The sequence below is a fragment of the Nelumbo lutea genome, chromosome 6 (genome assembly GCF_056320005.1).
Source record: "Nelumbo lutea isolate HS-2025 chromosome 6, American lotus-T2T, whole genome shotgun sequence".
Lineage (NCBI taxonomy): Eukaryota > Viridiplantae > Streptophyta > Magnoliopsida > Proteales > Nelumbonaceae > Nelumbo > Nelumbo lutea.
The window spans coordinates 39845161-39906342 of NC_142689.1; the positions used below are offsets into that span (position 1 = coordinate 39845161).

The following is a 61182-nucleotide window of genomic DNA, read 5'->3' on the forward strand; positions in this document are numbered from 1 at the left end:
GTTAAGCACCCCACACGCACCCAGTTAAACTGGCCTTTACTTTACCAAAATTCCAAAGAAGATTTTTCAATTTTTGGGCTTGAAATAAAAGGATTACCACACACTAATTTCCACAAAAAAAACTATCAATTAACGACTAGGCAAAGCAAATAATTGAAGACGAAAATAAGAAAATCAAGGGTTAACTATAGAAAATCAGCGATTAACAAAGGACATGAGGCAATCATCAATGTAACTAAAACCTAAAACAATAAATGAATTAAATTGCCAACTATCCAATAGTACTTATGATGATCAGTGCACTTAACGAAATGGGAATGCACATAAGAGAGAAAAAAGAGAGCCGAACTAACTTGATGCCAATTAAAAAAAAAAGACTAGTGCCTAGGTGAGTTGGGTTAAGGTGGAATTCCAAGCGGTCTATTGGACATCACTAATGTCAAGCAAAGTTAACTGGTAATGATCTTTCTTTAAAAAAACGCTGAAGTGATTGAGATGCTGAGAAAAGAAAACAGAAAAAATAAACTTGACATATTGAAATGATGTCATAAAGGAAACATTAAGACAAAGTATTTAAAGAAATTGATGGGAATGATGGGACCGTGCAATATAAAAAAACAAAATAAATTAATCACTAATATGATGTGATGAGAAAATCCTATATTGCTTTTAACCTATTGGAGAAAACTAAGAGAGATATCAGTACCTAAGAAAGTTTAAACTAAAAAAAAAAACTTGAGTATGGACTACCTATAATAAATTAATTATGAAAAATACCAAATTAAGATGAAGCACCTAAAGGAAGTTCTAAAGTAGACAATGTTGGATTTTAATCTCATAAGAAATTAACTCCAATGGGTTTGATTGGTCAATTACATGAGAAATTGCACCTGCATACTTGGTTGAAAAATCAGTTTTTCTCTTACAAAATCCCAGTTTTGAACTTGTCCCACATTGGAAAATTATAAGTTTTGTTTTCAGTTTTTCAATAGAAGCTGATTTACACTCCTTAGAATTAGTAGAGAAGAGTATGGGTATTTGATACCACACAATGTGTGTGCGCATGTGTGTGGCACAATGAGGCGCTTTAGAGGCGCACTTTGCTCGCACTTTGTGCGCACCCGCATGGCTCGCGATGGACGGCTCTGGTTTTGGTGTATTGATGACTGTTGATCACCATTCATCAACGGTCACAATTCGATCGGGTGTGATCAAGAGGCACAATTCAAAGTTAACAGTCACCAACCATTAACTACTTTTTAAACAGTCACAATGTTTGAAATTGTGACTATTCAAGGTGCCTTCTCTAAACTAGCACCTACCTTTTCTTCATACCTCTTCACAAATTATTTAAGGAGCATTAATCAGACTCCAAATCACACAATTTCGAAATTCACTCTCTCTCTCTCTCTCAGTCCGGTCTGCTACATGCTCACATAAGGTTTCTTTGGAGACTCTTCAACTTTGCCGGGTGCAGATTCTCACCCAAGGCTCTGTTGTATCCTGGGAACGAATATGCCTATAACCCAACAACATACTCAGTAAAACTGAGTGGGGGCAAATAACGTTCTAAAGGCAGTGTCTTTAGACGCGCCTCAGAGCTTCTCCTCCAAAGTTACAGTGACCCCATTCTTCCCTAACAATTTTAGAACGTTATTTTGCAAAGGAGGCGGAAGCAAGTATGAATTCGACCAAGATGATGAACCAAGATCTTGTTCGACTAGACCAGTTTGATGGAGCAAATTTCAACCGATGGCAAGACAATATGATCTTCTTTCTAACCACACTGAAGCTATACTATCTATTGGACCCGAATCTGCAACTAGTTCCTGAACCCACTGACAAAGACTCAGAGAATCTAAAGAAGGAAAGAGCAAAATGAAAAGAGCACTCACTTCTATGCCGAGGACACATATTGAATGCTTTATTAGACCGGCTCTACAACTTCTACAAGGAACTTATATCTCCAAAAGAAATATGAAAGGCCTTGTAATTCAAATACAAGGTGCAAGAAGCAGGTACGAATAAGTATTTTATTGCAGAATACTTTGACTTCACCATGAACGATCATAAACCCATACTAGAGCAAGTTCATGAACTACAAGTGATAGTCAAAAAAATTTGATCCCTTAATGCCATCCTTCCTGAATCTTTCCAAGTGGGAGCAATCATTGCCAAACTTCCACCCTCTCGGAAGGATTACAGGAAGAAACTTCTACACAAGGTTGAAGAACTTACCTTGGAGCAAATTCAGCAAGACCTTCGTATTGAAAAAGAGTCTCGGTTTAGAGACAGTAGGGATAAGTCCCTGATCGGTATGCTGAACTCTAAGGTCACTTTTGTGGAAAATGGATCGAAGAAAACTAACCATGCATTACAAGTAAAGGAGAAGGATGGGAACTTCAAGCAAAGCAACAATAAGAAATGATCCTGCTATGTTTGTGGAAAGAAGGGGCACTATGCCTGAATCTACCAACATCGGAAGAAACTTCTACACAAGGTTGAAGAACTTACCTTGGAGCAAATTCAGCAAGACCTTCGTATTGAAAAAGAGTCTCGGTTTAGAGACAGTAGGGATAAGTCCCTGATCGGTATGCTGAACTCTAAGGTCACTTTTGTGGAAAATGGATCGAAGAAAACTAACCATGCATTACAAGTAAAGGAGAAGGATGGGAACTTCAAGCAAAGCAACAATAAGAAATGATCCTGCTATGTTTGTGGAAAGAAGGGGCACTATGCCTGAATCTACCAACATCGGAAAGGCGGAACCAAGTCTGCAAACATGGTAGAAGACAATCTCGTGGCCATGATTATTGAAGTCAACATGGCAGAATCATCTTCTGGATGGTGGTTTGATTCAGGCACCACAATCCATTTTTACAAGGACAAGTCCTTGTTCAAGACATATGAAGAAGTGACTGATGGCCAGGAGGTACAGATGGGAAACCAAACATGTGCCAAAGTTGCTAGAAGAGGTAGTGTAGAGTTGAACTTCACCTCCGGAAAGACAATGACTCTCCTGAATGTTCTCCATGTTCCTATCCAAAAATGGGATGTTTGTTGGAAAGGGATATGGTTGTAATGGTATGTTCAAATTAAGTATTAATGAAGGAAAAGTTTCTGCTTATATTGTTGACTCTTTCTCTTTATGACATGATAAATTAGCACAATTGAATTTTAAATCCATAAAGAACATGAACAAACTTAGTATAATTGCTTATAATAATGAATCAACTGAAAAATGTGAAATATGTGTAAAATAAAAAATGGCTAATAAACATTTCCCTAGTGTTGAGAGAAATTCTCAACTTCTAGATTTAATCCATTCTGACATCTATGAACTTAATGGTGTATTAATTAGAGGAGGTAAGAGATATTTCATAACATTTATAGATGACTTTTCTAGGTACACCTATGTCTACCTTATGAGAACTAAGGATGAAGCATTTGACATGTTTAAATTGTATAAGACTGAAGTTGAAAATCAACTAGAAAAGAAAATTAAAATCCTTAGAAGTGATAGGAGTGCTGAATATTTTAAAAATGAATTTAATTCTTTCAGTGAAGAGTTTGGAATAATACATAAGTGTTATGCTCCCTATACCCCTCAACAGAATGACTTGGCTGAAAGGAAAAATAGAACACTTATAAAAATGATAAACTGCATGTTGTTAAGAGCTAATGCACCCTTAAACTTGTGGGAAGAAGCACTCCTAACAGCATGCCATTTACATAACATAATTGTTTCTATAGTTAATAACAAATGCCCATATGAATTATGGATAGAAAAAATCCTAATTTAGCATATCTAAAAGCGTGGGGGTGCTTAGCATATTATAGAGTTTCAGATCCTAAAAGAACCAAATTAGGACTCAGAGCTAAGAAAAGTATCTTTGTTGGATATGCAGAACATAGCAAGGCCTATAGGCTTCTAAACTTAGAGTCCAACATAATAATTGAAACTAGAGATGTTGAATTCTTTAAAAATAAATTGTATTCTGAACCTACAGAAAATGAATCGACAGAAAATGACAAAGAAACTCAGATCTCAATACCTATTGATAATAATGAAACTGAAAGAAAAAATAACACAACTATAACACCTACAATATGACTTAGAAGAAGTTAAAGACAATGAATAGAGAAACACTTAGGTTCAGATTTTATCTCTACTCAGTCAATTATATTTTTGGTAAAATCTGATAGAGAGAAGATTTTAAATAAAATACCTACTGTCCTAAACATTGAAAATGATCCAAAAACCTATAGTGAGGCCATGATCTCTAGAGATGCTGCCTTTTGGAAGGAAGTTATAAATGATGAAATTGATTCAATAATGTCAAATAACACATAGGTACTAGTAGATATGCCTCCAGGATCAAAACCAATAAAATGTAAATGGGTATTTAGAAGAAAATACAACACTGATGGAACTGTACAAACTTTTAAGGCTAGATTGGTAGCCAAAGGATTTAGTCAAAAGGAAGGGATTGATTACTTTTACACCTATGCACCAGTGGCTAGAACAACTTCCATTAGAACACTCATAGCATTAGCATCCATTTATCACTTATCTGTTTACCAAATGGATGTTAAAACCGCTTTCTTAAATGGTGATTTAAATGAAAAAGTTTATATGGAACAACTAGAAGGATTTGTTCTTCTTGGAAATGAGAAGAAAGTCTGTAAACTGGTTAAATCACTATATGGATTAAAACAAGCACCTAAATAGTGGCATGAGGAATTTGATTATTGCATTCTAGTTTTTGGCTTTAAACATAATATTGCTGATAGATGCATCTACTCAAAATTCATTGAAAATTATGGAGTAATTGTATATCTTTATGTTGATGATATACTTATTGTGGGTACAAATATGGTTGGCACAAATGAAACTAAAAACTGCTTATCCTCTGTTTTCAAGATGAAAGATTTAAGAGAAGTAGATACCATCTTGGGAATAAAAGTTAAAATGCATAGTAAGGGCTATGCATTAAGCCAATCACATTATATTAAGAAAGTATTTGAGAAATTTAAGCATTTAGGGTTTAAAGAATATAGCACGCCATATGATTCTAGTGTAAAGCTAGTAGAAAATACTAGTAGAGCAATTGCACAACTTGAGTATGCTACTGTAGTAGGAAGTTTGATGTATGCTATGCTTTGTATCAGACCTGATATTGCATTTGTAGTAAGTAAACTCAGTCGGTTTACAAGTAATCCCAGTGTTGAGAGCACTGTAAGGCAATTGAGAGAGTTCTTGGATATCTCAAGAGAACCTTGGAACTTAGCTTGTTTTAATATGATTATCTAGTTGTACTAGAAGGGAACACTGATGCAAGTTGGATTACCGGTAATGGAAATAGCAAGTCCACATCTGGATGGATTTTTGTCCTTGGTGGGGGTGCAATTTCTTGGGCATCCAAGAGATAAACTTGTATATTTCACTTGACCATGGAATCCGAATTCATAGCCTTAACAGCTATTGGAAAAGAGACTGAATGGATTAGGAATTTATTATTGGATATAAAACTTTGGCCTAGTCCTATGCCTCCGATTTCCATTTACTATGATAGTGAGGCAACTCTGTCAAGGGCCTACAGTGGTACATACAATGGTAAGTCCAGACATATAAGCATGAGACATGAATTTGTTAAGCAACTGATTCAAGATGAAGTCATCACTATAACCTATGTGAGGTCAAGTAAAAATTTGGTTGATCCTCTTACCAAGGGTTTAGCCAGAGATTTGGTAAAAATGACAACCAAAGAGATGGGATTAAAACCCTTTACTTAGTCACCTGTAATGATAACCCAACCTGAACTGAAAAACCATCAGTATTGGGTTTAATGGTAACAACAAGTTACAACAATGTGACTGTTAGCACAGACATTGAGAAGTTTCCCATCACAACATAAACAGTGATGTCCATTATAATGAAAGGTTGAGATAAACTCTTAATGAAGTTCTGAAATGTGTCAAATAACGAAGCACATAGTGGAACTTCACCTATGTGGACATAGAAATGGTGCCGCTTTTCATGAGGGTTTGGGTTTGCTCTCGGGATTGTTCGTGAAACCAAGAAAAAAGCACATGGCCATAACAGTGCTGAGCAAAACTTGAAACTTTTGCAAAGACTGGACATTTTTGTATGTATAAATGTCTCCGATCTGTCTTGAGAGTAATTGGTTTAAGGTCTTACCACCAATAACTTTGACAAGGCTCTGAGATAACTATACTAACAAGAGGTTTGAGTTGATAAACACCTCTTGTATGCATAACTATGTCATAGTAGTATGGATTGAGAGAGAACTATGTAATTGATTAATCAATGTGGGGGATTGTTGGATTTTAATCTCATAAGAGATTAAATCCAATGTGTTTGATTGGTCAATTACATGAGAAATTGCACCTGTACACTTGGTTGAAAAATCAATTTTTCTCTTACAAAAACCCAGTTTTGAACTTGTCCCACACTGGAAAATTATAAGTTTTGTTTTCAGTTTTTCAATAGGAGTTGATTTACACTCCTTAGAATTAGTAGAGGAGAGTATGGGGATTAAATACCACGCAACGTGCACGTGCACGTGTGTGCGGCACAATGAGGTGCTTTAGAGGCACACTTTGCTCGCACTTCGTGCACACCCGCGTGGCTCGCGATGGACGGCTCTGGTTTTGGTGCGTTGATGACCACTGATCACCGTTGGCAGTCACTAATTGTTAACTACTTTTTAAACAATCACAATGTTTGAAATTGTGACTGTTCAAGGTGCCTTCTCTAAACCAACACCTACTGGTCTACTACAGTCTCACAGAAGGTTTCTTTGAAGACTCTTCAACTTTACTGGTTGTAGATTCTCGCCTAAGGCTCTGTTGTATCCTGGGAACGAATTTGCTTGTAACCCAATAGCAAACTCAGTAAAACTGAATGGGGGCAAATAACGTTCTAAAGATAGTGTCTTTAGATGAGCCTCAAAGCTTCTCCTCCAAAGTTACAATGACCCCATTCTTCCCCAACAGACAGAAGGAGAGAGATTATAAAAATTATTGTAATGGAGATTTTTTAATGCAATTAATGTTGAACTAACCTAGAGGATGCAGACAGAATTAACTGAGTTCTAAGATTGTCATTCTCATGATAATAAAATCTGAAAATTTTCAGTCATAATTGCCATGGAAGATTTCATAGACATAGAATTGTAAGACAGAGCTGAATGTTACATGACAAAGCATTTCTATTTCGAGGCTTCAGCATGAGAATTGAGTAAGATGTCATATACTAACTTGTTAATGCATTCCAAAGATGAAGGAGAGGCGTCGAACAGATTATTCTCACTACAGAACTCTTCTTGTTCCAAGGAGACTCATTGATGTTTATCTTATTATGTTGAATGTTGCCCAATAAATGTGAAATGCTTCTGAAATCTGTAGGTTCCTTACACTATTTCATAGTTTTCAGATAAGGTTTAGCTTCCTCTTCATGAATATGACTACAACCCGGGTAAGCTTTCTTGCTTCAAATTGGATTGGGGTAAGGGAAAAAGTATGAGAATAGCATTCTTCAGGCTTAGGAAGTTTGGGATAGGGAGAGGAAAAGTGAAGAGATGTCTTGGACATGGTGGGGGAGCTTGGGGCTACTGGGATGTGAAGGGGTATTCTCTATACTAGTGAGTATAGGATAATATCTCTAGGCTTTCTTGTGTGTCTAGGATGTAAGAAAGGAGTGATATTTATAGATTTTTTGAGAGGGGAATGGAGGTTTAAATGACTGAGGAGATCAATGGCTGAGGTTTAAATGGTTTTTGAAGGGAGATTGATTGAGAGAATGGGCTGTCAAGACAGTTTTGTGAGAGATCCTCTCAATCAATCAAGACAGAGTGAAAGATTTCACCAATTTACCTAAATTGGACATTCCAAGTTTAGGTGATTGGCTTAATTGATTAGAGGCTATAGCTGGTCAAATCTTAGATTTTAAAGATATTTCTAGAGGCAGAGAGGAAGTTTTGGTCGTGGAATGCCCTAGGTTCGAAGTTATTGTGAAGATGATTCTAAACGGAGGGCTCAGATCGAGTCTAGATTCAGGTCTCAAGATGGAGGGGTTAACGGTGTTAGAATTGGATGAACTTGGTACCGTTGGACTCAGAATTTTGAGATCTATCCCTCTATAGGGTTGGATCATGTGGCATAGGATTTAGGATCAAAGATGATTCCGATCGAACAATCAGAATTGGTTATGGCTTCGAGTCTTGAAATGAAGGGGTAAATGGTGTCGGATTTGGGTGATCTTAGTGTCGTCGAATTTGGATTTTTGGGATCTATGTACCTATGGTTTTGGAATTCTGATTTGATGAGAAATAAGGTTTAGGATCAAAATGGCTCCGATCAAATGATCGGAATTGGTTTTGGCTTCGGGTCTTAGGATGATGAGGTAAATGGTGGCAGACTTGGGTGATCTTGGTGTCATCGGATTTGGATTTTCAGGATCTACATACCTATGGTCTCAGATTTCTGTTTTGACGTGAAATGGGTTTTATGATCAAAATGAGTCTGACCGGATGATCGGAATCGGTTCCAACTTTGGGTCTTAGGATGATGGGGTAAATGGGGTCTGACTCAGTTGATCTTAGTGTTGTTGGATTTGAATTTTTGGGCTATACATACCTATATCTTGGATTTTGGATTTGATGTCAAATGAAGTTCAAGATCAAATTGACTCCGATCAAGCGATCAGAATCGGTTCCGGCTTTAGGTTTTGGGATGAAGGGGTAAACGGTGTTTGAAGTGCATGATCTTGGTGTCATTGGATTTGGATTTCCAGGCTCTATATACCTATAGTTTTGGATTTCTGATTTATTGTGAAATGACTCTGATTGGGCGATCGGAATTGGTTCTGACTTTGGGTCTAAAGATGAAGGGGTAAACAATGTTGGATTTGGGTGATATTGGTGTCATTGGGTTTGGATTTTCAGGTTCTATGTACCTATGGTTTTGGATCTGAGAGGTTAGCTGAAGCATGATTAAAGCTCAAAGTGCTATAGAAAGACTGAAGAGTGCAGAAATGGGGTGTCTGCAACACTGAATATGGCACAGTGTAGATGTGAAATCGATTCAACAACACCATTTCAGCAAAATCAGTATTCAACTTGCTTGGATCAAAGAGGGTATGTGAACCTAATGTACCCTGAAGCTTTTCTTGTAAAAACATAGTGAATGACCAATAAAAATAATCCCTCATCAAGGCTAGGTCAAATTAGGGTTTTTGGAAGATAAAGGAGAAGAGAAGAGAGCTAGAGAGTGGAGAGAATTATCTGAATTGGACTCTCACCTCTTTCTCCTTTATATAGAGCACTCTCCTAGTCTAATTATGAGCTGATCCAAATTAATTGATAATCATTATCCTCTTAAGAGGATAGGTGCCCCGTATCCTCTTAAATTGTCATGTGATCACTAACTAATCATATTAGTAATAGACCTTAGGCCTATTTTCTCTAATGGTTAGGATTGGAAATTTTGGCTCCAACCCATTAGACCCACCCATTCTAGTGGTGGGTTAACATGGGTCAAATGACCCATTACGATCAAGGTGGGGTTGTCTCAAGGGTTACCCATTGGGGATCATTTAATCAATTCAAGCTATGCTTTCTCTCTACGTTTGCAAAAGAGGGTTGGGATTTGGGAAAAGGGTCGAATGAAAGAGAGGGTTTGAAACAATCTATGCTCATCTGTCGATGAATGAAATGCAACAGCGATCAGAGCACAGAGAACATCAGAGACACAGAGTGCAAAGTTCATCTACCGACAAACAAAATAAGGTAGGCTCTTCCTCTCTCTCTTCCCCCTTTTGTTCTCATCCCCTCATCGCATCATCTTCCTCCCTGATTCAATAAATTAGAGAAATCAGCATTCTTCGATCTCTCTCCCCTTTCGTTCTCATCTCCTCATCACGTCATCTTCCTCCCTTATTCAATGAACTAGAGAAATCAACATTCTTTGATCTCTCTCTCTTTCTCTCTCTTATTCTTCTTTTTCCCATCGTTGTCTCTACCTTTTTTTTGACATTCATCTCCGTCTAAGGACCACTAAACACTGAATAGAGCAATGATGGCAAAGCTTTCCTATTTTTTCTCTTTCATTTTTTTTGCTATGAAACCTTGGTTCTACTATCATTCAAAAGTCTCTACAAAAATGCAGCCAAGATTTCAAAGCCTATGTTATTTTTCTGCAAAATTTGTTTATTTTTCTATATTTTTTATATTTTATTCTCTGCATTTTTTGTATTTTTGTTATTTATTTGCAATTTCCTACTTTCTATCATTTATGGTGTTTCTTTGCATTTTTTTGTTTTTATACAATTTAAAATTTTTCTAGTTTTTCCATTTCCAATTTTCTTGTTTTTTTTCTATTTATAGTGTTTTGCTATATATTTCTAGTGTTTTTATACAAACTACTTTTTGAAAATTTGTACATTTTTTTTGCAATTTCTACAATTTTCTATATTTTTTAAACTTATGTTCTTTATTTGAAATATATTTTATCATTTGTTGTGTATTTATGCATTTTTTGATTATTTATGTATTTTATATTTAAAAATATTTTTTGAACTTTTTTATCTTTTTTCATGTATTTTTAGTTGAAATATATATTTTTTTACCATTTTTTGTGTTTTTTATGATTCTTTTTATTTGTTTTGAAAAAATGGAGTGTTTTTATGGTTTTTAGTTGAAAATCAAAATATATAGTTCTAGGTTTTTATTTAATTAGAATAAAAAAGATTAATTGTAGTCAAGGGTCAAATGGGTGGGCAGGGTCAAAGTGGGTTGTGACCCTCTTTGACCCATTAACATGGGTGGGAAATGGGTTAGTGGGTCAATATGGGTGGGTTGATATTCAACCCACACCTAACCCAACCCACCCATTTTCCACCCCTACTAATGGTTCACGTCCCAAGGTGCTGCATGGCCACTTTGGGCTTGAATATTGTATGGTGTGGGACCCACAATGATCTTATAAAAGTCCATAAGAGTTCAACCCTACCTTTAGGCCGAATTTACTACTCAGGGTAGTGAATCCTTGACCCAATTAGCTTGTGCTCAGTTTGGACCCAACATTTACAAAAATGATCATTGGATTTAGCCACTCTATGAAGACCCAAGGATAATGGACTTGTGTAAGATAAAACTCAACAGGTAATCAGTCCTATAATGGTCTCTTACACCTAATCTCTCGGTCCATAACCATCAAAACACTACCCTGTGAGGACCTCTTCCCTGACTACAAAATGCATTGTCACACTCTCTACTCAAATGGATCATGGGATTAAAACATTTTTCAAACCTTTTTTTTTATAAAATAGTAATATAACATATAAATATATTTTGCAAATCAAATTTTAAATATAGTTGAAATCTACTACCGGTAGTTTAGGTTTCCATTAGAGAGAGTGCAAAGCCTGATATTCGCATTGTCTAACAAAGGAGTTGATCTTATCACTATGATCTAGGTAATTTCCCAAACTGCCCCAACATGCCCAGGTATTTGACCCCTGATGGATCTGATTGGTTAGCACATAAAAAACAACCCAGTCTAATACCTAGTGTACTATCATAATTAAGTATGGGGCCAAGTGCAACTTTCCAATTTTACCCATCTATCTCCAAGGTCCAATGCATAACTGAAAATTATGGGCGCAACTTTTACGGGTGGATTAGGGTTTTGTCAAAATTTGAATGGACCCAACCCAGAGCCCAATACCGAAATAATGTAAACTATTAACTCGAGCCCAGCCGACTTGCACCCTTACTAGAAATTGGTCTGGGTTCAGCGTTTCTTCTAAACACCCACTAGTTGTGCTTGGGGTCTAACCCTAGCAGCTGAGATAAGCTACTCTACCAATTCGGCAGCACACTAGTGTCAGTCTTGTTAGGATAAACTCCCAAAGTCTATCCAATGGTTGAGAACATTCTAAACTAACACAACTCTCATAAGTGTCCAATTTAAGAAATAATTCACAGATGCGTACCAATTTAACATAAAACAACAATGTACTTTATTCATTTATTGATAAATGTTTGTGTACATCAATCTGATTGGAGCTAAGGGCATATACCGTCTAACACACTCGACGTACCTTGAAGTTAGCAATATTTATCGTTATCACCAGGGCATTACCATGTGGCATTTGGACCCTTTTTAGGTCATCTTTGATGAACATGATGGGTGCATGAACCTTAGTCTTCTTCAAGGCCCAAGGCCGAGGAGCTCTCCCCCCTATGCCATTCCACCGGGGGCAACATCAATGACTCGGACTAGAGGTGATCTCGACCATTGAGTGCATCACCATGGTTTGAGTTGCTCTTATAGGGGGCTCGATGGTCGGCCATGAAGTGGCCAAAGTACCTATGTCAAATGAGATCCTCGATGCGATTGTACATATCCCTGCAATCCTCAATGTCATGGCTGTGATCTCTATGGAATTCATAGTACTTGTCTCGGGTTCTCTTGTTACCTTGGGTCTTTAATCTTTTCGGCCCTCGGACAAAGTGGTGATTGCAGATATATATCAGCACTTCAATCTGTGTTCAATTGAGGGGGCTCGACGATTGGCCATGAAGTGGCCAAAGTACCTATGTCAGATGACAACCTCGATGTGATTGCGTAGGTCATTGTAGCCATCAATGTCATGGTTGTGGTCTCTATGGAATTCATAGTACTTGTCCTAGGTTCTCTTGTTACCTAAGTCTTCAATCTTTTCGACCATCGGAGAAAGTGGTTGTTGCAAATTTATATCAACACTTCAATCCACATCGCATTGAGGGGAGTGAAATTCCAAAAGGTTGAAAGTGGGCTTCTCGGCCTGCGATCCCAACAACGGTCTGATCTATTCTTGTTGTGGTCAAACCGGTAATCATCTTGGTCCTTGCCCTTCATATCAAGCTAGCTTTTTTTGACTTTCTAGAACCGTATTTGTGCTTCTTCGGCATTAATGTGGTTCTATACGCTAGCAAGGAACTTGGTCATGTCCTAAGGGGGGATCTCATCCTTGATCTCCTAGGTGAACACTATTCCTTGTTAGAGTGAGCTCTCGAGGCAGTGTGTGACGGTTAAAATTGCTTCTTTTGAGCTTGTTCAAGATCTTGCACATGTCTTTGATCTCACTGTTGAGGTTGACATGCTTGGTTGGCTTTGGTGGGGCAAGGCGACCTCTTACCAAGCTTGACTCATGTTGCGAACACTATGACTGAGGTTGTTGTGGCAGCACTTGGGGTCCTAGGCTCTCCTTAATAGGAATGTAGGTGCCAAAGTGTTGCCATGTTGGGTTCCTCAAGAGTGAGCGTTATGGACTCAGTTCTAAACATTAGAGCCGAACTTTTGAAATGGAAGAGGTCGCTCATATTCCACCTTCACTATCGTAGGAGGCGGTGGAGGTTAGGGGACGAGCTGTCTCGATGCTTGCATCATGGCAACAAGTTGTTCAACTTGTCACTGTAGGCTATGAAGCTCTTCATGAGACACAAGCTATGGTTACTAAGTTTATGATGAACCTACAATTTATCTATATTCTATGAGGTTTTTGCATGAAATTTTATGATGGTTTAATTAAATTTTGCCTTAATTTAGCTTAATGCTAAGAATAAGTTCAGGGATAATCAATCCAAGAAAAGGAAGGAAAAAGGCAAGAAAAGAAGGTTCAAAAAGACCAATTTCAGTCCAGCCCGGTCATGGAAGCAAGAGAGAGCACTTCAGCCCAAAAAGAGCAAGTGAATTCCTTGAGAAAACCCAAGAAAATAAAGCCTAGCTATGAGGAGAATTCGGCCCAGCAAGGAAGGCCCATTTTTAGCCCAAATAACAGCCTAGAGTGTATCCCACATGAGCTCAAAAGCAAGCTAAGTTGTAGCCCAAATAGCAGCCCAAAGGGAGCTAGGGGCGGCAACTTCTAGGAGTTTCTTGAAGAGAAGGAGGGAGCACTCTAGAAGGTTCATGAGGGGTGTAATACACCCCATTCTAGAGGCTTCAAGAAGGGGCAAGAGCCCCCTTGAAAAACTATATAAGGAGTCCTCTAGGAGGGGAGAAAGTTGTTCAATTGCTTGAGAGGAAGGCTCTCCCACTCTTAGAGGTTCGGCCACCTTGAGAGAAGAGAAGAGAAGAAGGCTAGGTGCAAGGAAGAAGAAGAAGAAGGGCTAAAGGAAGTTCAAGACAAGCAAGCTAGAAGAAGAAGGTGAGTTCGAATTGAGAGTTTGTGATTCAAAGATCTTCTGTAATAAATCATTTGTAGTTTCATTCTCTTTTGATTTGAATTCAGTTTCTTAGTTATATGTTCTTTCTTCTTTCTCCTTGTTTCCATTCTTCCTTGATGTATTTCAGCTTGTAAAATTTCAGTTCAGCAATCTAATTCTTTTTGATTCATTCAAATGATCATGCATTGTACTTGAAGTTTCTTGAATAATGGTGTGATTGCAGATCAATTCGGCCAACTAACCTTCAAAACTCAGATCTGAATTCCCAGATCTGAGATTGCAAGATCTGAATTGCTTGAAAGAGAATTCAGATCTGCAAATTTCAGATTGGGCGAATTAATCTACAGCTTGGAATTCCTAGAGTGCTTGAGAGAGACTCTAAGAATTCAGATCTACTATTCAAGAACTGAATTGAGTGCAAGGTTAGAGATAACTTGCACAATTCAGTTGGTGATCAATTCAGATTTGAATTGATGCCTTAGAAGTGTTTGAAGAAATGCATGCATGGGGATTAGATTCTTGCTAGAGATAGAAGAACCGTCACTCATGCATAGGATGAACATGCGCTTGAGAGAGGCTGTTCATGACCTTGGGGTTTCACCAAACCAAGGCTCAATCATGATTCATTCGAATGATCCAAATTGATAGATTGCTGAATTCTGAGATTGACATTTACTGCTTACTCTTCTAACCTGAATTGAAGGCAATTGGGCCAATGATTTAGATAGATTTTAATTTAGGATTTCTTAGCTTTCATTAGAGTTTTGATTTATTTGTTGATCAGATAAGAAATGTTCAATTTAGTATTGGTAATTGTTTCTTAAATCCTCGTGGGAACGATACTTCACTCACTACTTTATTACTTGAACGGCTAGTGCACTTGCTAGTGTCACAATGAGCCACACATCATGTTTTTGGCGCCGTTGCCGGGGATTTAGAGAAGCAATATTAAGAAACATTGAGCATTCTTAATCTGATCTCATTCAGCATTGCATTCATAGTTGGGTTAATTTGCTAACTTTTTCATTTCAGCTTGGACTACAACTGCTGTACTACTGTAGTTATGTTTCTTCTTTCTTAAGTAGATTACTTTCTTTTTTTTTGTTTCAGTTTCATTTTAATAAAGGCATATTTGATTTCTATTCAATCTTGGTGTTGTTCCCTTCAAAATGAAAAAAAAAAGGAAAAAAATTCACATAAAGATGAGTGTTGCAGATCTGAGTTGCATTCGGCACTCAGATCAGCAGATTTCAGATCTGCAACACTCAGCCGAAAAGAGTTGCTTGTGTTTCAGATTTTATTATTCTTTTCTTTCATTACAAAAAAAAAAAAAAACAAATGAAAAAAAAAAGGGGGAGATCTTTTGAACAACCAGAGGAGCAATTGAGAATTCGGATCAGAACTCAGATCTGAGTTCAGATCTGAATTCTGCTATTGCAGATCTGCAACAGTTCAGATCTGAGTTCCTCTGAACTCAGACCTGAACTGATGAAATTTTGAGGGGAATTGGGTGTCATCACCACCCCAATTCATCCTAGGGCACTTCTGCTATTCCCCAAAAACAATTTGGTAGCAATAACTGAAGGTAAGGCAATTGAGATTTCAGATCCGAACTCAGACTTGAGTTCAGACCTGAACTCTGCTATAGCAGAACTGCAATACTCAGAAAAAAAAAAATCTGTTCTCAGCCCTTTATTATTCTTTTCTTTCGTTGCAAAAAGAAAAAAAATATATATTTAGATAGTGAAAAAAAAAAAGAGAGAGAGAAAGAACCATGGAAACCAAGGATTCGGATCAGAACTCAGATCTGAGTTCTGCTGTAGCAGATCTGCAACAGTTCAGATCTGAGTTCTCTTGAACTCAGACCTGAACTGATGTAAATTTAAAGGATAATTGGGGGTTATCGTCACCCCAATACACCCTACAAAAAAAATCTGCTATCTCCCAAAAACAATTGGATAGTCATGGTTGAAGAAATTCGGATCTGCAACCACCTAGATCTGAACTGGGGTTGTGAACAGAGCAGGATACAGGGCATACTTTGCTGTATTAAATAACTTGTACTCCGATCTATCTAAGCTGATTTGGTTGAAGAAAAGTATATTTAATCTGAGAATTTTTTTATGCCTCAAGAGATTTCATGAAAAGTGGCACTTCCACACCATTTTTCTATTAGAGTTCAGACCTATAGCAGGGCTACTATAGCAGACCTGCTACAGCAAGACTGAACCAGGGCAGGTTTTGAACAGGTTTGTATTACAATTAACATTACTAAATTGGCATTGTGAATTGTCCTAGGCAGATCTTTGAAATTTTTTTTCAAGATAGATAGCTCTGATTTCAGCTGTGCATGAATAGAAAATCTAACAGATCTGAATGGGTGTGTGCAGCCGTGTGTACTACATTCCAATAAGTGTATACTCCATCAAGGGCTACATTGATGGAGCCATGTTTCTTCTCTTGATACTTGATTGTTCCATCCTTAGTTTCAGTTTTAATGTAGCTTATGCAAATCAAATTTCTCTTCTTCTTTTGGTTCTAAAAAAAAAAATATACAAATAAATAAATAAATAAATCTCAAAATGAGTTCAGATCTGAATTGCATTCATCAATCAGACCTGCACTCATCCAAAAAGATTTTGGTTGCATTGCTGTATTTTGTTTTAGTTTTCTTCCTTTAAAAAAAAAAAAGGAAAGAAAAGAAAAATAGAAAAAGAAAAGAAAAAGAAAATAAGATCCCAGCATCCACACCATGGTGAATACAGGTCTGATTTCAGATTATTTTTTTCTACTGATTGATTTCGGTTTTGTGCAGATCTGTATACAGCATGTTTCATTGCTAATATCAGTAGGTTATCCTACTGAATTGCTCAGTTTTAGTATGGCTACTCCATCTGGTGTTTGGTGATGCATAGCTCATCAAAACAGTGGGCTCAGATCTGATATTTAGTAGCCTTCCAATATGGAAATCAGACCTGAGCACAACTGTACTGTTATCAGCAGCTGCTATTATATTTATTGTTGTTCTCAGTGGCTTCTGAGATTTCAGAGCTGATCTCAATTTTGTGTAGAACTGATGTCTGAATTGCTATCAATCCTATGTACATTGACTTCAGTTTAGTGTATTGACCTTCAGTAGCACAGAAGAGCCTTTTAATATGAAACTCAGACCTGAACACAATCACTGCTGATCCGCACTTGGCTGTCCTCAGTAGCTGCTAAGATTTCATAACTGTATATTACTGTTCTCAGTAGCTACTGAGATTTCAGCTCTCAGCAGTTTAGATCTGTGTAATTAAATCCCGTCCCTGATTTCAGCAATATAAAGAAGAGGAATTTGTAAACTGTTGTTCTACTCAGAGATTACTGAATTCAGACCTGTTTGTAAATTGCTACTGAATTCTGTATATTGAATAAAATGTTGATATGCTTTTAGTTAGCTGCATTTATTTATTTTAGAATGTAGGTTTGTATATTCCAATACTTCACTTTACATTTTCAGTTGTAATAGGATTAGTTATTTATTTTCTTTTGTGAATATTGGCCTTTTTATTGCTTTGACCTTTACAGTTTATGACAAGCAGACCTGAACTGGAAGAGATCCTTTATGACCCGGAGATTGAACGGACTCTCCGTGTCCGTTTGAGAGCTGCTAAGCAAGTCAGACAAGAAGCACAAGAAATGGCTGAACAAAGAACTATGATGGATTATGCCAAGCCTACCCTCACCGGGACTGTCTCCAGCATTATCAGGCCAACTATTGCTGCCAATAACTTCGAAATTAAACCGGCCATAATCCAAATGATACAAAATACGGTTCAGTTTTGTGGTATGGCCCATGAGGATCCGAATGCCCATATTGCTAACTTCTTGGAAATCTGTGACACCTTCGAACACAATGGGGTAAGTGATGATGCCATCCGGCTGAGGTTATTCCCATTTTCTTTGAAGGATAAAGCCAAAGCTTGGTTGAACTCATTACCGGCAGGATCTATAGCCACATGGGACGAAATGGCCAGCCGTTTTCTCTCTAAATATTTTCCCCCTTCTAAAACTGCTAAAATGAGGAATGACATCACTACTTTTTTCCAGCAAGAGGGGGAATCTCTCTATGAGTCCTGGGAACGTTACAAGGAGCTACTAAGGAGGGTTCCTCACCATGGCCTTCCGATTTGGCTGTAGGTGCAAACATTTTATAATGGTCTGACCGATTCAAACAAGACCATCTTAGATGCAGCAGCTAGGGGCTCCATAAACAATAAGACTCCCGAGGTTGCCCATGCACTCATCGAGGAGATGGCAGCCAATAACTACCAATGGCATTCAGAAAGGACACCAGTTAGAAAGCAGCATGGCCTTCATAATGTGGATACATACACAGCTCTCTCTACACAAATAGGAGCACTTAGCAAAAAATTTGATGAGATGCAGATGGCAGCTATGCATATACAGTATGATAAGTGTGGGGGAGGCCATGATAGCACTGAATTCCAAGTTGGCAGTCAGACTTTTCAGTCCACAGAACAAGTAGACTTTGTTGGCAACTTTACAAGACAGCCAGGAAATCAGTACCATCATGCCCATAACCCCGGATGGAGAGGCCACCTGAATCAGCATGCACCTAAGCCTTTCCACCAAAACTTCTATCAGCCGGAACCGAAATCTAACTTGAAGGAGCTGATGACCAAGTTCATAGCTAGTGCGGAAAATATATTTCAGAAAAATGAAACATCGATAAGGAACTTGGAAACTCAGGTTGGGCAGCTGGCACAGATGATTTCAGAAAGGGCTCCGGGTACCTTACCTAGTAACACCATGGTAAACCCAAGGGAACAAGAGGCTATTGGGAGAATTCCCAATTCAGATACTTAGTCATAAACTGTCTTACTTGCTTTTTGTTTTTATTTTTCATAGCATTTAAGTTTAGTTAGTTTTTCTTAGAATTTAATTGAATAAAGATACTGATCTCCTCTTCTAGTTTGCAAGTGATTTCTAGCAGAAGAAGTTTTCCACCGACAACATATTGCAGAATTTAAGAATGATCTTCAGGGAAGTCCTCTAAATACCTCCTATTACTTGATGATGCTCTTGCTAGTTTTATTGTTACTGCCTAACACTACGAACATTGAGGACAATGTTCATCTTAAGTGTGGGGGAGTGAGCCCGAGGCTAGGGTATGGGGGCTGAAACCATGCACCCCAACACACATATGCAGGCAATGACATAACCAAAAAAAAAAAAGACTTGAACCTCTCAAGTTCATTACTATTTATTTGATGATTTTTTTTTTAAGAAGGAATTCAATGAGTTGAGGGAGACTGATGTACTTGTTAAGTTTTTATTCTTGTGAATGACCCAATTTGATATATGCATGAGAAAAGGGGAGCTGAATATGCCTTTCAGCATGACTAGCCCTAACTTCCTTCATGTGTATGGAAGCCCTTGATTTCATTGTTAATGGTCAAGAGAGCTAGTGCACATCTGAAGTGCTAATTCTTGAGGTTCAATAATTGCAAAGAAGGACAAAAGCCCAAATTGACTCCGCTATTCTGAGCTGAATAGTAAAACTAGCAGCTTAGAACATGAGTCCTATTTACCTACCTCAAGCAAGTGACCAGTGTGAGATGGAGCATAAGATGCACTCACACCAAAAAAAAAAGAGAGAGAAAAGTGTGTGAGATGGAGCATAAAATGCACTTACACCGAAAAAAAAAAAAAAAGAAAAGGGTGAGATGGAGCATAAGATGCACTCACCCCTAGAATTAAGAAATTGTGGTGATAGCTGAGGTTCAAAGGGGCACTCTAAAGTTGAACTCTCATTAAGATTCAGTTACAGATGTGAAACTTAGTGAAATTTGATTATTAACCTTGACAATTAAGGAGCTGATTTATATATGAATTAGGAGTGAAGGCTAGACTATGATGAAATTCATATTCTCCTTTCCTTGGATCTGATACATATCTTAAATGGTAATTTACAAGAATAAGAGTTGAGCACTTACAAAAGTTCCCCGACTACTCAATGCATTTCTATCTTAAAAAGTTCACCAGGTAAATGGTGAGAATAGAAGGGGGGAATGCTAAGTTTGTGGCTGATGTCTTTGCTTGAGGACAAGCAAAAGCTTAAGTGTGGGGGTATTTGATGAACCTACAATTTATCTATATTCTATGAGGTTTTTGCATGAAATTTTATGATGGTTTAATTAAATTTTGCCTTAATTTAGCTTAATGCTAAGAATAAGTTCAGGGATAATCAATCCAAGAAAAGGAAGGAAAAAGGCAAGAAAAGAAGGTTCAAAAAGACCAATTTCAGTCCAGCCCGGTCATGGAAGCAAGAGAGAGCACTTCGGCCCAAAAAGAACAAGTGAATTCCTTGAGAAAACCCAAGAAAATAAAGCCTAGCTATGAGGAGAATTCGGCCCAGCAAGGAAGGCCCATTTTTAGCCCAAATAACAGCCTAGAGTGTATCCCACATGAGCTCAAAAGCAAGCTAAGTTGTAGCCCAAATAGCAGCCCAAAGGGAGCTAGGGGCGGCAACTTCTAGGAGTTTCTTGAAGAGAAGGAGGGAGCACTCTAGAAGGTTTATGAGGGGTGTAATACACCCCATTCTAGAGGCTTCAAGAAGGGGCAAGAGCCCCCTTGAAAAACTATATAAGGAGGCCTCTAGGAGGGGAGAAAGTTGTTCAATTGCTTGAGAGGAAGGCTCTCCCACTCTTAGAGGTTCGGCCACCTTGAGAGAAGAGAAGAGAAGAAGGCTAGGCGCAAGGAAGAAGAAGAAGAAGGGCTGAAGGAAGTTCAAGACAAGCAAGCTAGAAGAAGAAGGTGAGTTCGAATTGAGAGTTTGTGATTCAAAGATCTTCTGTAATAAATCATTTGTAGTTTCATTCTCTTTTGATTTGAATTCAGTTTCTTAGTTATATGTTCTTTCTTCTTTCTCCTTGTTTCCATTCTTCCTTGATGTATTTCAGCTTGTAAAATTTCAGTTCAGCAATCTAATTCTTTTTGATTCATTCAAATGATCATGCATTGTACTTGAAGTTTCTTGAATAATGGTGTGATTGCAGATCAATTCGGCCAACTAACCTTCAAAACTCAGATCTGAATTCTCAGATCTGAGATTGCAAGATCTGAATTGCTTGAAAGAGAATTCAGATCTGCAAATTTCAGATTGGGCGAATTAATCTACAGCTTGGAATTCCTAGAGTGCTTGAGAGAGACTCTAAGAATTCAGATCTACTATTCAAGAACTGAATTGAGTGCAAGGTTAGAGATAACTTGCACAATTCAGTTGGTGATCAATTCAGATTTGAATTGATGCCTTAGAAGTGTTTGAAGAAATGCATGCATGGGGATTAGATTCTTGCTAGAGATAGAAGAACCGTCACTCATGCATAGGATGAACATGCGCTTGAGAGAGGCTGTTCATGACCTTGGGGTTTCACCAAACCAAGGCTCAATCATGATTCATTCGAATGATCCAAATTGATAGATTGCTGAATTCTGAGATTGACATTTACTGCTTACTCTTCTAACCTGAATTGAAGGCAATTGGGCCAATGATTTAGATAGATTTTAATTTAGGATTTCTTAGCTTTCATTAGAGTTTTGATTTATTTGTTGATCAGATAAGAAATGTTCAATTTAGTATTGGTAATTGTTTCCTAAATCCTCGTGGGAACGATACTTCACTCACTACTTTATTACTTGAACGGCTAGTGCACTTGCTAGTGTCACAATGAGCCACACATCATGTTTTTGGCGCCGTTGCCGGGGATTTAGAGAAGCAATATTAAGAAACATTGAGCATTCTTAATCTGATCTCATTCAGCATTGCATTCATAGTTGGGTTAATTTGCTAACTTTTTCATTTCAGCTTGGACTGCAACTGCTGTACTACTGTAGTTATGTTTCTTCTTTCTTAAGTAGATTACTTTCTTTTTTTTTGTTTCAGTTTCATTTTAATAAAGGCATATTTGATTTCTATTCAATCTTGGTGTTGTTCCCTTCAAAATGAAAAAAAAAAAAGGAAAAAAATTCACATAAAGATGAGTGTTGCAGATCTGAGTTGCATTCGGCACTCAGATCAGCAGATTTCAGATCTGCAACACTCAGCCGAAAAGAGTTGCTTGTGTTTCAGATTTTATTATTCTTTTCTTTCATTACAAAAAAAAAAAAAAACAAATGAAAAAAAAAGGGGGAGATCTTTTGAACAACCAGAGGAGCAATTGAGAATTCGGATCAAAACTCAGATCTGAGTTCAGATCTGAATTCTGCTATTGCAGATCTGCAACAGTTCAGATCTGAGTTCCTCTGAACTCAGACCTGAACTGATGAAATTTTGAGGGGAATTGGGTGTCATCACCACCCCAATTCATCCTAGGGCACTTCTGCTATTCCCCAAAAACAATTTGGTAGCAATAACTGAAGGTAAGGCAATTGAGATTTCAGATCCGAACTCAGACTTGAGTTCAGACCTGAACTCTGCTATAGCAGAACTGCAATACTCAGAAAAAAAAAATCTGTTCTCAGCCCTTTATTATTCTTTTCTTTCGTTGCAAAAAGAAAAAAAATATATATTTAGATAGTGAAAAAAAAAAGAGAGAGAGAGAAAGAACCATGGAAACCAAGGATTCGGATCAGAACTCAGATCTGAGTTCTGCTGTAGCAGATCTGCAACAGTTCAGATCTGAGTTCTCTTGAACTCAGACCTGAACTGATGTAAATTTAAAGGATAATTGGGGGTTATCGTCACCCCAATACACCCTACAAAAAAAATCTGCTATCTCCCAAAAACAATTGGATAGTCATGGTTGAAGAAATTCGGATCTGCAACCACCTAGATCTGAACTGGGGTTGTGAACAGAGCAGGATACAGGGCATACTTTGCTGTATTAAATAACTTGTACTCCGATCTATCTAAGCTGATTTGGTTGAAGAAAAGTATATTTAATCTGAGAATTTTTTTATGCCTCAAGAGATTTCATGAAAAGTGGCACTTCCACACCATTTTTCTATTAGAGTTCAGACCTATAGCAGGGCTACTATAGCAGACCTGCTACAGCAAGACTGAACCAGGGCAGGTTTTGAACAGGTTTGTATTACAATTAACATTACTAAATTGGCATTGTGAATTGTCCTAGGCAGATCTTTGAAATTTTTTTTCAAGATAGATAGCTCTGATTTCAGCTGTGCATGAATAGAAAATCTAACAGATCTGAATGGGTGTGTGCAGCCGTGTGTACTACATTCCAATAAGTGTATACTCCATCAAGGGCTACATTGATGGAGCCATGTTTCTTCTCTTGATACTTGATTGTTCCATCCTTAGTTTCAGTTTTAATGTAGCTTATGCAAATCAAATTTCTCTTCTTCTTTTGGTTCTAAAAAAAAAAATATACAAATAAATAAATAAATAAATCTCAAAATGAGTTCAGATCTGAATTGCATTCATCAATCAGACCTGCACTCATCCAAAAAGATTTTGGTTGCATTGTTGTATTTTGTTTTAGTTTTCTTCCTTTAAAAAAAAAAAAAGGAAAGAAAAGAAAAATAGAAAAAGAAAAGAAAAAGAAAATAAGATCCCAGCATCCACACCATGGTGAATACAGGTCTGATTTCAGATTATTTTTTTCTACTGATTGATTTCGGTTTTGTGCAGATCTGTATACAGCATGTTTCATTGCTAATATCAGTAGGTTATCCTACTGAATTGCTCAGTTTTAGTATGGCTACTCCATCTGGTGTTTGGTGATGCATAGCTCATCAAAACAGTGGGCTCAGATCTGATATTTAGTAGCCTTCCAATATGGAAATCAGACCTGAGCACAACTGTACTGTTATCAGCAGCTGCTATTATATTTATTGTTGTTCTCAGTGGCTTCTGAGATTTCAGAGCTGATCTCAATTTTGTGTAGAACTGATGTCTGAATTGCTATCAATCCTATGTACATTGACTTCAGTTTAGTGTATTGACCTTCAGTAGCACAGAAGAGCCTTTTAATATGAAACTCAGACCTGAACACAATCACTGCTGATCCGCACTTGGCTGTCCTCAGTAGCTGCTAAGATTTCATAACTGTATATTACTGTTCTCAGTAGCTACTGAGATTTCAGCTCTCAGTAGTTTAGATCTGTGTAATTAAATCCCGTCCCTGATTTCATCAATATAAAGAAGAGGAATTTGTAAACTGTTGTTCTACTCAGAGATTACTGAATTCAGACCTGTTTGTAAATTGCTACTGAATTCTGTATATTGAATAAAATGTTGATATGCTTTTAGTTAGCTGCATTTATTTATTTTAGAATGTAGGTTTGTATATTCCAATACTTCACTTTACATTTTCAGTTGTAATAGGATTAGTTATTTATTTTCTTTTGTGAATATTGGCCTTTTTATTGCTTTGACCTTTACAGTTTATGACAAGCAGACCTGAACTGGAAGAGATCCTTTATGACCCGGAGATTGAACGGACTCTCCGTGTCCGTTTGAGAGCTGCTAAGCAAGTCAGACAAGAAGCACAAGAAATGGCTGAACAAAGAACTATGATGGATTATGCCAAGCCTACCCTCACCGGGACTGTCTCCAGCATTATCAGGCCAACTATTGCTGCCAATAACTTCGAAATTAAACCGGCCATAATCCAAATTTCAGTCCAGCCCGGTCATGGAAGCAAGAGAGAGCACTTCGGCCCAAAAAGAGCAAGTGAATTCCTTGAGAAAACCCAAGAAAATAAAGCCTAGCTATGAGGAGAATTCGGCCCAGCAAGGAAGGCCCATTTTTAGCCCAAATAACAGCCTAGAGTGTAGCCCACATGAGCTCAAAAGCAAGCTAAGTTGTAGCCCAAATAGCAGCCCAAAGGGAGCTAGGGGCGGCAACTTCTAGGAGTTTCTTGAAGAGAAGGAGGGAACACTCTAGAAGGTTCATGAGGGGTGTAATACACCCCATTCTAGAGGCTTCAAGAAGGGGCAAGAGCCCCCTTGAAAAACTATATAAGGAGGCCTCTAGGAGGGGAGAAAGTTGTTCAATTGCTTGAGAGGAAGGCTCTCCCACTCTTAGAGGTTCGGCCACCTTGAGAGAAGAGAAGAGAAGAAGGCTAGGCGCAAGGAAGAAGAAGAAGAAGGGCTGAAGGAAGTTCAAGACAAGCAAGCTAGAATAAGAAGGTGAGTTCGAATTGAGAGTTTGTGATTCAAAGATCTTCTGTAATAAATCATTTGTAGTTTCATTCTCTTTTGATTTGAATTCAGTTTCTTAGTTATATGTTCTTTCTTCTTTCTCCTTGTTTCCATTCTTCCTTGATGTATTTCAGCTTGTAAAATTTCAGTTCAGCAATCTAATTCTTTTTGATTCATTCAAATGATCATGCATTGTACTTGAAGTTTCTTGAATAATGGTGTGATTGCAGATCAATTCGGCCAACTAACCTTCAAAACTCAGATCTGAATTCTCAGATCTGAGATTGCAAGATCTGAATTGCTTGAAAGAGAATTCAGATCTGCAAATTTCAGATTGGGCGAATTAATCTACAGCTTGGAATTCCTAGAGTGCTTGAGAGAGACTCTAAGAATTCAGATCTACTATTCAAGAACTGAAATGAGTGCAAGGTTAGAGATAACTTGCACAATTCAGTTGGTGATCAATTCAGATTTGAATTGATGCCTTAGAAGTGTTTGAAGAAATGCATGCATGGGGATTAGATTCTTGCTAGAGATAGAAGAACCGTCACTCATGCATAGGATGAACATGCGCTTGAGAGAGACTGTTCAGACCTTGGGGTTTCACCAAACCAAGGCTCAATCATGATTCATTCAAATGATCCAAATTGATAGATTGCTGAATTCTGAGATTGACATTTACTGCTTACTCTTCTAACCTGAATTGAAGGCAATTGGGCCAATGATTTAGATAGATTTTAATTTAGGATTTCTTAGCTTTCATTAGAGTTTTGATTTATTTGTTGATCAGATAAGAAATGTTCAATTTAGTATTGGTAATTGTTTCTTAAATCCTCGTGGGAACGATACTTCACTCACTACTTTATTACTTGAACGGCTAGTGCACTTGCTAGTGTCACAATGAGCCACACATCAAAGAGGTCGCTCATATTCCACCTTCACTATCGTAGGAGGCGGTGGAGGTTAGGGGACGAGCTGTCTCGATGCTTGCATCATGGCAACAAGTTGTTCAACTTGTCACTGTAGGCTATGAAGCTCTTCATGAGACACAAGCTATGGTTACTAAGTTTCTTTCATGGGGAGGCGAGATGCGTCTAGAATGAGAACCCCTAAATGGAGAGTGAGGACCAAAGCAATCAAAGATGTTCTTATGAGGTATGATCACTTCTGTATGAAGAAGGAAAGAACTCAAAGGCTTTTTGTGCCAATTCCCATAGAGAACGCCAATTTAATGCTGTCAATGCAAAGGTGGACGGGCAACAAATAAATGTCCTACTAAGCTATATGAACTTATCTGAATTTGTTATAATAGACGAGCTGGGTAGGATGAACAGAAGAGCATTGAGAGAGATGCAAAATGTGAGTGGTGTGGTAAGGTTACGTACGAGGGTTTCCTTGAAAGACGAAGGAAAGCTGAGGGCAAAGGGTAGGCTAAAGGCTATAATGAATAGAATGTCCTCCCTCGTTATGACTCGGTCCTCCTTTTATAGTGAAGATCCTGAGGTTCCCAAATGAGTGAGCTAAAAGTGTTTGATTCCCAATAGGGAAGGGAATCTTTGATTCGGTGTCAAATGTCAAGAAACACTACTAGGGTTTCACCACATGTCTTATGACATATCTCAAGGACGAGGATTCCTTTCGTCTGAAGATTCTCATAAAACACGTGTGCTACTTCTTTTGCGAGTCTCTTAGATTGATGTGGCACGAATGACGTTAATGCTTGTCTCACATGTTTTTTATAATCTTATTGGGTGTTTTGTCATGCACGCCATTAGTGAAGCACATGTTTCTTTATTCGTTTTTGACCTGCAATGGGCTTGAGCTCACCGCAATTTTATGAAGGCTCTGAACTCATCGCAGCCTCACAGTGGTTTGTGTTTATTGTGCACATGTGTTGAATATAAGCTCATCACAGCATCATGATGACTTTATGCTCATCGTAGATTCATTTTAGGCTCTAAGTTCATCGCAAGTTGTGTAGACTCAGAATTCATCGCAAATTTGTGTCGAATTCTGAACTCGTCACAGGTACCTTTGTGGTGTTAGTTTAACACCTTTTGAGTTACTACAATCATAGTGATCAACATGTAGTTACACAAAGAAGCAAGTCAAAAGCCCCGAGGAAATTTTCCGAGAGAGACACTCCGAAACTCAAAATAAAACGAAGAGTAGGTCAGCTAGGCCAAACCGCTAAGAATGAGCTAATCTTAGCTGAGCAGAGCTGAAGTGCAAAAAGAGCAAGTGGCTGCAATGTTAAAAGTCGAGAGAGATACCTCATAAGACATGCCTTTAAATACCTGCTCAAGAGTGCCGTCATGCTCCTCGCTTCCAGGGACACATGGCATTGGCTAAGGTTCTCGAGCGATTCCCGCACTCCTGCCATGTGCCCCACTTCGTCCAGGGTTCTTGGGCGGTGCGACAATCGGTTCCGACGTATAACACTCCACGCTGCTGACCTGGTTGAGGACATGGCTCAGTCCCCGAGCCATATCATCTTCTATGTGGCATGTAAAACAGGCAGGAGTACGGCCACATCAACGCTAATAAGGTATGAAAATTGCCATCCTCACTTGTTCAGTTGTTCTCGAGGCCTTGGGCTTGGGCTTGGGCCTGGGCCATGTTTATAATCCCCATAAAGGGAAGAAGTGAAGACTGGCCGCGACCGTTATTAGTTAATAGTGTTGACCAAGAGCAACAGGAGAAGCGATGTCCCGCCAAAAACAACGACGCAAGCAGGAAACGGAGAAAGTCAGAAACACTCAAACAAAACGCCCCATTCACGCGGATCCTCGTCATCTCGAGGTAACAGAAAATGAATCTGCCATAGAATATGCCTTCTGCTCTTCCTTTGCAAGCATTTGACTTTTCTCCTTCGTTTTGTGCAACTACAAGACAGACGCTCCCTTTTTACAGAAAGGCTTGATGATAAGCCCTAGAAGAAGGGTCGCTACTCTGAGGCAGACGGTTGATCTTTCTCCAGCTTTTTCCTTTTCTATATCAAAAAAAAAAAAAAATGAAATCCGGATTGCTCATTGAAGAATTTTTTTGGAAGTATAAAGATGGATTGGAGTAGCACTCTCTGTAGCAGAAATCCCGAAAGAAGTTGTTTTGAATTTGAGTCGAGTCAAGCCATTCGCATTCGTGTCTGACGATGATTTGTTTACTTCTCCTTCTTGTATTCGAAGATTGAAATAGAAATTAATGCGTTCAAGTTGATAGTCGGAGAGATCTCAACGGATTAGATACTTCCTGATTTTCTCCCCATGGCGATTCTGGTCAGTGCTCTAGCTGCTCTTCCAGAGCAGCACGGAAGGATTGTGCCTCATCATTTTAGCATCTCTGGATCCATTGAGACTGGCGGTGAGATTGTAGAAGAACTTCAATCTCCGTGCACCGTCGATGATAAGATCTTTGTGGCGGTTGGGAAAGAATTGAAAGAGAACATATCCACTCTGCTATGGACGCTGAGGAACTCAGGAGGGGAGAAGATATGCATCCTTCATATTCATCAGCCGGCACAGTTGATACCTATGGGCCCGAGTAAGTCAATCCTAAATTTCGAATTAAATCCTGGAAATTTATTAATTTTCAATGTAACTTCTTACCAAATAATCTCCCTTTCTGTAATTAAACATTTGAAATTTCTCTTCTAGTTTTCCGTAGTTGTGATTTCTGAATAGCTTAATTAGAGCTTATATTCCTAGAATTCGGATTGCTTGACTCAGTCCAAAAGCGCGAGAGAGTGAAGGTTTTATTGGAAATAAGCTTGACCAATAATTACCAACAAGTTAGCTCTTAGCACCCTCAATAATGAAGTCTGGGCTACAGGAAATCAGGAAATGAATAGAGATATCAATATATCAGAACAAATATAAATTGGGTAAAGGAAATGAACTAGCTATGAGAAAAATAATTCCTTTTTTGTTGTCAAAATTTTGTAGCTAAACTTTAAGAAAGCTTCCATCCATTACTGATTCTTTTTTCTTTTCAATTTAAATTGTTTTCTGGTCCACAGTGGGTGCAAAGTTTCCAGCAAGCAAAGTGAAAGAAGAGGAAGTTAGGGCATATCGACAGCTAGAAAGGCAAAAAATGCATGATATTCTAAATGAATACCTTGCACTATGTACTAATCATGGGGTATTGCTTCTTCTTCTTCTTCTTCCTCCTCCTCCTCCTCCTCCTTTCTCTTCTTTCCTAAGGAATTTGTTCTTTGGGTGGAGTAAATATATTTCTATCATTCTATGGTAAAAAAAAATGAAAAAGTGATTTCTGTTCTAATTTAAAGGAAATCAAGGTTAAGAGGAAAGTGTAGGGTCTTTGTTTCCTTTTTTTTCCCTTGCACTCTTTCTAGCAGTTTCTTTTTCTACTCAGAAGATGCAAATAAACACTGCTAGAATTTCATTTTAAAGAAAAAGGAAAGAAGTAGAGCTGCAAATGGTGGCCGAATTTACCTGAGCTTGAATATGTGTGATCAAAATTTGATCCTTTGACAATTGGATTGAACACAAATCCACCCCTATCTGATCTCATATCATATGTATGTATATTTTGATGCTGTATATTTACTCATGTTCAAGTCTCATATGGTAGTTATTTTTAATTCATTTTATTCATGATATAACATATCATTGTTATTATGTTAATAGTAGAAACCACTATCTGCTGATTCGGTCAAGCTTCTTGTGAAAGGAAGTGGGGAAAGTTGTAGATTTCAGCAATAGGAAGAGAAAGAGGAAGAAAAGGAGAAGAAGGTCAATTAGGATTGTGTATCATAACCCTAGCCGCCAGCCCCTCATTCTATTTATATTTAACTTAAATATGAGATATTACAAAGATGTCCTTAGTAGGGCGGCAACTCAAACTAAATAGTTACAACTGTTTTAAAAATAAAAGCTAATGGGCCCAAGGCCCAACAACTTCTTAATTTAAAAGAAAATAAACTAAACACAAATCGACCCATTCAAAACTCCCCCTCAAGTTGGAGTAGATGTCACACATTCCCAACTTGCGTAGATCATGCTCCAGCTTATTCTTTGCAACGTCTTTTGTGAGAACATCAGCAAGCTGCAGACCAGAAGAAATGTATGGAAGACAAACTTCTCCAGAAGTTACCCTTTCTCTGATAAAATGTCTATCTACTTCAATGCGCTTAGTTCGGTCATGCTGGACTAGATTATGGGAAATATTAATTGCTGCCTGGTTATCGCAGTATAGCATCATAGGTTCTTCTGCCTATACACCGATTTCTTCTAATAGAGAACAGATCCAGAGAAGTTCTGAAACTCTATGTGCCATAGCTATTTGTTTTTTACAACTGTTTGTTTTCTACTCTTCCATGAGACTAGGTTACCCCCAACTAGGGTGCACACTCCTGAAGTTGATCTTCTGTCATCAAGGCATCCAGCCCAATCCGCATCTGTATAAGCCTCTAGCTTCAACTGTCCATGATCAGTAAACAATATGCCTCTGCCTGAATGTCCCTTCAAATAGGCAAGGATCTTGTCAACTGCCTTCCAGTGCTGGTCTCGTGTATCATGCATGTATTGACTCACTACACTTACTGCATAGGAGATGTCCAGTCTTGTCATACACAAGTATAGTAGCCGACCCATAAGTCTTTGATATCTCCCAAGGTCCTTTACTGGTTCACCTTCTAATGCACTGATTCTATGGTTCTGATCAATGAGGGTGCTAGTTGCCTTTGTTCCAAGCTTCCCTATCTCTTGGAGAAGGTCCAAGACATACTTCCTTTGAGAGATAAAGATTCCATGTTTCGATCTCGCAACTTCGATGCCTAAAAAGTATCTCAATTCTCTAAGATCCTTAATCTCAAATTCCTTATGCAGGTTCCTCTTCAGGCTATCAATCTCACTCAGATCATTCCCAGTGACAACAATATCATCCATATAAACAATCAAGATTGACGCCAAAGATCCCCTGCGCTTCACAAACAATGTGTGATCAGATTGAGTTTGAGTGTAACCAAAAACAATCAGGGCCTTTCTGAATCTGTCAAATCATGCTCTGGGAGATTGTTTCAAGCCATATAGTGACTTCTTCAGCTTGCATACCTTTCCTTGCATACCTTTCCCTTTTCAGCATTGTCATAAAAACCAGCTGGAAGATCCATATACACCTCTTCTTGCAAATCCCCATTTAGGAAGCATTCTTCACATTCAGTTGAAGCAAGGACCAAGAGTATGAGGTAGCAAGAGAAAGGAGTATCAGAACAGAGGTCATCTTTGCAACTGGCGCAAATGTCTCTAAATAATCAATGCCATAGGTCTGTGTGTACCCTTTCGCAACAAGTCTTGTCTTGTATCTCTCTATACTTCCATCTGCCTTATACTTTACTGTGTAAACCCATCTGCATTCAATTGTCTCCTTGCCTTATGGTAGGTTCACAATCTTCCATGTTTGATTCTTAATCAAAGCCTCTATCTCTTCCTACATAGTTGTCTTCCACTCAGGTTTGGAGAGAGCCTCACTAACACCCTTGGGTATAGACACTGAATCAAGAGAAGAGAGAAAAGCACGGTAGGAAGGAGAAAGTCCACTATAGGATAAGTACTGTGAAATATAATGAGCAATGCACTTTCTCTTCCCTTTTCTAAGAGCAATTGGGAGATCAAGGTTATCTGTAATAGTGTTAGTAGGACCAATGGGTACTAAAATAGTAGTGGGATCAAGAGGAATACCTGAATCCATATCAGTCGAATATGGAGTCTCCAAGGGATCGATAGGAAGTGGTGTGATTTCTACTGTAGTGGAATCAACCACCTTATAAAGTCTCTGCCGTGAGTAATGCTGTGAGATGGAACGCAAAGGAAGTGGCAAGGTAAGTGATATCGGGTGGTGGTCAAGCACAGGAGTAGACACAAGGGTTGGAACTGGGAGAGGGATAGACTGCTGACTTACTTCCCCAAAACACTCCCCCTGAGAAGGATTCCTTGAGAAGAAGTACGTAGATTCAAAAAAAGGTAATGTCCATAGTAACATACCGGTTCCCAGAGACTAGATCATAGTAGCGGTACCCTTTCTGATTCTTTGCATATCCAAGGAAGACACATTTCTTTGCCTTGGGATCAAGCTTCGAACGGTAAGGACCAAGGATATGTGCAAAGCAGACACACCCAAACACCCTTAGAGGAATATGAAACATCTCTCCCTGAGGAAAAAGAAGGTTGAATGGAGTGTTGAATCCAAGTATATGGGAAGGCACCCTGTTAATCAGATATACTACCGTGAGAACTGCATCACCCAAACAAACCAGAACTGTAGTTGTGATCATCATGCTTCTTGCCGTCTCAACAATGTGTCTGTTCTTCCTCTCTGCAAAACCATTCTGTTGCGGACTGTAGGAGCAACTACTCTGATGGACAACACCATACTCCAACAGATATGAGGTCAGATGTCTCTCAAAATATTCCCTAGCATTGTCAGATCTGAACATCTTTATTCTCATTCCAAATTGTGTTAGTACCATCTGGTGGAATTGCCTCACCAAGGATGGTACTTCATTGTGAGATTTCATCAGGTAAATCCAGGAATATCGAGAGAAATCATCCACAAATAGGAGAAAATAGCGATAGCCGCCCATAAAGGGAACATGATAAGGGCCCCACACATCCAAATGAATAACATCAAAAAGAGAACATCTTTTATTATTAGGTTTAAAAGAGTGTCTACAATGCTTTCCAAGTTCACAACCTTCACACTTCAAACTTGACAGACTCACAGACAAACAGTTTTGGAAACAAAGAACTCAAAGAAGAAAAAGACAAATGACCCAGATGATTATGCCAAAGCATAATCTAATCCACAGATTTTGACTCATTGTCCCTGCAAACATGATTACTTTGGTGAAGAGGGAGAGCATCCAGAAGGTAGATTCCATTCACTTCACGACCACTCCCAATCATCCTCTTTGAATCCAGATCCTACAAAATATAGCGTCTAGGAGAAAAAATTACTGAACAGTTCAAATTCTTAGTCAAACTACTAACAGATAATAAATTGGTGCTCAATCTAGGAACACAGAGGACAAATGGTATAGAAATGGAATCATTAATCTTGACAGATCCCTTCCCAGCAATAGGAACATGTGATCCATCAGTTGTGGAGACCCTATCTCTACTAGAATAGACCTGGTAAGAGGAGAAAATAGTGGAGCAATGGGTCATGTGCTCTGAGGCTCCAGAGTCTATAATCCAATGAGATATCTCCTTACCTGAAGCAGAAACATAGTTTGCAGTGACATGTGAACTACTTGTGTGGGCAAAGGAGGTAGATTGAGCTCCACCTATGCTACCTGTACCTTGTTGTCCGCTTGCGGCTGAACTGGAACTAGTTGTATCCCTCTGATTCAGAAGTAACCCAAACCTCTCAAGCTCGGCCCTTACTGCAGCAGCTGCAACAGACTCCAAAGCAGCTGTAGTAGGGGGGCCGGAGTGTCACCAGTAACTACCATGTGCGCATTTCCTTTCTTATTCTTCAATATGGTCGACACAAGATGTGGGTGAAGCTTCCAACAAGTATCTCTTGTATGCTTAGGCTTCTTATAGTAGTCACAGACCAAGTCCATTTTGCCTTCCTTCTTGTTTTCATTGTCATTCTGTTAAGATTTCATAGCACTTACCATAGCGGACTGATCAGAAATGAGATTCTTCATCATTACATCCCTCCTACACTCCTCTCCTGACACAACGGCATATTCTTGGGAGAGAGTGACACTGTCCCTGGAAAGAAGATGCTGTCGTGCAATGTCATACTCAAGGTTAAGGCCAGCAAGGAGTTCGAATACCCTATACTTCTCTAAGTGTCTTTGATAGGTAGCTGCATCCTTGGTGGTTTCCCAAGCAAAAGTCTCTAGATGGTCGATCTCCTGCCATAGGGTCTTAAGGACTGAAAAATAGGCTGCAACAGATCTATCTCCCTACCTTGTAGCAATAATCTGATTCATCAGTTAATAAGCCCTACCAACATTCTCCCTTTGTGAATAGGTTTCTACAACCCCATCCCATATCTCCTTAGCAGTATTTGCCCATAAAAAAGTTTTACTTATATGGGGCAACATGGAATTACACAACCATGTCATTACCATATAATTTTCCTACACCCACCGGAGTTGCTAGTTTCAGGTTTCACCTCTTCACCAGTAATATACCCCAATTTTCTACGAGCCTCAATGGCCATCTTTGCAAATTGGGACCATTCCAAGTAGTTTGTACCATCCAACCTAACTGTAGTAATGGTCTCAGCTCCGAAGAGGTCTCCAGCACCTCCTCCCACAGGTTCCATTTCATTCCCGGGCTTATATTCAACTCTATGTCCCTCCATGCTTCTTCAAAAGGGTATAGAAACAAATAAAAAATGCAGCAAAAACAAATAAAAAATGCAGCAAGAACAAACAAAACACCTTCTGGAACCGACACTCCTTTGGTGTCCTGGACTTTCTTCCCACAAAAGATTCATTTTCTGTGGGATGGGAGAAGAGAGAGAAAAAGCAACCGCCCTCTCTAGGAGCCTCCAAACCACATGGGACTTGAATCGCCCTTTATAAAAAACTCCAGTTTTTCCTGATTCTGATGAGAAACCCTAGACCAGCTACAGGGCATACAGATCCATCAAGAAAATCCAAAAACTGGGCTTACCTGAGAGCTTCGATCAGCCTCTTAAATCTCCAGGCAGTCGGCCGATTTAGGGCCGCATGAGAGAATCACTTCCAAAACCTTTAACCTGCTCTGATACCAAGTAGAAACCACTATCTGCTGATTCGGCCAAGCTTCTTGTGAAAGGAAGAGGGGAATGTTGTAGATTTCAGCAATAGGAAGAGAAAGAGGAAGAAAAGGAGAAGAAGGTCAACTAGGATTGTGTATCATAACCCTAGCCGCCAGCCCCTCATTCTATTTATATTTAACTTAAATATGAGATATTACAAAGATGCCCTTAGTAGGGCAGCAACTCAAACTAAATAGTTACAACTCTTTTAAAAATAAAAGCTAATGGGCCCATAGCCCAACAACTTCTTAATTTAAAAGAAAATAAACTAAACACTAATCGGCCCATTCAACATTAATAATATATAATATTTTGATCATTTAAGTTTAAATAATTAATTGAATTCATTATCCAAAATTGTCAAAGAATCATTCAATGTAAAAGCTTAAACTGTTAGGTGAGGTTCCTAAATAGGTTTTTATTCTTGAACACGCCCCCTCATGTGAAAGTCCATTGGACTTGAAGTGTGGAAAAACACAGACCCACCATACCATGTGATTAAATTTGATTAATTATAAAGGGGGCCACAAGGATCAAACACTAGACCACTTGATTAAAAAGGCTTTGATACCATCTCAAAGAACCATTCAACTTAAAAGCTTAAGCTATTATATGAGGCCTCTGAATAGATTTTTATTTTTTAACAAAAATCAATATGAAATCATTCACCTCATTATTGTTAGTGGTTAACAATAAACGGTTATTAACCTCACTGGCTTATTTTTATAGATGTTGGTAGAGAAGGTAGTCATTGAAAATGATGATATCAAGAAAGGAATTGTAGAGCTCATCGCTCAGTATGGAATCAAAAAGCTTGTCATGGGAGCAGCGGCAGACAGGCACCATTCAAAGTATGAACTCCACGAAAGAAATTTAAATTCACTTCTTGGCTTTTATCATCAACAACATTTTTTTTTCGGTTTCTGTTATTACTTTTATATATATATATACTCTCATTACGAAAACTGCAACATTGAAAAGGCAAACAGATGATCACACACTACACTGATTGCTCAGTGTGCAAGTTTAGGGGAAAAAGTATAGCAGATCCGGACTCGCTGCAAAGATTTATAAATTTCAGCTGTTTAATCATCAGTTGATTATCTATCAATATTGCAGTGTATTCCAGACAGCAACTATGAGACTTGAACTTTGTGACTCTTCAGTAAATATACAAAATTCAAACCAACAACGGCTTCTTTTTGTCAAATTCGAATTCAGACAAACAGAAACAGTTTTCATCCTAGACACTTGAGATTTATGATTTAGTGGACCACCTTTTTTTCAGTGCAACACTTCTTTTTTCCTGCTAACACAGCACCATTTGAATATTCGACTATGAATAGACTTGGTATAACATCTTAGTAGTTCAATTTAATAATAAAACAAAAGTTGATTTTGTTGTTGGAACACTATAAGCTTCATGCCTTCATCTGAAGGGAGAAAAACCAAAAGAAATTGCATACCCCAAACGTGAAAAATTTTCATTTGTAAGTTAGGACTTGAATAATTGTATTCATATTCATCTTTGACAGAGAACTCCGAGTTAGTTATTCATTTGCCAGAAAATGTAGTACCCCTGTATACATCTAAGCTTTAGGATGCATCAATAAATACTGGGCTAAAGCTCCGTTCAAGTATTGTACTGTTAGACGAACTCATCTAAGCTTTAGGATGCATCAATAGTACCCCTGTATCCATCTGCCATTAACGTTCCTGGTTGATCTTAATTAGTCGAGTATTGGAGAAAAATGACACCTCTTGTTGTTTGTTTTCTTATAATTAAGAATTAGGCAATCCATGTTTTGATCAGAAGATTTTTTTAATAGCAATATTGCACATGCAAGAGATAATCCCAGACACTATTTATTACTTCAGGAGAATGACAGAGCTCAGATCCAAGAAAGCAATCTTTGTGCGCCAAGAAGCGCATGGTTCCTGCCATATATGGTTTGTCTGCAAGGGGTTTCTCATCTATGAAAGGTATACTTGATTTAAAAACAAAATATTTATCTTATTGATTGTGTTTGTCAGGAGATTTACAATAGAATCAATTCCAAGCAGGGAAAGTAGTATGACGTGCAACGTATCAGAGGTATCACCTCCCATTCTTCCAGCCAGTCCAATCTTAGATGGAATGGGCCAAAGGGAATACATGAAATCCCTATCCTTTCCACAGGCACAGAACAATCGTGTAGCACTTGCAAACCTGGATATAAATAGCTTTCAACAAGCAAGATCCGTGCAAAGTAGCACTCATGGAGGAATAGTTACAGCATTATCTTCTCCGTCGGGGTCTGGAGTACTGCCAAAACCACGGACACAATTGCGTAGGGTCGAGATTGAAGGTGAAGTGGAAGGAACATCAAGGAGCGCTTCTCAGGGTTCAGAGGATTTGCCATCGTCTTCAAATGAAGAAGCATCAATTGGCATCTCAGACTCAATACTGGTAAGAAACAAACAGGATGACTCTGGTTAGTCTAACAAAAGTTTTGCTCAATGCAAGGAAATCTATCATTTATCAAAGCCCGTATGAATTAGGGGTCCGTTTGGTTTGTGGTTGGAATCGGAATTGGAATCGAAATCCTTTGGAATTGGAACCAGAATTGTCCATTCCCTTAATCAGTTTGATTCAAACAGGAATTGAAATAGGAATTAAAATCAACAGGGATAAGATTTCATTCCCAAGGGAGGGGCAGGGAATAGTCATTCCTTCAAATGGGGAACAATATTCCAGCAAGAATGGGAATGGAATTCCGATTCCGCTAAACCAAACAGTTGAAATCGAAATAGCCCATTCTGATTTAGATTCTAAACCCCTATTCCTACAAACCAAACGGACCCTAGGTTACCTAGTGAAGCTGAAGAAACTAAAATGAAATAAAGGAAAGGAGAGTCCATGGCTTATTTGACAAGTGAAACTAACATAGAAAAGAATGTTGAGATAAAATATGTACAAAATTTTTCCTCTCTTATTTTCCCTTCTCTAAAATGTGGAAAAATAAGGGGACTGGATATATGAAAGAAGCAAAAAGCATACTCTGCTCTCTCATTTTTAGCCTTTTTTCCCTTTTTCTCTTCCTTTTCAACTGCTCTCTCAAGTGGGTTGAACTAAACCTAACTTTTAGAGACTCAAGTGCTAGGGTTGTTGGCTAGCTAATATCTGGAACGACTTTTGGACTTCAGCAGGAAGAAGGAAAAGGAAATGCTGATATGTACGATCAAATGAAAAAGGCCATGGGAAAAGCCATGGCGGAAGCTACCAATGCAAAGAGAGAAGCATATGAAGAGTCTAGAAGGCGTCAAGTAGCAGAAAGAGTCGCACAGGAGGCTAAATGCACGGTAAATCATTCCGACTTCCGAATCTCTTCTTCTTTCCGCACTGGAGGCTAAATGCACGGTAAATCATTCCGACTTCCGAGTCTCTTCTTCTTCTTGATAGGAGTTGGGAGTAGAGTCATGGTGTTTTTTTAGATAAACGGAAGCAGAGCCATGATTGCGAGAGAACGTTTGCTTTGTCCTCAGTTGCTTCAAGGGAGCAATGTGTGTGACTTTGAATATAACTATAGAACCCTTTACTTTGTTCTCATTAAACTCACCAGTCACAGCCAGATTTTTACAGGCCAATGAGTCAGAGACGTCTTACAAGAGGGAGCAGAAGAAAAGGAAAGAAATCAAGGAATTACTTGCGAAACAAAAACAGGAACTGGAAAACATGAAGAGCCACCGAGACCAATTGATGGAAGAACTTCGGATAGCTCAAGACCAGAAGTCAGAGCTGGAGCAGAAAGTGGAGGAACTGGAGCAGAAGATCGTATCAGCTGTGGAGCTGTTGATAAACCTCAAGAATGAACGAGATGCCTTGCTGGAAGAGCGTGACCATGCAGTCAGAGAAGCTGAGGAGCTGAGAAAAAGGAGAGAAGAGCAGGCTGCAATGTCGCAAAGCTTCCAGTTCGTTTCCGAGTTCTCTTTCTCAGAGATTGAAGATGCAACTCACAACTTCGACCCGTCCTTGAAGGTCGGTGAAGGGGGGTACGGAAGCGTCTTCAGAGGACTCCTTCGTCACACCCAGGTGGCTATAAAGATGTTGCACTCTAATAGCTCTCAAGGCCGCATGGAATTCCAACAGGAGGTAATTAAACATTTAAAACCTGCAGGTTCCACTCTTTATACTCCCATGATAAACGCTACAGATGTGCAAGTTTAGTCATCGTCAATTGAAATGATGAGTCGTAAAAGGCTCAGTCACCATTGGTCTCTGGATTCAGGTGAACGTTTTGAGCAGGATGAGGCATCCAAATCTCGCTACTCTGATCGGCACCTGCCCAGAAACTTGGTCGCTCATATACGAATACCTGCCCAATGGGAGCCTTGAAGACCGACTGACTCGGAGGGATAACACTCCTCCTCTGTCATGGCAAACACGGACCCGCATTGCCGCAGAAGTATGCTCAGCACTTGTGTTCCTCCACTCCAACACCCCTCATAGGGTTGTCCATGGAGACCTCAAGCCTGCAAATATCCTCCTCGATGACAATTTCGTGAGCAAGCTGGGTGACTTCGGGATCTGTCGCTTAATCTCTTCTGGGGGGAACTCTAACGACGCCTCCATGGCCATGCAATACCACCGGACCAACCCAAAGGGCACCGTCGTTTATATGGACCCTGAGTTCGTCGAGAAAGGAGAGTTGACACCGATGTCAGATGTCTACTCGTTTGGAATTGTGTTGTTAAGGCTTTTGACCGGGAGACCAGCCATGGGAATAGTCAAAGAGGTGCAGTATGCGATAGATAAGGGAAACTTGAAAGCAGTATTGGATGAATCGGCAGGGGAGTGGCCTTTTGTTCAGGCAAAGCAGTTGGCTCACTTGGCGCTGAGGTGCTGTGAGAGGAACCGAACGAGCAGGCCCGACCTTGCAAATGAGGTGTGGAGGGTGCTTGAGCCCATGAGAACTTGTTGCGGAACTTCGTCGTCATTCCGCCTTCGTTCTGGGGAGCATTGCCGGGTTCCATCCTATTTCATTTGCCCCATTTTTCAGGTCAGTAATACCAGATTTCCGGTTTGGTAGAGAGTAGTCTGTAGTGGGCAAGAAATCTCATTTGGTCGGTAACGAATTAGGATCTGCTCCTCACACAGGTACCTCACGACGATCTCACAGGCACATCTCACACATAAATATGGAATATGTTCCTAATGCACAGTGAAATGTACCTGTGAGGTTGGTGTCAGGTGTGTGAGGAGCAGATCCGGTCTCGTCAGTAACACTTCCCTATCCGCACGCACCCTACCCATGGACCATGGTACATTGCAGCTGCACATCTCAATATATACAACAAGATGGCAATGTGTGGAGTTAACATCAGCCCCCCATACGATGGGGATGTGCTGTGGCCTGTGGGGCATTATGGGAGAATGGGATCTGCTCTTCACACACGGGCGCCTCATAAGCACATCCACCATGTATGGAAACATCTCCCGTGAATAATAATTTATATGTACGGGAGATGTTCCCAATGCGTAGGATGTGTGTGAGACCGGTGTAAGGCACCCAGTGTGAAGAGCAGATCGGGTTTCTATTATGGGGCGATGATGTATATTCCAATGTGTGCCTGCAATTAAGATGGGTAGAGTGGAGGTCGTATCTGCGCCCCATATACATATCACAGCATGGATTGGGAACATCTCTAAATAGAGAGTGGGCAGGAAATCCGATTTGTATAATCACCACGTTGTTTGGAAGGAAAACTAACCTCGATGGTTGGAAAAGCCCAAACTAAGAGATCTTAGCAGGGCTGAAGCTTTGGTTGAACTACTTTAAACCATTTTGAAGAAAAATTTCACCGGAGAGCCAATATTGGTTGAAGGACGAGGTATTTGCGAATTTTAGATCTTTTACCAAACTTAATTTATAGCCCGTCCATGTGGGCCCACCTCATAAAGCCGATGAATGCCCTGACAAATGGCAAATGGCTGAAGCGCAGTAGCTTATTGGCTTTCTAAGGGGAGCTGAAAGCACCACACGGACAGCCTGTAAACTATATTTGGTTCAAAATCCTAAAATCCCAAATTAGCTCTCAGTCAATCATTTGAAGTGATTTTTGATATTCTACATCAGAAAGCTTTGAATATTTTATTTTGAGAGCCTCAAAGTACCTGAATCTTCAGGTCAGTCCTCCCAAACGGGGCCTAAAATTGAAGATATTTGGTTCTAATGCCTAGGCTTAACCATGGATTAATAAATTTAATAAGATCAACACCGCAACAACTACCAAACGGTTATAGGTCAGTGGTTTTTCAGGTGATTGTAGCTAATAGTTTGATGTAAGTATGTAACTACTTTGGACGGAACTCGAGCTTTTGCAACATCACTCAAATATCCAATGTTTTAAAAATTGGCTCGGAATTGGAACCATTATGGTCACCATTTTTTCAGGTCAGTGGTTTTCGTCATCATGTCAGAATGGATGGCTAGTTGCAATTTAAAAAAAAAAATTAAAACAAAAAATCCAAAACCATTATCCTGCTTAAATAAGCATTTATTTTGGGCCAGATTATATCAATAAGCACTTATTTGCATTTAGAAATTAAGACTGAAATAAATATTTATTCTGAGAGTAACTTAAATTTCAGGCTTATTTGTAAGTGCATAGTCATTAAGTGATTATTTCCTTTCTAGCCTTTCTTGGTCTCCACCACATCATATTAAAAATACCTATACTATCTCTAGTTAAAATAAATGTTTTTTCACCAACGCTCATAAGTGTTTATTAGAATCAGCACTTGTTTTTAACCATTTATTTTTCAAATAAGCAGCTTACTTTGTTCTCTTTGCGGTGCTCCTTGCTTGCTCAAACTTGGGCTTAATTTGAGTTTACTTTAATTGTTTAAATATAAAAAATTTTAAAAACTTTTATATACAATAAACTAATATAAATATAAAATGTTGAATTTGTCTTATATATATTTATATATAATATAACATAATATATATTAAATTGTATATTTTTATATTTATATATAATTATATAAAAATTTTATATACTTAAGTCAATATATATTATAATATAATAATATTATCCAAATCCATAGAATATAGGTATGAGAAAGTGTGAATAAATGTTATTCGATCAAAAGAGCATTTTCAGGAAGTGTAAAATGTGATAATTGAGGAAAGGCCAAGTGCCAAGCTCTCTCTAGGTTATAGAGGTATAGGTATATGGATTATTTCACTTAGGAATTTTAAGTGCAATCTCTTAGTAGTTCATAGGGTCTATACGAATATGAAATTACAGTGAGGAGTACTTTACTCATTCACTCACTCAAGTCATAGGTCAAAGGGCTTAAAAAAAAACAAATGTTACAGTGAAGAGTACTTAAAAACAAATGTTATTCTAATTGGATCCACACATGGAATTGGGATTTGATCCTCACAAGACTGTTTATAATCTTTTGGAGCCTTGCAATGAAAATATATCCCCATTAAAAAAAATATGCAAGTATGCAAGTGCAGATATCCCCATTGGATGGCTGTAAAAGGAGCACAGTGTTGTGAACACTAAAGCCAATCTCCCAACATGGTACACCTATTTTCCTATTATTAGTAAGCCTCCAAGGACAGAAGAGATTAAGGGGGCTTCTATTTTTTTATTTTGAGAGGGGGGGAAGTTGGTTAATGGGATTTTGGTTTTCATTGACCAAGAATCTCATGTTCTTTTTTCATATTTATGTAGGGACTAGGAAAATTTTATTTTCTTGGGTATCATTTATATGTGGGTAAATAATTTTTCCACCTAGGGGAAAGGTTACCAACACTTGAATGGGACAAAAATGCCCATTTTAATAATAGATTTTTATAGCTAAAATGGCCATTGCCTTATTTACATGAGAAATAAAAGAATATGGGTAAATGCACTTACTCGGGTAATTGTTTCCCAAGAAAAACTTACCCAAGTAATTGCATTTACTTGGGTAAATAACTTACCGAAAAGTGGACGAGGCCTAAAACGTAAAAGGACTGGTCAGTCGGTAAAAGTTGTTACCATAATTTAACTTGAGTTGGGGCTTTGGTCAGTCAGCAAAAGCTGTTACCAAAACCTCTAGTCTAGGAAATAAAAACTTTATAGGGGTAAAGAGTGGAAAACATTCAATCACTAACGAAAGCAAAGAGCGTGAAACTGTCTAAAATTAAAACTAGGGAAAATTAGTACCATGAACCTTAGGGTAGTGTCAAGTTAGTACCCCAATTTCAAAACGTATTACTATAGCATCCAAACTTTCAAAAACTATCAATATAGTACCTGTCGTAACTGATGCATGTGATGTCACATGTGATTTATAACATTCTGAATTTCTAAAATTACCTTTTTAAAGAAGACAATGTTCATTGTCAATAATGGAATGATCAAGTGCTCTTCCACAAGTTAGCCTAAAAATAGACGAGAAACAATAAATGACTTCCTTCCTCCAACATATATTACTGCATGCCAACCCATGGCTATCGAAATCTCTTGAAGTTCGTCTATAATAGGCCTCGAGTCCGAATCATAGATAATTACATGGTTTAGCTTGTTTAACATTGGCTCTTATTTATTGGGCTTACCTAGGTGGAGCCACCTAGGGAAGATACTCATGGAAGAAAGGAACCAAAGCCAAGCCTATACCAGGGCCAAGAGGATTCACTGTGTTTGGAAGCACAAATCTTATGGCTGGCCTTGTGCACTACCAACTAGCAGTTAAGGTAGAGCAATGTGGAGCCAGTCGGCTCATGGCTTTCAGTCTCAGAGAGATGCGTGCCATTGTCACTTGTAACTCCGATATAGCGAAAGAGATCTTAAACAACTCTATCATTGTTGATCGTCTTGTGGAAGAGTTAGCTTACAATCTGATTTTCAATCGAGCCATCAGATTCACTCCCTATGGCATTTATTGGAGAACACTGAAAAATTGCTACCATCCATCTTTCTTGCCCAAAATAAATCAATAGATCGGAAGAGCAGAGGTTACGAATCATAAATAATTCCATGGAAATAAAGTGTGTCTTGAGCACCTACATTAATTCTTGATGTTTCTCCATTTGTATTGTTTAATAGTTTCATATGTTGGGAAATTGGAGTCATTGAAATTTGGAGGAGAAGCTCTAAGGCATGTTTGAAGACACTATTTTTAAAACGTTATTTGCCCCACTCAATTTCATTGAGTTTGTTGTTGGGTTACAAGCAAATCCGCTCACAGGATACAACAGAACCTTGGGTGAGAGTTTACAACCAACAAAGTTGAAGATTCTCTGAAGAAACATTCTGTGAGACAATAGCAGATCTAACAGAGAGAGAGACAAGAGTGATTTTCGTAAAGCTTGTGTATGCATTTGCTTGATTCACTCTCATTGAAAAATGTTCATTGAATAGTCACAATTTCAAACATTATAACCGTTAAAAAGGTAGTTAACAGTTAATGACTGTTAACTTTGAATAGTGTCTCTAAAGTACTTAATCAAATTGTGACCATTGAAACATCAACAGTCAGCATCGCACTAAAAGTCAAAATTGTCATTCACAAGCAAAGTGTGCCTCTAAAGCACCTCATTGTGTCGCACACACGTGCACACACCCATGTGCATGCATTGTGTGGTAGCAAGCCTCCATACTCTCCTCTTTAAAGTTTAAATAAGCTTTTATTTAAAAACTCAAAAAAAAACTTTATAATTTCCCAATGTGGGACAAGTTGAAAATTAGTTTTAGTAAGAGAAAAAAATATTTTCCAAAACATATGTACATGTGTGCTTTTCATGTAATTTGATCAATCAAACGTCATTGGATTTAATCTCTAATGAGATTAAAATCTAAAAATCCCTCACTTTGATTGATCAAATTACATAGGTCTCTCTCAATCCAAACTACTATGACATAGTTATGCATACAAAATGTGTTTTATAACTTAAGCCTTTTATTAGTATAGATATCTTAGAGCCTTGTCAAAGTTATTGGTGGCAAGACCTTAAACTAATTACTCTCAAGACATACTAGAAATACCCATACACATAAAAATGTCCAATCTCTGCATGAGTTTCAAATTTTTGCTTAGCATTGCTATGACCATATGTTTCTTTCCTGGTTTCATGAATAATCTCAAGAAAAAACCCAAACTCTCATGAGAAGTGACACCACTTTTATGTTCACGTAGATGAAGTTCTACCATGTGTTCCATTATTTGACACATTTAAGAACTTTATTAAGAGTTTAAAGTTCTACCATGTGTTCTGTTACTTGACTCATTTAAGAATTTTATTAAGAGTTTAACTCAATCTCTCATCATAATGGATATCACTGTTTATGTTGCGATGGGAAATTTCTTATTGTTACTACTAACAATCACATTGTAGTAACTTGTTATTTATTAAACTCAGTGCTGATGTTTTCAATTTAGGTCGGGTTACCATTATTGGTGACTTAGTAAAGGGTTTTAATCTCATTTCTTTACTTGTTCATCTTACCAATTCTCTAGGCAAACCTTTGGTAAAAGGATCAACCAAGTTTTTACTTGACCTCATATAAGTTATAGTGATGACTCCATCTTGAATCAGTTGCCTAACAAATTCATGTTTGGATTTACTATTATAAGTACCACCATAGACTTTCAATAGAGTTGTTTCACTATCATAATAAATGGAAATTAAAGGCATAAAACTAAGTTAAAGTTTTATATTCAATAATAAATTTCTAATCCATTCAACTTCTTTTCCAGTAGCCGCCAAGGCTATGAATTTGGATTCCATAGTCGAGTGAGATATACAAGTTTATCTCTTGGATGCCCAAGAGGTCGCACCCCCACGAAGGACAAAAATCTGTCCAAAGGTGAACTTGTTATCTCCATTACCGATAATCCAACTTGCATCAGTGTATCCTTCTAGTACAGCTGGATAATCACAGTATAATAAGTCAAGTTCCAATGTTCTTTTGAGGTATTTAAACTCTCTCAATTGCCTTCCAATGCTTTACACCAGGACTACTTGTAAACTAACTAATTTACTTACTACAAATGCAATATCAAGTCTATCACAAAGCATAGCATACATTAGACTTCCTACTGCACTAGCATAATCAAGTTGTGTAATTACTCTACCAAAATTTTCTATTAACTTTATACTAGAGTCATATAGTGTGTTGTATTCTTTAAATCCTAAATGCTTAAATTTCTCAAATATTCTCTCAATATAATGTGATTGGCTTGGTGCATAACCTCTACTATGCTTTTTAACTTTTATTCCCAATATAATATCTACTTCTCTTAAATCTTTCATCTTGAAGACAGAGAATAAGTAGTTTTTAGTTTCATTTATGCCAACCATATTAGTACCCACAATAAGCATGTCATCAATATAAATACATACAATCACACCATAGTTTTCAGTAAACTTTGAGTGTATGCATCTATGGTTTTCAAAACTAGAACGGACTGGATGGTTGAACTGAAAAAAATAGGAACCAGTCAGGTGATTGGTTCCATTTTACCCTAGAACCACTATTTTCCCAAAACCATTGATTTGGTTAACAAACCGTTGACCCGGGCGGTCAAAACGTTTGAACCTTTTTTTTTATTTTTATTTTGTCAGAATTGGCCGTCTATTCGACTCAAACGGCTGAACCGTTCACCTGGGAACCAGACCCCTAACCGGTTTGTTTTCCAGGTTGGTTTTAAAAACCTTGAATGCATCAGCACTATTATGTTTAAAACCAAAAGCTAAAATGCAAGAATCAAATTTTTCATGCCATTGTTTGGATGCTTGTTTTAAACCATATAGTGATTTAACCAATTCATAGACTTTTTCTCATTTGCAAGAAGAACAAATCCATCTAGTTGTTTCATATAGACTTCTTCATTTAAATTCTCATTTAAGAAAACAATTTTAACATCCATTTGTTGAATAAATAAGTGATAATTGGATGATAGTGCTATAAGTGACCTAATAGAAGTTGTTTTAACCACTGGCACATAAGTGTCAAAGTAGTTAATCCCTTCTTTTTTATTGAATCCTTTAGCTATCAATTTAACCTTAAAAGTTTGTATAAATCCATCAATATTATATTTTCTTCTAAACACCTATTTACATTTGATTGATTTTGATTCTAGAGGCAAGTCCACTTGTACCCATGTGTTATTTGACTTTATTAATCCATTTCATCATTTATAGCTTCCTTCCAAAAGGCAGCATCTCTAGAGGTTACAACTTCATTGTAGGCCTTTGAACCATTTTTAATGTTTAGTACAATGGGTTTTTTATTTAAAATCTTTCATCTATCAATCTCGACCAAGAATATAATTGACTGAATAGAGATAAAATCAGAATCTAAGTTTTTCTATGTTTTTTGTTTTTGACTTTTTCTATGTTCTACTATAGGTGTTACAGTTGTGTCATTTCTTCTTTTAATCTCATTGTTACCAATAGATATTAAGATATGAGTTTTTCTTCTTAGTTCTCTATCATTTTTTGTAGATTCAGAACATAGTTTATTTTCAATGAATCAAATATCTCTAGTTTCAATTATTATGTTGAACTCTAAATTTAAAAGCTTATAAACCTTGCTATGTTTTGCATATCCAACAAACATGTTTCTTTTTGCTTTAAGTCCTAACTTGGTTCTTTTAATGTCTACAACTTTGTAATATGCTAAACACCCCACACTTTTAGGTATACTAAGTTAGGTTTTCTTCTTGTCCATAATTCATATGGACACTTATTATTAATTCTAAAAAAAAATTGTTATGTAAATGGCAGGTTGTTAGGAGATCTTCCATCCACAGGTTTAATGATGCATTAGTTTTCATCAGCATATAGTTTATTATTTCTGTAAGTGTTTTGCTTTTCCTTTCGGCCAGTCCATTATATTAAGGGGTGTAGGGAGCAGAACTTTGATGTACTATTCCAAATTCTTTATAGAAAGAATTAAAATCATTCTCAAAGTACTCAACACCCTTTTCACTTCTAAAGATTTTAATTTTCTTTTCCAATTAATTTTCAATTTTAGTTTTGTATAGTTTAAACATGTCAAAGGTTTCATCCTTACTTAGTTCCCATAAGATAAACATAGATGTATCTTAAAAAATCATCAATAAAGCTTATGAAATATCTCTTACCTCTTCTAGTTAATACATCATTGAGTTCATAGATGTCAGAATGAATTAGTTCACAAACATAGGTGCATTCAGCACCCTCTCTCTCTCTCTCTCATTTTCTTTTGTTTTTACCCTTCCAGTTCTTGTCCCCTATCCTCTCTGTCACCACCAACTCTATATTACCAAATAGAACCCCCACTGAAGTTGTCACTATTAAAATAGTTGTACCATTGTTTCACCCCCCCCCCCAAAAAAAAAAAAGAAAAGAAAAACGAATCTAAATCTGGTGATAACCAATTTTCAAGTATTATTTTAGAATAAAATCAATTAAAAGGGGGAGAGAGAGGGAGAACCTTCTAAGGGAAGCTAATGGAAATCCTCGTAAAGCAATTCGAGAGAATGGACACAGTTATTTTAACAAATTTTCACTATGACGTAAATATTCACCGGCCTTCAACTTCAAAACGTGTCATTTTCACAAAAGGGCATTGTAAAGAAAATTAAATGATGTTCAAAGGGCATTTGTATCATTTCACATGTCACTTAAAGTGACATACACTACGAATACAAGTGTATACGGATGCGTATCGGCTTGTACCGCATTGCATCGGCCGATACACACCGATACAGAGTCGATACGTGTTGCATCCATTCAGAACTCTATAAAAAATTGTGAATGAGGTGATTCAAACCCAGGTCGCCTCACGTGCAATAGAATTCATAGCATTTCCAAACCAATAAGTCGTGCTACATTTTGTGATATAAAATAAAATAAATTCAAGTTTATTAACTTTGTCTATTCACATGAAATTTAAACAAAACACACATTTATATTTAACAACGCTAACTAAAAATTAAAAAATATATATATATATATAGATAGATAGATAGATAGATAGATAGATAGATAGATAGAATAAATCATGTATGGAATCCACATTTATATAAAAAAGATGATTTTTGATGTCAAGAAATTTATACAAATAGAATATTAATAATAGAATAATTATTTTAATACTTAAAATTTATAAATTTGCACATGATATAAATCTTAAAATTTGTATATACTTTTATTAGTTATTAACTAATATTTTAATTTACATTAATAAGTGTTAACAACATATTTATTATTTACAAAAAAATAAAAATATTATATAAAAAATATTGAAGAATATAATATTAAATTGAATCTATCAAATCCATTAATCTACATTTATTTCAAAATACAATTTTTTATTTCATAAAATTTATATAAATAAAAATATTAATAATGGAATAATTATTTTAGTAATTAAAACTATGAATTTGTATATGAAATGCATCTTAGAAATTTTAACAAATTTGATATACTTTATGTTAAGATTATATTTTTATCAATTATTAATTGATATTTTAATTTGCACTTGAAAATTTAATATTTAGTTGACTTTTTCTTAATGCTAAAAAATTAAAATAGTAAAATAAAAAAATAATTAAAATATAATAGGTGCATATGTTTAGTGTCTTGGACTCTTGGTTGATGCACTATAAATAAAATTATGCATCACGATTCATTAATCGTAATATATTTCTTCATATATATCCTTAATATTTACATTTTTATTTATTTATATGCTATGTCGTGATCATTTTGATCTTAAATTTAGTGTGATTAATATATTTATGAAACTCATGTATTTCCCTAGTGTATTTATGCATTTTCATCTTTTTCGTCCGTACCCATATGTTTCCAAAGCATATCCATATCTGAATTGTCCGATACAATATCCAATACCGATATTTTAATCCTTGCTTAACACTACACCAAAGTAATTTTCTCTAAAAACTTAAAAGGACTGGTCAGTCATCAACAGTCTTGCGTTGGGCTTAGTCACTTGGTCAGTCAGAAAAATCTGTTACCGAAACTCTAATCTAATCAGAATTTGATCCTTGACGAAAAGCAAAGAGCCTCTAGGAAATAAAGAATTCACGGGGGGCAAAGAGTGGAACACAAGGTCTACTCTTAAGACTTAGTTTAGAAAGAATACAAATACAAATTTGTAGAATGCAAAATCATATATTTTACATTATTTTATATATATATTTGCACTGTATATTTGCATTTGTATTCCTTCCAAACTGAGCGTACTTTGCTATATAAACTGAGTGTATATACACATTTAATTACAGCACCCAACCAGTTTTTTGTTCTTCTTATTTCTGTTGTATTTGAAATTGCAGGAAATCATGCGAGACCCGCATATAGCAGCAGACGGATATACATATGAAGCGGAAGGGCTGAAAGCATGGCTGGACAGTGGCCATGACACTTCACCCATGACGAATCTTAAGCTTGCCCACCGAAATCTTATCCCCAACCAAGCCCTCCGCTCAGCAATTCAAGAGTGGCTGCACCAACCTTGAAATTTTACCTTTGCATCTTCGTTTCTTTCATATTTCATTTACATGTTTCCATCATATTACAAATATTTGTGTCTGTGTCTCTTTTGTGTTTTCAGTAATACCAAAATGGTGGTGATACGTTGAGTCCAAGGTGTCAAAAGAATCTTAGGATCCAGAAACTGGTAAAATTTGAGAGAATACTCTCTTTGTATTTTACAATAGATGTAAATAAATAATAGGATAAACTATCCTTATGATTTAATTAATTGATTAAGTGTAAAAAAATTGACTAACGGCATTCCTACTGTTTTTACAATTGACTAAACCTTTCCTTAGCGTTAATACCTCTTAATTTTTTCGTTAACAAAAAGATAAAATGACTATTTTACCCTTTAAACAAGTTCATGGGTCTCAGGTCTCTTAATTCATGGCTATTCCGCTGCTCAAATGTTAGCGGACCCCACTGCACCTTTTAAAGAATAAATGAGTCATCGGTGCTGTCCGTCTCTGTTTTCAATACACGGCTTGCCATCATCCCGTTGCATCTGCGTCCGGCGAATTATAGCTAGCAGATCTATTGGAAACCATACCTGGTATGTCACAGACGCTAGCAGATCCGACGAATTATAGCTCTAAAACCTCAAGAAACCAGCATCAAAAGCCCCTTTCGTCTTGGACCGTCCGATCTCGACCGCGAATACACAGAGATACAAAGAGAAATATATACTAGAGCGACGGAGAGGGAAGCAGATGAGCACCACCTTGCGATTAGCCCTTCAGTCCAAGCTCCCTAGCAGCTAGCTGGACGCTAAGAAATTGAGAAGAAACCATACCTGGTATGAAGATTTGGGCACAGACACTAGCAGATCTGACTCCTGAGTTAGACCAAGTTCTTTACTGGAAAAACAACAAGGAGAGTGGATATTTCTTGGCCGCTTTTGATAGCCACCGGTAACACGTCACTGAAGGCGAGTGAAACACCAACCCATCGCTGAAGTCGTGGAAGAGATCACCGGTGTAGCCACTGGCACTGAAGACGAGCGACGACGCATGGTGCCGGATTTGGCAGGGATCTGTGGAGGGCTTGGAGGTGAGAGTGAGCTCTTTGATGCCTGAGATGATGCTATCATTTTTAGTTCATCATCTTCTGTCTCGGATCAACTGTTCATATGCGAAGGGCTCGGAGGTCGATGGATCAACTGTTAATCATCTTTCGTCTCTGATCAACTGTTTAGTTCCCTCTCCACAACAGCTAATGAGTTTTTTCAGTAAAATTTCTTTTTCATGAAAAGGAAAACATTACCTGTAGGTGGAGATTAACAAGCTGATCAATCTCCATTCGTCTCTTGGTTTTCAGCGAAACTCACACTCAAACCACTGTAACGGAAAAGTTAACAAATGCAAATACATTAGTCACATGATATCACGTGCAACTGAAAGTTACATGATATCACATGTAACGGAAGTGGGAGGGGTATTTTCGGAATTTTGATAAATATATTAGTCACATGATATCACATGTAACGGAAAGTTAACAAATAGAGTCAGTAAATTGACAAAAACAATAAGGGTAGCGCTAATTAATTTTCAAACAGTAAAAATACACTTAATCAATTAACTAAATAATAAAACTATACATATTTCATATTTGGCTTTGTAGAGGAATTGATTGGATACATGGAACCAGTTTGAAGTTAATCAAAGTTTTGGACTATGGCCCACAATCCGAGTCTACCAACGCCTCGCAACAATGATAGGAAAAGGTTCTGAAATTAAAACAACAGGGAAATGATTGAGAAATATCCATGCAATTGGGCGATTGAGTCTTAATTCCTTCATTGACTATGAAGCCAGTCTACGGCTACATGTCCTTGTCTATATGCTTGGGAGAAGACCACTAGTCTCCATCACAACAGTATATAATTGATTCAATCTGTATAATGTTTGGGGCATATTTAATATACCATTCCAAGGTCCCATAAGGCTGAGTTTGGAAAGAGTACATATCCAAATATGCAGAGTGTAAAATCTTATATTTTGCATTATTTTGTATGTATTTGCACAATACATATTTGTATTTGTACTTTTTTCAAATTCAGTCCAAGTTTCAATCTGTCTGATGTTTGGAGGATATAAGGATCAGTTATCAACCCACCCAAGGACCAAAACTAAACATTATTATACCATCGGTTTAATTGGGTTTAATTAGAGCATCTCCTTAAACTAAGGAGAAACTCCATAAATGATGATCTTCATATCAGATGGTTGACTTTTTTTTTTTCTTTTGAAGGGCCACACGACGAGGGATACCCCATTCCCCAACCCAACTAACTTGGATGGTTGAACTGTTGACTTTGGCTGTGAAAAGACATTAAGATCAAGGTTTATTTGTTTAGGTTTTTCGGAGGAACATTAGATTTTGACGAGGGAGTGAACCCTCTACTCTATAGTTATAATATGGATCAGCCTCCTCCTTGTTAATCTTTACAATGAGGGATATCTTAATTGATAACATAGGAAGTAGTGAAAGTTTTGAAAATTGATCAAGCTACATTATAATTGATTCGAAATGTGGCAGCTCAAGTTTTTTGTAGAGATTGATTTGCTAAAGGTAAATTTAAATTAATTACTTAGGCTGTGTTTGGTTGCAGTGCAAATTTATTTGCACTAGTACAAATGCATGGGAGTGCAAATGTAAAAAATGCAAATTCTTATTTAATTTTGTTTTGGATTTTACTTTATTCTGCTTCATGTCTTAATTTATTTCATTTGTATTGCAATCAAACAAAATAAGCTAAAATTTGAAACAAAAATAGGTTAGAATTTACACTTGAATCATTTGCAGTGGTATGATTTTGCATCAGTGCAAATTTATTTGCAATTGAAACCAAAAACAGCCTCATGGATTGGGATTAGAAAGGATATTTTCTAGCAAAAGATTGAATATAAAATATGTCCAAGTATGGCACCTATTGTAATAAACAAGAGCAAGGACTAAAAATGTGATCATCTGGTTCTTGTGAAACAATAAAGAAAAGATAAAAACTATTTTTAGACCAATGTGGGCTAATGTTGAATCTATGGTACATTCTATTGATGGTTTTGTTATTGGACATGTGCAAGAAGAGGTCTCGTTGAATGGAAAACAAGGCTTTCATGTTGATATTCCGGACAAGATTCCATTGAGAGAGAGAGGGTATTACTAGGAATGGCAACGGGTTCGAGGCGGGGAGTAAATTCCCCACCCTCGAACCCAACCCCCAAATCACCCCATCCCCGTCCTCGATCCCCGACGGGGAAAGTAATCCCCCCTCCATCCCCGATTCCGATGGGAATGAATTCCCCATCGGAGACCCGAATCCCCGAAACTAAGAGAGAGAGAGAGAGGACCGTTGGGACTTGAGAGAGTTTATGTCAATGATGACTGATGAGAGAGAGTCCGAAGGGTAACAATGATGGTGATGACGGTCGGCGACGATGATGAAGGTTAGCGGTCTGCGAATCGGCAACGAAGACAAAGTCTCTTCCTCAATTCTTTGGCCTCTCCTCTGTTCGATGTCCGACAGGCGAGTGGGCAGTGGTAACAGTCAAGTATAGCAGTTGATGGTTGGCGATTCGGCGACGAAGATGAAGCTAGGGTTTACTGGTTTTGTGGTTCAGTTGCCTCTCTTGAGTCTTCTCTGTCGAAGATAGAAGAATGAAGATTGGTAACTGGTTTAGTCGAGGGTTAAGGGTTTTCCAACTTTTCAAGTTTTCTTGATTTCTTTGAATTGTGTTTTAGACTTTTTGTTTTTACTATTTTATAAATAAATTAATAATTAGTATACTTATATAATATAATATTATATATAATATTAATCGGGGATGGGTCGGGGTGGGGATTGCATTCCCCGTCCCCATCCCCATCCTCGACCCCATCACCACCTCGATCTAATCGAAGGGCTTTAATTTCTTCCCTAACTGTTTCTCGACTTCTTGTCTAAACTCTTTGAACTTTTCAAAGGATTCAGACTTATGTCTCATTAGGTATACGTAACCATACCAAGAATAATCATTAGTAAAGGTTATGAAATAACCATGCTGATTACGTGTCCTAACATTCAAGGAACCACATACATTAGTATGTATCAGGTCAAATGTGCCTGTAGATCTTTCAAGCTTACCGTTAAATGGCAATTTCATCATCTTACCCTAAAAGCAAGGTTCACAGGTTGGAAGATCTTCCACAGTTTGAAAATCCAAAGGACTATCATTTACCAACCTTGTGATATGATCTTTGTTAATGTGACCAAGTCAATAATGCCATAGGCACGTGGGACTAACTATATCACGGATTCTTTTCTTGGGGGTTACTTCTGACGTAGTTTCGGTAATGTTGGTTTCCAGAGAGGGATGGAGAACATAGAGACCATTCTCAAATTCCCCATATGCTAGGAATTTGTTATTCCGTTTAATAGTAATCACATTACTAAACAAAATAGTTGCAGAGGTCCTCAAGTAAAGTGTCACTTCTCCATCACTATGTCTTCTGCTTATCTTGAACCTCTGGAGTTTGTTACACGCATGAGTCGAAGCCCCGGAGTCAATACACCAGGAAGCAAAAGTGACCAACAGATTGGTCTTTATGATGAAAGAATCAAACATACCTTGTTTCTTAGTCTCCAGGTATTGAGGACAATTCCTCTTTCAATGGTCAGTCTGCTTGTAGAAATTACAAGCATCCAATGCCTTGTCTTTCTTTTGCTTTTTGGCTTTGCTACCCTTCTTCTGAGCCTTCCTTTTAGTCTTCTGCTTTTTCTTACCCGATTTGCCACCTTCAATAAGCATGGCTATCGGCTTATCCTTCTTAATCAGTTCTTCAACCCTCTGCAACATATTGTTGAGTTCTTAAAGGCTAACATTTATCTTATTTATGTTGTAATTCATGATAAACTGGTTGAATGACAGAGGCAAGGAAATGAGAATAGCATTAATTTTGATGTCATGAACTAACCCTAACCCGAGAGCCTTTAGTTCATTGATATAACCCATCATCTTTAAATAATGGTCATGAGCTTGTTGGTTCTCAATCATTTGTGCGGTTATAAATAATTTTAAGACCTTCTATCGAGTAGAATGATATGCTCTTTGTACAGTCTTCAGACTATCCAATATATCCTTGGACACTTCGATCTTATCGAATTGTCGCTGTATCAGATTGTCTAAAGATACTATAATACAACACCGAGCAAGAGAATTTTTCTCTTCCCATTCTTGATACTCTCTCATTCAGGCCTCAAAAGCTCAGTCACCCGAACAATCTAGAGCAGGGTTCTTATCAATTTTGTCCAATTTCTCAGATGTCAGAACCAGCATAAGGTTTCGAAACCAGTAAGCATAATTAAGGCCCTTGAATTTGTTATCATCCAGCAACTTGGTGAAGTTTCCGTTTGCCATTTCTGGTAAAGGCAAAACAAATTTATAAGTCCACAACCTAAATTGATTCATGTAACCACATAGAAAGGGCTTTTAATCTATGTTCCATTTCCATTTTGTGCATCTCTGAGATTCCCTCCAATCTCAATGACGGAGATAGTTGTGTCTCTGGAAATGTGAGAAACCACATGGGGTGCATGGTGCCAATTGTTTTAGCTGCAAAACCCCACCACCTTCTGTGAAGCATCTCATCCACTCATCTTATGGGCTTTCCCTTTGGCATCTGTCAAAAAAGGTTCATAGCCATTTTAGGTTAAACCTTTCTGTCCAATAAGTGCTCACCCATCATGTTTATGAACTCCAAGGTACTGTTAGAGAGTCTTCCATTTTAAAATAGGCCACTCCCACATCGGTCTATGATGCCCCTATCATCTTATGAAGCAATCTAGCCGACTGCATTAGCAGATGGATAGCCCAATTTTATGGTGCATCTCCACCCACCAATACAACCAACCTTCATACTAATGATGGAAGGCCTTTAGAGAATCACATGAAATTCCCTATCACATGCACTTACATTTACTAGAGGTAGCGAAAAAGGATAACTCCCTAGATTTGATTTAGGTCAAACCAAAGTGGCTCCCACTAACTTTCATAAAGCCAGATTCAAAGTGAGCCCAAAACGGCTGGGGTTCCGGGGTGTTCCTCTTGGGGAGAAACTAAAGCAGGCCCCACTTAGATGGGAGATCATCCAATGATCTTAAGGACACCATGGCAATGATGTGCATTCAGCCATGGTGTTCACAAGAGCCACTATCGAATTGACATGGGCCAAGTGCTTATGGCCCATGTACACAGCACATCACATCACATACATCACATGCATGAACATCCACAATTGATCCAATCAATTAAATAACTATAAAATCCATAATTAAAATTTAAAACCTTTTTAGCCCATTTAAAGTCCATGATACTATAAAATGATATTATCTAGGTATATGAGCTGAACTGCAAAGAGCAGTTCGGTCCATATATTATTTATGTTGAATTGGGCTAAAGCAGTTTTAACAAATTAAAACAGGGTTTTACAAAGGTGGGCCGAATTGCATTTTGCAATTAGCCATCAAAACTTCAGCCCATATATGGAATTTCAAGACTGTGAGCAGGCCATATTGAATCATAGATTCGGTCCAACCTGTTTGGTCCAATCTAGTTCGAATGGGTCTAGGGTTTGGTGTTTAATTCAAGATTCAATTCAAGAAAATGATATGAAAATTAGATATGGTTGATAAATGACAATCAAAATCAGCAAATAAACATATCAGTGGGTTGTTCGCGTGGATCCAAACCTGCAAGAAAACAGTCAGTCACAACTTACAGATTCAATTTCTGCAAATTGCAGATCGTAGATTTCTTATCTGTGCATGTTTTCTCCTTCATGTGAACCAACTTCTTCTTCAATGAAATAAAATAGAAAAAAACCTATTTTTTTCTATTAAATTACATTAGAATCAAATCCTATACATTTCATCTAAAAATTAAAAAAAAATTATTTACAGACCAAGAATGAATAAAATACAACAGTTGCATAGATATATTGTGCCAATAAAAGACTTCGATCTCCACCATACGAACAACCCAAAAACCAAGAAATATAAATAGAATACTTCTAAATATATTGTAGATTAATAAAGATTTAATTTTCAAATCACTCACCCAAAACTAGGAACCTATTTCCCAGTGAAAAATGTTAACTGTGCAAATCGGGTAGAACGCCTTTGCCCAATTGTTCAAATCCAGATCTCATCTAAATTGGTTCAAGACTTGAACCTGACTCTGATACCACTGAAGGGATGGGTGATCAATCATATGGATGGTCAGATCCTACAGGAAGGTTGGGCAAATTTTCAAAATTTTCTTTTACTCTCATCCGAGAACCATATTCCCTAATTTAGAAAACTGCATTTTCAAGGTTCGTTCTTGAAACCAAAACTGGACCAGGTTTGAAACCAATAAGAAGTGAGGGATATACCTGATATGAAGTAGCAGTAACTCCCAACGTAGGTGTTCAAGCCCAAAGAGAAGACCAAAACCCGCTCCACTGAAGATGACACAGTGTGTAGTGAAGCAGGATCAACAGGATGGTTCTTTAGTAAGAACCTGAATTCTTTAACAAGAATTGGGTAAGGGCTAGTGAGCACGACTTCAGATTGTTTCTTCTACCAAGAAACAATATCAAGAACACTTATTGATCAGATCCACAAGTGGAGATCGAATTGGGTAGGGGTGGCAATAATTGGGGAAGAATTATGTAGCTTGCTGTTGTGTTTAATTTGAAGAATTCGGCCCCTATTTATAGCTTTCTTGGATCAGCCTCCTAATCTAATTAGGAGAGAGTTTCTTAATCCAAATCTTATATTTGGATCTAGACTCTTAAATGGATAAGACTTGTCTTATCCTTCAACTAATCCTAATTAGTTCATAACTAAATTCGCCCCCTTTTTAATTAACTAAATTAAGCCTAGTTCGAATTGGGCCTTAGGCCCATTAAGCTTATGTCCTCACTTACTCTTTAACCTGCTACCCAGTTGGATATCTTTGTATGGCGTGGGACCCTAAATTGATCGACACATCCGTCACATGGGTTCAGCCCAGACTTTGTTACAAGGCCTAGCCGAATTCATTATAGGAGACAGTGAACCCCTGAGTCCATTACCATGGGCTCTTAATGGGCCCAACATTTACACTAAATGGTTTTGGATCCAACCACCTTATGAAAACCCAAGAACTATGGGTAAATGCAAGATTAGCTCATTCATTAGGTATTATCCTCAATGGTCTTACACTTAACTTCTCAGCCCATATTGATCAAACACTGCCCGACAAGAGAGGACCTCTCCCCCAGTTGCAAGGTACAGTGTTGCACTCTCCACTCACATGGATCCCAAGAATTAAAACCTTTTGCAAACATTTTGAAACCATAATATATATATGTATGTATATATATCTTTATAGAAATATATCTTGCAAAACCAAATTTCAACGTTTGAAATCAACTGTTGGCAGTTTAGGTTTCCATCAGAGAGAGTGCATTCCCCGATCATTCACTTTGTCTGACAAAGGGGTTGATCCTGTCACTATGATCACCCATTCAGGTGAATTATTGGATTGTCCCAACATATCCAATTTTTTACCCCTTCTAAGGATCTCACTGACTAGCATATCAAAGATAGCCCAACCCGACACCTAGTGCAGTATCATAATCGAGTCTAGGGGTCAGGTGTAACATTCCAGTTTTGCCCATCTATCTCCAAGGTCCAAGGCAATACTGGAATTTGGTATAGTTCAGGGTTTCAAGAAAACTCACTGCATGTACCTCAGGTCTCACCCTAGTAGCTGAGATAAGCCACCCCAACCAACTCGGTGGCATATCGGTGTTAACCTTGGCAGGATAAATCTCCCCAGATCTATCTAACAGCTGTGAAGATTCTAAACTAATACAAGTCTCATAAGTGTCCAGTTTAAGGGTATTACACAGAAACACACCACAATGACATGAATCAATTATGTACTTTATTCATTTACAATAAATGTAAAATATACATCAATCAGATTAGAGTTAAGGGCATAATTGTCTAATCCTAGCATAATTACTCACAAAGTTAATGTGGACCCTTCAATTAGACTAGTTAGACAAAGAAAATGAAACCCTACCCCAGAACAATGGAGGGTAGTTGATGAGGAGGTCAGGAAGCTCCTAGCAGTAGACTTCGTTAAGGAGGTCCAGTACCCAAGTTGGGTGGCCAACCCCGTGCTGGTGAAGAAGGCCAACGGAAAGTGGCACATGTGCGTCAACTACACCGACCACAATAGAGCCTGTCCAAAGGACTGCTTTCCCCTTATTAGAATAGACCGCCTGATAGATGCGACCTCAAGGCACAAGTTGTTGAGCTTCATGGACGCTTACTCCAACTACAACTAGATTAGGATGGACTTAGCCAACTAGGATAAAACAAATTTTGTAACCGAACTGGGGCTTATTGCTATAAAGTGATGCCCTTCGAACTGAAAAACACTGGAGCAACCTTCCAGCACCTTGTAAACAAAGTTTTTGAATCGTTTATTGGTAATAAAGTTGAATGTTATGTTGATGGCATGGTTGTGAAGACCCAAATTTCAAATTCTTTAATTGATAATTTAAATTGTGTTTTTCAAATTCTAAGGAAATTTAACATGAAGCTCAATCCGAATAAATGTGTCTTCGGGGTCACATCGAGCAAATTCCTTGGCTTTATAGTGAACCGATGTGGCATCGAAGCCAACCCGGACAAGATAAAGGTCGTACTAGATATGAGACCACCCCAAAAAATAAAGGAAGTCCAAAGGTTAACTGGCCACTTATGGCAATCAAAACGAACGAAAACTTTGAGTGGACCGAAGAGTGCTAACTCACTTTCGATGAACTAAAAAAATACCTAAGTACCCCACCGGTTCTAACCCGACCTGAAGAAGGAGATGAACCGAAGCTATATCTCTCTACGAGTTACAAGGTGGTTAGCTCGGTACTAATCAGAGAAGTAGACTTGGCCCAATAGCCCGTCTGCTATGTAAATAAAGTGTTGTAGGCAGCCGAGGCCAAATAGCCCGACATCGAGAAGTTGGCCTATGCACTAGTAATAGAAACTCGAAAACTGTGCCCATACTTCCAAGTCCACACGATTTTCGTCTTCACCAATAAACCCTTGAGGCATGTTCTACTGAAGCTCAAGGTGTCAGACAGGTTTAAGAAGTGGGTCATTGATTTGAGCGAGTATGACATCCGGTTCGAGCCACGCCCAACAATCAAAGCTCAAGTCTTGATAGATTTCGTGGCAGAATGCATGTTTGGCACGCCGGCCATTGAGGTGGCTGAGCCAATTGGCACGTTGGAGGTGTCAACTAGTGCGGCACCAGTCTTGGTCAGAGAAGGCCCAACTTGGGACGAGGAGCCCTAGATCCTCCACATAGATGGCTCGTCTAATCAGTGAGGAAGTGGTGTTGGACTCATATTGTACGGGCCAAGCGAGGTGAAGCTAGAGTATGCTC

General features: G+C 37.9%; 1 protein-coding gene and 1 non-coding gene across 4 annotated transcripts; one reads left to right on the forward strand and one right to left on the reverse strand.

Moving 5' to 3' along the window:
* Positions 1–18293: 18293 nt before the first annotated feature.
* Positions 18294–18400, reverse strand: LOC148848676 (small nucleolar RNA R71). The gene has a single exon (XR_016101583.1). It is a non-coding gene; the product is annotated as a small nucleolar RNA R71 (small nucleolar RNA).
* Positions 18401–28100: 9700 nt separating this feature from the next.
* LOC148848677 (U-box domain-containing protein 33-like) lies at positions 28101–52097 on the forward strand. Of its 3 annotated transcripts, XM_088948253.1 has the most exons (10): positions 28101–28208; positions 28303–28946; positions 29422–29543; positions 35916–36037; positions 37065–37169; positions 37251–37635; positions 38373–38528; positions 38809–39318; positions 39455–40225; positions 50518–52097. In XM_088948253.1, exons 2-10 carry the CDS (start codon positions 28670–28672, stop codon positions 50698–50700), a joined length of 2631 nt encoding a protein of 876 aa, XP_088804379.1. In that variant the 5' UTR covers positions 28101–28208; positions 28303–28669; the 3' UTR covers positions 50701–52097. The 3 variants fall into 3 exon arrangements, with proteins under 3 accessions (XP_088804379.1, XP_088804380.1, XP_088804378.1); XM_088948254.1 differs by lacking the exon at positions 50518–52097 and adding an exon at positions 47960–48147 and having other exon boundaries at positions 28156–28946; XM_088948252.1 differs by having other exon boundaries at positions 28159–28946.
* The last annotated feature ends 9085 nt before the right edge of the window (positions 52098–61182 follow it).

Excerpts from the sequence above, each read along its gene's own strand:
- LOC148848677 (XM_088948253.1), top strand. The coding sequence starts at position 28,670 with ATGGCGATTCTGGTCAGTGCTCTAGCTGCTCTTCCAGAGCAGCACGGA. Across the intron at positions 29,544-35,915 it reads CACTATGTACTAATCATGGG|ATGTTGGTAGAGAAGGTAGT; the intron begins GTATTGCTTCTT and ends TTATTTTTATAG. Across the intron at positions 37,170-37,250 it reads GGGTTTCTCATCTATGAAAG|GGAAAGTAGTATGACGTGCA; the intron begins GTATACTTGATT and ends AATTCCAAGCAG.